The sequence below is a fragment of the Panthera uncia genome, assembly GCF_023721935.1.
Source record: "Panthera uncia isolate 11264 chromosome A1 unlocalized genomic scaffold, Puncia_PCG_1.0 HiC_scaffold_17, whole genome shotgun sequence".
NCBI classification, from domain to species: Eukaryota; Metazoa; Chordata; class Mammalia; order Carnivora; family Felidae; genus Panthera; species Panthera uncia.
This window is the reverse complement of record NW_026057577.1, coordinates 150285364-150357050: the sequence shown is the minus strand read 5'-3', so window position 1 is coordinate 150357050 and position 71687 is coordinate 150285364.

Here is a 71687-nt window from a genome sequence, read left to right as displayed (position 1 = left end):
GTGCCTGTGTGTGTGAGTTTGTGTGTAGGCAGAGGTGTGTGCATATGTGCGTGCATGTGGGCTTGTGCGTGTGCACATAGAGTGTATGGAGGTGTGTGCATGGAGGCGTGTGTGTGCGTGCAAGAATGTGTGGGTGTGCCCTGGTGGGTGCATATGCACAAGTATGAACATGAAAGTGTGGGTCTGATGTCAGGTGGGGATGTGTGTAGGTGCGAGTGTCAACATGTTGGTGTGTGGTGTGCAGGTGTGCGGGTTTGAGAGTGAGTACGTGTATGCTGGTGGTGCGTGTGCACCTGCGGCAGAGACGCCTATGGCAGGAAATGGGACATGACAGCGGGGACACAGGAGAAGGCCCGGTCACACGCAGCATGTTGGGAGCAGGGTGGCAGGCAGGGCCAGGTGCCCGGGCGGGTGCTGAATCTTCCTGTCCCGGGGGCACCGCCGGCCCCGTGTCCCCACACTCTGGTGTTGGTGGACACGGACCCGCGCGAGTCCGGGGCCCTGGGGCCTCCGTCCGTATCTCAGGAGCGTCCAAACAAATAAACAACTCTGGGAAACGAACGTGACAAATGCGGCAGAATTTAAACAAATTTGTTCGAGAAACCAGGGCGAACACATTTCAAGTGGTCTGCGGCTGTTCTGCCCTGAGGGGCTCACCTGGAGCCGGACCGTGAGTATCGGCTTGGGGACGCGGGGATCCGAGGCCCGCCCATCACAGCCCTTCTCCAGAGACCCCTCAAAGTGATCTGAGAGGGGCTGGGGCGCCTTGTGGTGCCCGGGGCCAAAGTGAGGTTCTGCAGGGCGTGTGCTTTAGACGGGGCCTCCCTGGACTCTTCTAGACACAGTTTCTAGATCCACGGGTCCACACATCCTCGCGCCTGCCCTTGGTCTGGGGTTGAGCCTGACTCTCTGGAGGGGAAGAGAAAGGCAGCTCGTTTGCGGGTGAAGCCGATGTTAGGATCCCAAGGCCCGATTCTCACCTTCTGGCTTCCCTCGGGCAGTGAGGTTCAGGCCTGAGAGCCCCCAGTTCTGTAAGCCCCCCGCACGGAGCCGGCAGAGCGGCCCGAGGGCCCCGTGGGGGATGTCAGCCTGTGAGCGTGGGGAGACGCGGCCTGTGCCAGAGGGTTCTCGAATGCGGGAGCTGGTCACGGAAAGTGCTGCAGACGGGGACGCCGGCCTGAGGACCCCGGGAGCTGGGACCCTGGAGCCGCAGAGGGGCACAGGAGGGACTCGGGGAGGCCAGCCGGGAAGGTGCCGCCTTCGTGGGAAGCAGGGGATGATGAGCTGAGACCACGGAGGAGATGGACGTACGGCAGAAAATACCTGGAATCTGTCTCCCGCCAGCCAAAACCGGCAGGAAGGCATGGCCGCCACCCTGAGGCAGGAGAGCGGGGCAGGGGAGGGACAGCTGGATATGACAGCAGAGGGACAGGCTGTGGCTGCCGGAGCCACCAAGATGGTCCTGCTGGGCGGGACCCTCGGCCCATTTGCAGGCTGCACCCACCGCTGTCCTTCTACACGGGCCCGTCGGCCTCCTGGAGAAGCCCCTCCTCGAACCCACGTGTGTGCAAAGGCTCCGGCCTTACCACAGCCTTACCAAGGTGGCCTCACCAGCCTGCTGCAGGAAGAGGGACACAGAGCGCCCGGCTTCTCTGGTCCCGTTCACATGTCCGTCCCTGGCTTAGAATCTGCTGGCCCCGGGCAGCCGCTAGTGTGCCCTGGGCGGCCGGTCCTCACTTTGGGCTTCTCTTTCGTGGCCCAGAGAGAGGCCCTCGTTAGCACACCCTCGCTGTGACCACTGCCGGGCCCATGGCTCACTGCCCCTCACCGGGCGCTCCCGAGCCGTCGCGTCTGCGATTCAGTGACTCTTAGCCAGAATCTTCTGGAGGCTCAGGGACCCCCGACCCACTCTCGTATTTTATTAGGTGCAGATGGCACGTACAACTTGTGCGGCTACTGATCTAGGACCCCAGGTAGCAAGAGTGTGAAATCCGACGGGGCCCTGGCTGGTATGTTTACGTTATTGTATCTCTAATACCAAGAAGCTAATGATGTAAGAGCTTGGGGGGATCTAATGCGGTTTTGCTGAAATGACTGCCCAACTGGGGAGGGAGATTTTTTGTCATTCTGAGATGGAAAGGCAGTTCTACTCAGCAAGGTCAGGGCGAGAAGGACACTCGTGTTTGAAAAGAGGGAAGGCAGATTTGATATCAGACTCAAGAGCTCCCCTCGAGTGCCCGGAGTTGGACAATGTGCCAGAGGGTCAAAGGGGTCCCGGAGAGGGGGTGGAATTCTTGTCCCAGGCCTCTTTATTTGGGCTGCGGTGGGGAAAGGTCTGCCGAGTGCTGTTAAAAATACCCCAAACGCATTAATTTTGCACAATCCAGAACCAACCACCGTGGACCAGTACCTGCTTTAGCCAAATGTATTCCCTTGATTATTCCAAGACGAAAGTGGATTTAGGAACTGGGTTACTTGAAACAAAAATAGGACCAGCTCATAAATTTTAAAAAAAGAACAGATTGCCCAGCCACCTCAGAGAAGCCCACGGGACGGGAAAGTGGGCAACCTGTCATAGAGGCCTGGAGAAGGGAAGCCCTGAGCTAGGTCTCAGTGGGATGGGACAGAGGAGCCATCAGGCCACAGAAACCAGGAGCGTCCGGCTATGGCTGACGCGGTCCCCCTGGAAATTCACCCGTGGGACTGTTAGGGGGCCACCCTCTTTGCCTTCATCTGTCCTTCGCCATTTATCCCTCCTCTCAGTGCTCCGGTCTGACACGTCTGGGTCTCTGGGCTAAGGGCCCTTGGCGACGAGAACGGAGTGGCCCTGCCCAGACCAGCTTTGGCCCACGAAGCGGGAAGTGGATGGTAGATGTGGGAGGCCACTGAGGCCCCGGGGGAAGCCAGGAAGGCCTGGGGCTGGCTGGTCGCCACTTCGAGGCCGAATGTAAGCGCAGGGGGACTCCGTGACCACCCGCGAAAGGCCTCTGCTCACCCACAAATGGCGGGCAGCTCCGGGACTTAGAAGAGTTAACAGTCCAGAGCCGGTTGGATACGCAAATCCAGCAAGCCTGCCGGACACAGTCGGACACCATGCTCGACGGTGAAGAACCGGACACGAGGCTCAGGTGGGGACATGGGGGCCAATGCACTTGACTCCCCGGGTTCTCACATCTGCCGGAGCCTTTGGGGCTCAAAGGTGGCCCACCCCTCCCTCGGGATCTCACCCTGAATGAGGATGATGCGGAAACTTCTCTGCAAGACGCACACGTGTGTGAGCGCACACGTGCTCACTCGGGCACGCGCCCCTGTGGGTCTTCCCCTGCCCCCACCGGAACCTGCCCCGGGGGGCAGCCAAGCCTGCAGGGAGGGGGAGGGACCCTTCCTCTAGGAGCTGCAGGACCCAGCGACATACACTGGCCTGAGCATGTGGCCGTCCCCGGGGGCTGGGTCAAGGGGCATAAATACAAACGTGGATACAGGGGATTTTACCCAAACGGGGGCCTTGTCCCACAAAGTGGCATTGAACACCCTGGCAAAGACCCCCAGGAGACCGTGCTAATACGCTGCCATATGGGCTCCGGAGGGCTTGGGAGAGGCAATGGCCCATACTAAGTGGACTGGAGACGACAGTCTCCAGGGCAGATGGCGGAGGGGGATGAAAAGGCTCAGAGAATGGGCGTATTAGAGCGGATACGCTAAGCGCAGTCAGAAAACCTGGCAGGCCACCGTCCTCCCCGAGGAGAAGCGCCGTGGTGGCTGTCTGCCCCGCACCGGGCTGCCTCTGGGAGATGGCGTCACGTCGCTGGCACTCCGATGGCTGGGGGATGAAGGGGCGGGTGTCGGTGTTTGCCTGTCAGACGCGTGGCGGGTGTGCTTAGCAAGAGGCCAGGGGAGGCTGGGGGGGAGCCGGCCCCGCGCGCGGCAGCTACAGGGTGGCCGGGAGAGCCCCGCGCGCAGGGCAGGCCTGCAGGGAACCAGGGAGCCAGCGGGCGCCTCTCCCGCTCTGCACACGGGAAAGCAGGTGCAATAGTGTGAGAGCTGTGGGCGGCTACCTGAATGCGAGTTGCAGCCACTGGCTCCGATTCTGGACCGGAAATGGTTTTGTTTTTTCTTTTGTTTTGTTTTATTTTGTTTTGTTTTGTTTTATTTTGTTTTGTTTTATTTTATTTTGTTTTATTTTATTTTATTTTATTTTATTTTATTGTATTGTATTGTATTGTATTGTATTTTGTTTTATTTTATTTTATTAATTTAATTTAATGTGATGTAATGTAATTTTACTTTATTTTATTTATTTTCATTTTATTTTATTTATTTTGATTTAGTTTTAATTTTATTTATGAGAGAGACACAGAGAGAGAGACAGAGACAGAGTGAGAACAGGGGAGGGGCAGAGAGAGAGGGAGACACAGAATGTGAAGCAGGCTCCAGGCTCCCAGCTGTCAGCACAGAGCCCAACGCGGGGCTCGAACTCACGAACTGTGAGATCATGACCTGAGCTGAAGTCAGACGCTTAACCGACTGAGCCACCCAGGCGCCCCCAGAACTTGATTTTCGACCCAGAACATGCTGACTCCAGAGGAGACCCAGGAGGACGACACTGCATGGCAGTGAGTCCTGGAGGCCTTCCTAGAGGAGCCCACAGAGCTTTCCCTGGGTTACTGTCCACCAGGGGAAGGGAACCCCAAGCATGGTGAGGACTCTTTTCACAGGGCCTGAGGTGACACTGGTAACTGAGGACCTAAAGCACCACCACGGCTTTCCTGTGACACCGTGGTGCCCCGACACGTGGGTGCCCAGTTATGAGAACGGCCCAGGTCCGAGTCAGCTCACGGTGAGCCTGCTGTGTCCCTGCGCCCGCCCAGTGACAGATTCCTCAACACTGGGAATGCACATTCTTTGTAGCAAGCAAACCCCGCACGTTCCTCGCCCGGCATCCCGTGACAGCCGTGGTGGGGCAGCCAATCCGGCCGACCAGGGTGCCAGAGATTAGTGCCCCCGAAGACAAAAGCGTGTGGGGGCACTAACGTCCCCAGTTAATTCAGAGCTTGGCTTCTAAAACAATGAGGCGCATCCCAGAGGACGCTGCAATCCCAAGCAGGTAGCAGCCTCCTCGTCGCATCTGGTGTTGTCTTTGCCAGGACAGATTAGCACGGACTCAGGCACAGGGGATGTGACCACTTGCCCGGCAAGCGCATTATTTCCCATCTCTGCCGGAAGGGAGGACCAGGATCAGTGAGCACCGTGTGGAACGGGCAGTGGTGCCCGTTTCTGGCTCCGTTCGGGGCTATGCCCACCCTCACCCGCTAGGGTGCTGCGGTGTGACGAGGTCCCGTGTGCCCCCGGCACCAGGTGCGAGCAGGGCGTAGGGAGCCAGAAGTTGCGGAAGTTGATGGCTGGAAGGCCGTGTCTTGCCATGGATGGCCCAGCGCCTCTCAGCTCAAATACGGCCGCGGGAGGGGTCCCGTAGGGGAAGCTGATGGAGAGAGGCCAGGCCTGCCTCACGGATGGCACAGGCATTGCGGGGCCAGAAGGAACCTCGGCGGCACTGCAGCCACCCCCAGGGTGTCCCTGAAGGGCAGCAGTGAGGGAACATCCTTCCAGTGGGCAGACCCAAGCCACGCAGCGGGCGATGCACGTGTTTAAACTGGCCAGGCTGAACTTGACTGTAAGTGGACCAACCCTGGAATCACAGACTGAGAAGGTCATGGTCCTGAGGCCTCTCAGGGCGAGGATGTGTGTCACCCCACCAAGCCAGTCACCCAGGCTTGCAGACTTGGCCACAGGGCTGGGGGGGTCTGTCATGCTCAGAAGAAGGCCAAGTCCAGTTGTACCTATCATCCAACCTGCTCTTATGGGTTTTGCTGGGAAAAGAGACAGAGCAGCATCGCAGAGCTGCTGGCCACCGAGCAGAAATCAGCACACAGAGCAAGAGGGTGTGAACGGGCCGGGGGGCGTCCGGCCACATCTGCTTCCGGATCGAGGCCCTCGGTCCTCAGTGCCAGCTCCCTGCCTGTCTTCCCGCACAGTCGCCCTTTGGCAAAGGAAGGCGCCCCATCTCGGAGGGGAGTGGTCCTGCCCCGTCCTGCCCGTGGGCTCAGTGGGCACCCTCTACACGGGCATCCAGAGCGTTCCTCCGCCAGCCCCCTGCTCCTGGTCTGAGCTCCAGCCCACGTCCCAGGGAGCCGGCTGTTGACAAGGAAGAGCGGCCCGGTGCAGGTTAACAAGGGGCAGAAATAATGCCACACCTCGGGGCACTCCTGCCTCTTCCCGGAGCTGCTGCTGCTTCTTTAAACGGTGCCGGCAAAGAGCTTTCCGCACACAACCAGGGAGCGGGCCGAGCCCTTGAGCACCGAGTGTTAGCTCTTTCCGTCTCCACGCGGACCCCTTGAGGGGACAGACCACTGAGCAGGCAGAGCCCCAGGCCACACGGAAAGCACGTGACCTCATGGGTAGCGGGGTGGGGCCGGGAGGGGGGAGTCTTCCGGACGGCCTCGTGGCCCCTTGACCTGTCGTTCCGCTCCAGCTCTCCGTCTCCATCCGGCACCCCTGCACCACTGACCTGTCCCATGGAAACCCGATTTCAGGATGCACTCCAAAGTCCCCGGTGGCTTTAATTTCCTGCAGGACAACGTGGGGACCCTGGGGGGCTCTCCTGCCCTGTCCGCCACCTCTCGTCCTAGCTCCCTGCACCACAGTCGGCGTGGGGGAGGTAGGCTCTTGGCCTCTCCACCAGACATTCCTCGAGCTGCCCGCTGTCCTGGAGAGCCCTCCCACCACATCCCGGATGATGCGCTGCGGACGCATCCCTACTGGAGTGTCGGGGACTCCGGCAGACCTTCCCGGGGCCACAGGCCAAGCATCTCTGCAGGGTTCCGGCAGAGGACATGGCTCCCCGAACCAGAATGATCTGTCTTTGGGCCGAACACCAAGACTAGGTCCAGGGACAGCGGTCCTGCTTCTTCCTCCCCTCTGATCCCGGTGAGCACACAGCAGTGCCCGACGCATAGCTGTTGACCTGAACGGAAGGACTGAGCGATGGTTATAGCCCAGGAGAGCTCGGGAGGACGCTGCGATCCCAGGAGACAAAGTTCACGTCCAGCGGCTTCGAGGCCTCTCGGAATGTTTGACCATCGGCCGAGGGGATTTTGATGGAGGAACTAGAGCCAGGAAGTCCCAGCTGGAGTGACAGCCTTGGTGGGGATTTGCATCCAGGAGCCCAGCTCGGGGTAGGTGTGGACCTATACCTCGCATCCCCGTCAGGACACTCACAGGCCATACCTGCTCTAGGCGCCCCGCCCTGCATGCCGCGTGGTTCTCTTCGGCCACCCCAAACACACTGGCCTCAGACATGCTTGAGATGAGCACGTGGCATCTCGCTGCACAGTGTCTGAGCCCCTGGTTGCTTCTAGATGTCACGTCCGACACCCACGGTCCCACACGGTGGCTCTGTCACCGGGCGCTCGGGACCCTCGATCGTGCCTTCTCATGTGAGATCAGTCAAGCCCACGTCGTCGATGAACGTGCGATGCTCCCCGGACTGTCTGGATGTGAGAAATACTAACCAATGACATGTACCACCGTCAGCACTAGAAACGTTAACTTCAAGGGCAACTATGACAAACGGCAGCTCAGGATCGCCTCATCTGAGCGATGAATGTGCTGCCGGGACCTCCAGCGTTTGCGTTCTTTACAGCCAGACAGATTCGGCCATGAAAGTGAGCCACTGAGGACCCTCGTGTGTCGAATCGTCTTCTCTGTGCTGAGTGGCCTCCAATTGTTGGTTTTTCTGGTCTCGTCTGGCCCCCAGAAGGCAGGTGACTGGAGTGGGGAGGGGGAGCCCCGGAAAGGCGTTCTCTCTGCCGGGAAGTCCCAGCCTTCCCCTGGTCATGGTCGCGGGTGCCAGCAGCAGCTGGTCTGTGGCCGCTGTGCGGGTGGGGACTCAGCCTGCTTCTGTGCACCACCAACCCCATCCAGCCCTGTTGGACAGTGGTTAGCGAGATGAAGTATTGAATTACGGAGCTAACTTGGGGCGTGTCGAAAGCCAGTTGAGGTAATTTAAATCTTTAAGGGAAATTTCGGCCCTGAATTATGTTGAACAGTCATGTTCACGTCCAGCTAGTAATTTTCAGCTTTGCTTTTGCCACTGCAGACGCGGGAGCACAGTTGCCACACTGGAAAATAGACAAAGTTTAAAGTAGCAACTTAATATTCTGCAGGGTTCTTTTTGTCCTTATTTTTAGAAAAGTGAGTAGAAAAGATTCGTTTCAGGAAAATGGCAAGTAGCTTAATGGCCTTGTGTTGGGGACTCATTCTTTCAGCCCCCAGGTGGCCGAGGTGAGAGCCTCCTGAGCCGTCTGGCCCTGGGTGAGGGCGGCCACGGGAGGCCCCTCGGAGGAGGTGGCATTTTGCAGCAGCCTGAGGGGCAGATTCCAGGGACAGACATCCACGCAGGGTAGAGGAGCGCTTGGTGAGAGCCTCCTCTCGTCCAGTGGCGCAGTCCCTGAGGTCCTCAATCCGTGGTCGCCGGGACTGCCTTTGCAGGTGGCTGGGTTTTCTGGATTCAAACAAGACGCTCATATTTCAAAACACATCCGGTTGTCAAGGAAAAGGGAGAGCGTCCTATGCGCCAAGTCCAGGGGCATGATGGGCGCCTGAGCTTCTGCAGAAGACCTGGGGCGGGCAGCCGGCCTCAGAGCCAGGAGCACCTCCGCGAGGGACCACCAGCACGGTGGGCTCCCTTGGGGCGCTGCACCCCCATTCACAGGGAGCTCTGCTCCAGACAGCGTGTGGCGGGACAGCGTTTCTGTGCACGATTCTGCTGACAGACCCAGTTGTCCGAGGGCCGTGCTCACGCAGGACTCAGAGTGTTGACCCAGGAGAGGCAGTGGGCGCCTGGGAGGAACAGCCCAGACGGGGCCCAGAGAGCGGGAACACCCGCTGACTGATCCCTCCTGCACCTGTCTGCCTAACTCCAGGGACAGCACCTTGCAGAGTGCGACCTGGCGGGCAGGGCAGGTGGAGTGCCAGGAGGCCAGTGTTCTGGTCCCGGCCAGGGCTGCATCGTCTTCCTCTACTTACCACGCATGCGGCACACGGTTCCGGGGTAAAACAGCCCTCCACAACCTGAGAGTAGGGTGGCGTGGGGCACAGCTGTCTGATCAGATCATTATAATTGCCAAATTCTGGGCCCAAAGACAGGAGTCAGCTTGGATTTACTTGGCAAATACGCATCCCACCGTGACCTGGGCTGCCGTCCTGGGATGCTTTCTCCCATCTCCCCGTGTGTGTCCCTCCTGCCCTGGGCCTCTCTCTCCAATCTCCGTGCAAAGCCGATGCCCCAGAGAAACACCAGGGAGAGTCGCATACGACCTGCCATCTATCCAGATGCTTGCAGAGCGCAGTGGAACCTACCTGAGCGCGGGGCTCGAGGCACAACGTCGGGACTGCGCAATATCCGTCCCTCAGCCGTCATTTACATCTTTGCCAAGTGCAGGGCAAGCCCGAAAGCATTACCATCACAGACTTTAACGGGCAAGTGTATCAGTAGTAGCCTCTCGGGCAGTGTGAGACTTGTGGTTTTTGAAACATACACCTCATAATTGTTTTTTTAAACGCGTACGTTCATTGTTGACAACCTGAAGACCAACGATTAAAAAGAAGAAAAACAAAAGCATTGTTGTGTCAACATTAGGTATGAAGTTGTAACTCCAGGTTGATAATCCAGGGGACGGAAGATAACTCCTCCTTAGGATACATAAGTCTAGGGGCAGCCAACGCTGTATTTCTCGATCAAGAAATCCCGAGGGAAGCACTTGCCTAGAATTGTCGGGCGTGGTATTGTCTCCTTCAACCAAATGCCCTCCACAACAAATGCCACATCATGGCAGGTTTGTGGCTTGGAGGAAAGGGCAGGATTTTCAGGGTCAGAAAGTCTGCGTGTGAGTCCTGGCAGGAATGTGGGTTCTAGCTCCCGGACTGCAGGGAGAATCAAGGAGACATCGTCGGAAGAGGTTGCGGGAAGTTCCTGGCACACAGCACACGTTCAACAAACACTCGACGGCCCTGGCCCGCGGTTATTGACTGCCACTCCGGGTACGATGTCCCGGCCCCCCACCTTCGACACTCATCAGCTTCCTGGAGCACAGGCTAAGAGCCTGGCAGATAGAGAGGTAAATGGGATGCATTTGCTGCCTCTGTAACGCTCGCCTTCTAGCGAGGTCCGGTCATGGAAAACTCATAATACAAGCAGCACACGGCTCTGCGGAGATGTGAATATCACTTCCTTCTAGAGGAAACCATCAAGATTCGGGCTGTGGAACCCTTCTATCACCCACCTGCTGGCAGAACGTGAGCTGGGAACCACACTCTCTGGGGGAGCGGCCACGTGGCTCTGTATTCGAAGCTGTAAAAGCTTTAGTTTTTGTTTTGTTTCTCTCTGAAGGTGGCAGGACTGAGAACGTAGAATCTGCTCCCCCCGGGGTCTCCCAACCGTCCACACCTTCCAGACTGCGCAGGGCTGGGCTGGGCGGGCAGGGGCAGAGACAGCAGCCCCTATACCGCCCCGTTTCTCCCCGAGAGCCCTCAGCAGGCAGACCCGTCCGGGGGTTGTCCTAGATCAGCAGGCTCCGAGGAGGTGGACGCCGGGATCTGGCTTCAGGAACCAGAGGTGTGAAGGCAAGGGATTGGAGGTGAAGGTCACATTGAGCCGCGTGCAGAAGCCAGTTGCTGCTTTTTGCCTTTTGCAGAGTGGGAACTGTGCTCAGAGCGTCCCTAGCCCTGCCACCTGGGGCTTCGCCTGGGCTCGAGGTTGCTGGCCGCCTCGTGATCTGACCACACTGACTCTGGCCCCGCGTAGATAGCATCCTGGAATGCTCACGGCTAGCTTCCAGGGAAAGGACACCTTCCCACCCGCTGGAGGGTGTGAGCGTGGACAGTTCATTGGCAGGAGACGGGCGTTTGGTTGACCTGTGTGGCTGCTGCCGTAAGAAGCATGGTTCCCGCACGACGTGATGCTTCAGCATTGGCCCGGGAGACCCGGCCCAGGACCGGTGCGGGACAAGGACGCACCACCGAGACCCACGCAGGTAACGTGGTGCTTAGGAAGGAGTTCCCTGCGCCCCCTCGCCCCCTAGTCTTCGCTTTTCGCCGTAACACTCCATCCACAAGCATCATCTTGCAGGCAGCCAGGAGCCAACGAGCAGCCCTTTGCCCGATGCAAGCCTTTTCATCTTCAAACCGAGCCCGACGTATTACGACACACTGGGAATTTAACGCCGCAATGCTTTATTTCGACGTGATATGACATCATTTCAGGCACTTTATGCTGTTTTTGTCTGTGGCCCGGAATTATGTCTGCTTCATCAATTTCATTATGCGTTCGACTTCCACGACACATCAAAGGCTGATAAGGGTTCTTGGTTTTGTGTGTGTGTGTGTGTGTGTGTGTGTGTGTGTGTTTTAAACTTTGCTCACTTAAAATGATTTCCCTCCAGATCAAGATGCAGAGCACAACATATTAATCAGTTTAAATAAATATCAAGACTACCCAAATAATATGAATAATTGGCACGGAATAATGCCTACTGCCCAGCTCCCAACAGCTGGTCACGCTGGCCCGTGGCACCCTCTCAACAGTCTTTCAGATAATGACTTTGGCATCTGCTGACAAACGCTTCCTACTGCCCACAGAATTTCTAACTCACAAGTGGGAAACAGAGGCTCCGACAGAACTTTTTTATGCAAGGTCTTTGAAATTTATTAATGTAATGCAAACACAAGCCTTCCAACCCATTAAATTGTTGATGTTATGCGAATCCACTCTGGAATGGCAGGTCCTCATTAACATTATTTGCATGTTAATCTGCATCTTTTTAATTAGTGATATTATTTATGCACATAATTTTCGCCTACTGGTGCCAAGGCTGAAGCGCATTAATTAATCTACTGAGATGCCAAACTGTTTATTTTCTCCCGTACTTTTATTTGTTTACATGGTGTTTTGGATTCGGGGAAAATAAGAAAGAGCCCGAAGAATAAAAGCAGAAACACAAGATTAACTAAAAGCTCTTTTTGTTTTCGTAATTTAAATTGTAATATTAGCCAAATGTTGTGTTTCTTCCCTTGGAGATCAGTTATTCGGTTACATTACCTTGATGTATTATTAAAATTTATAATGGACTCCAGAGGCTTCCGTTAGTTCTCTCCTTCATTTACAGAATATACCCAATGTTATTTTAATCTTCCTACAACGCTCCCATGCATAGGCAATGATGAGTCATCCCTAGCGAATCACCGGTGCGGCTCCAGTCTGCACGACTGATAAACATTTAAATAAGCCCTTTCAAAAAAGAATAGCACGTAAAATTATTAACCCGTTGATGGAGTCCGCCGCCGTTCAGTAATTCTGCCCTCCTCAAAATAGGTCGATTGCGCGCTGCGTTTGCGTTGGCGACATTCACTGGTTCTCCTTCCCGAACCCGTGATTAGCGGGCATCCTCCAGAACTGTGTGTCCACTTGTGAGCACGCGTGCGGCACAAAGTTCCTAAAGTGCGTGATTAAAAGGTTCTGCGCTATCTGTGCTGAGTACGCACTCATTTGGAGCCAGGAGAAAAACAGGGAGATTGCACGCCAGTGGGCCTTGTAATAAATGATAACATAATTCAAAAGCAGTTCCCATCCCAGCGGGATGAAAGTAAAAAATGGCGTTCCGCTGACCACGGTCACACGAATTTATTATTTGCACCGCGTCAGAGAGAGCGTCCACAGCAGCGCATAAAGATACGCAAGGAAGCGCGGGTCCCCTCGGCAGCGGTGACTAACGAGGTGTCTCCGGCATTCCGGCTCCCCGGGAGGCAGGGCGGCGCCTCTGACTCTCCAGGGCACCCCTGCCTGCGCCACAGCCGGCCCCCCAAATTTTCCCCCGTTGAACGCGACCTCCTGTCCCGCAAGCGACGAGCCCCATCGGCTCTGCCTCAAGTAAATCATGACGGCGGCCCCGTGTTTTAATAAGATGGCTGAAATCTATTGGGCGTGACAGCACTGGAGAGCGAGGCTGGGCCAGGTCCTCTCTCTGGCTTACGCTGTCTTGAGTCGCACGTGACGTTAGGTTGTAGTTCATTTGTCAAAGGACTTGTGGTCACGTGTCCGCCTCCTGGTTCACCGAAGGGTCGAGAAGAGGAATGGTGGACATTCAGGGACCGGGCAGTGAGGGTGAGGGTCTCAGGTACAAACCAGGCATCCTAGGGGAGGTGAGCCCCCCACAGCCAGTAAGCCTGGCTTGTTTGTTGTGGGGTAGCAGACCTGGAATACAGTCTGTTCACGAGCTAGTTTTTATTTGGGGGTGGGGGTGGGGGAATAAATACTATTGGTGAAAGTTTAAGTACGAAGGGCATAAGGCGAAAGTAAAAGAGCTTTGCCCTAAGCCGTAACTGCACAGCTTATCTATTTTTCCAGAACATTCTATGACTATGTGCACGTCTATTGATGGCAAACAGGATTATAGCAGAAGAGCGGAAGAACAGGGTTCTGCTCACTAAAGAGCGCATGCTGGGCGTGTCTCAAGGTGCGTGTCGCCTCAGGTCAACCTGGGCTGTGAGGTGCGTTCGGCTTCGGGGGCCACTGACCGCATCCATGTAAAAGTGCAGGGCGGGAGTGATGGGCGTGTGCTCTGACCCAGACTGACTATGGGGTTGATGGACTACACTCACTAATATTTAAATTGTTTGCACTTCCCAGGAAACGGCATGAGAACACGATCCGGGAAAGACAGGATGAATCAGCGGTAGAAGACACATTTTCGTGAAATTCTCCAGTTGGCTTTCAAACAGTCGTGGCGTATCAGTTCTGACGTCTGCGGGAACTTTGTCAAAATGTGCAAATTACGTCCAAGGACGTCTTGTGACCGACACACCTGGAAAGGAGCGGGGGCTTCGAGCCTCCTGTGGCCAGCACGTGTGTGGGTGACTTTTCCGTGGCCTTGGTGTGGAAGGCCGGGCTTCGTGCAGAACGAGCTGGCCACACTTCGATCCTGGAAGCTGTGGCTCAACACGAAGTCACTGGGCCAAGCTGGCATCAGGGTCAGGTCCTTTCTTTGGGGCTATACGGTTTGGAATTATGTGTAGATGTGAGGTTGGACCTCCAGAAGCATGAAAGCCTGGGTCTGCTCATCTCCCTAGAGAACGAGAAGGTTCTGGAGTTTCTCAGGGGAGGACTCTCCAAGTCTGGAACTAGAGCCTACAAAGTTCAGTCTGGCATCCATTCACATTGAGGACTACTGCCCCTTTCCCCCTGCCTCCTTTGTCATTAGGACAGTGGGGGTTTGCTTCCAACCATTTGTTAGGGACACATGTGACTTTCCCTGCGCACAATCTGGCCTTGTTCTTCGCTGAGGTGACGACACTGGTGGGCAACAATATTTCATGCAATAACCCACTGTCTTCGGGGAGGAAGCTGTTTGTACAATTTTTCATCAATTCTATACATACATATACATATAAATTGGGTGTGTAATTGCATATTAATGTAAACATACCATTTGTATATTATGTATAATAATATACACGATGTATATTATATATTGATGAAACTTATTAAATATTTACGTCTATGTAGATGAGACGTATTGCTAACATATTATTCATTCTAGGCATCCTTCTTGTGCTGGCACATTTTGGTGACCACTTATCCTATTTGTGCCCCCCGTTATCTGAACCAGTGAGAGAGTGCACCTCTCAAGTCCCGTGCAAAATCTCTCCCCGCTCACATGTGCGTGCCCTCCCGGACAACCCCGCTGCGCCCCAAGCCAGCGTCCTCCCCGCACAGGGCTCGTCTGTGTCACTGCGGGACCCAGCACGGATGCACGCAGGTGCCCGGGACCCTGGATCCTGGCTGGGTTCTCTCAGACTCAGCTTCATTACTCGGGGCGTCTGCACTGAGAAGGGGCCACCCTGGGCCCGTGCTGAGCAAGGTAGATCCTCGTGCAGGTTGGGGCCCCTTCCAGCCCCTCCTTAACTCAGGGCAGCTTTCGGTGTGGGCTGCCCTCCCACGTGGGGCTCCTTCTCCCCCCTCCTGTGTGGCAGGACTGCCCCGAGGCCTTTGCAAACCACACCTAGGGGGGCCTCACCTGTAGGGATTGTAGTCAACTAGACGAGGTTGGACCTTGGCAATGATATTTTAAAAACTGCCCCCGTGGGCGGAGAACTGCTAGCTTCTAGAAACCCGCTCAGCTCTGGGGACTCCGTGTGGCATCAGGAAGCAGCCAGCTGTCCCTCCTGTGCTGCCTGTACCCCGGGCCTCTTTTTCAGGGCCACCCTCACCTGGGACCAGCCCCACCCTCGCCGACTCCCCAGCGGGAAGGGAGGGAGCCAAGGCTTCTGTTTGCTGCGTCACCTGTGACTGCCCGATGCTCATGCTCAGCTGAGAGCCCAGCAGACCGGAGGGGCCAAATAAGACCGATACGCAACACCCCCAGGGTCCTGTGATCTCCACCCACAGTGAGGCTGCTTCCCGGACTAAGTTAGCAGATGAACCTTCGACTCCCATCTCCTTGCATTTTCCAACTTTACTTGAAATCTCTACAAAATCCGTGGTGAATTTCACAAGCACGTGGAAATGCATTTGGTGGATGTGATTTTTCCAAAGAAAGCATCGTATCGACACGAGATGACACTCAGTCCTCGCTCCTCCACGCTGACCCACAGCAGCCCCGTGAGTGAGTCGGGAGGGTCCTTTCTCTCTCCCTTGTGCTGACCCCTGTGTTCACCTGCCCCCCTACTTTCAAAGCAAATGAATGAAGCCTCGGACCCAAGTAGAATTAAGAATTTTCAGAAAATATTCTGCTCCAACATTTATAATAATGCATATAGTACTTACAGACAACTACAAGAGAGCATACAATCTATGATGTTTACGCATATTATATAAATAGTTTTGGAACAAAGAGAGGATTCCAGTCCCACGTGAGAAGGAAGCTTGCCCCTCTCCCCTGGTGTTGCGGGGTGATCTGATACACCGCGCTTCTTAGTTTCTACACCGGCTTCGTCTGGGTGTTTGCAACCGTGTTCCTGGCCTACGTTCTGCGCTGTGTCCCGTCAGCCCAGCCACATCCTTCAGACAGAGATGCTCACCCACCGTGTTCCTTTCTCCACCTCCTCCAGGGGCCTCAGAGCCCCTCCGAGGGGCTGCTCAGTGCTCACTCGACCCTAAGAACTCTGAGGCCAGAGGGGCAGTGCCCTTCCCGTGGCCCAGCGACCGTGGCTGCTCCAGCAGCAGGCAGGCCTGTGCAGGGGTGAGGTGCCTGTGCCCTTCCTGTGGCCGGGGGCTCAGTAATCAAGGCGTGTCTAGAGGGACGGCACGGACTGGGTGTGCGTCAGCTTAGCCGCGGTCAGGACATCACGGTTGTCTCTCAGAGCAGGACACAGGCATATGTGGCCACAGTCCGGTGACCAGCCCCACAAAAATCATTAACAGGTGCACCCACTCTGCGGAGAGCAGAGGTGCAGACCAGAAGAGGAGATTGATAACAAATATTGGGGTCATTTTTAGATTGCCACAATATTTTCCACCTTGTAAAAATGCTTTTTCTTATAGCTTTTTAGGTATTTCTATGCTATTTACCCATTCACTAATTCAGAATTGACCCATTCAGAATTTACTGTGGGGGCTCCTGGGTGGCTCAGGTGGTTAAACATCCAACTCTTTAAAAAAAAATTTTTTTTTGAATGTTTGTTTATTTTGAGAAAGAGAGAGACAGAGCACGAGTGAGAGAGAGAGAGAGGCAGAGAGAGAGGGAGACACGGAATGGGAAGCAGGCTCCAGTCTCTGAGCTGTCACCTCAGAGCTCGACGCGGGGCTCGGACTCACAGACCGCGAGATCAGGACCTGAGCCAAAGTCGGGTGCTCAACCGACTGAGCCCCCAGGCACCCCAAAGCATCCGACTCTTGATTTCGGCTCAGGTCATGATCTCACAGTTGTGAGTTCGAGTCTCACGTCGGGATCTGCCCTGGGAGTGGAGCCTGCCCTCCCTCTCTCTCTGCCCCACCCCTCCTCCCTCGCTCTCTCTTTCTCTCTTCCTCTCTCACTGAGTAAATAAACATTTAAAAAGACAAAGCATGTGCTACGTTCTAGGCATCTGCTAGCGGTCGGGACCTGGAGGAACGACGTGAAAATCTCCGCTCTCCAGTGGTTGTGTTGGTGGTGGCGTTTTGAGACAGGACATGTGTCTGAGAGCGCGTGTCTCCAGTCTTCAGGGCAACGGACTGTGAGCTGAACAAGGCGCGTCGGGGAAAGCGTCCGGGGCAGTCCTGAATCCCGCTGGGAGGTTTACCTCGTGTGGGAAGAGTCCGGCTCCCCGCACGGCCTTTCCACGCAGCTCGGGCTTCTCCAGGCACCTGCACCACCCTGTTCGGAGGCCCGGTTTCCATTAAACTCCCTTGCGGGCATTTTGGCCGCGACACCCCGCTCCGTGGTGGATTCGGCTGGACGCCTCCGTCCTGCGGGGACGCTCAGGTGAGAGTGACATTTACACTCGCCGTTTTGGTTTACAGCCTCTTTAATTATACCCAGTCCCTAAAGCACTTACACGACGCTCTTAAATATAGCTGACCCTTTTTATTTAATTTCATTTGCCTGTTAGTGTTTGGAGACCATCCAGCAAAGCACTCAGTAAATTCAATAAAGTTCATACCGCAATTAATACAGGACCCAATGACAACAGAGGCCGGTCCCTCAGAAGAAGCATAATCCGACTCGAAGCACACATATTTCAGCGAATTAAGTAACAGAAATTGGAGTGACTAGATGAAATAAAACGTTATGTTTTGTATAATTAGTGAGCTTAAAATGTGGAGTGGTTTACTACCAAATCCAATCAGAAAATCTTTCTGGAGCTTTATACGACTGAGTTTGCATGGCAAAGCTATGGATTTTGTGGGGATAAGTGACTGATTTCCCCCGATTCCATCACACAAATTGATATGCGGTAGAGTTTTACGTTCACTTTTGTGTCCTTCTTCCATTTTTATGCTGGCTGTAAGGAGGCTCTGCATTTGTGTCTGGCTGTTCATAGTACTTTCTTTATGATCCTGGAATCATCTTCATTAGTTATAGATTGTGTGGTTTGAGGGACCTCTGATTGAGGCTAATCAAGGTTTGCCGAGTTAAGTAAAGCTGAAAAATAATGTTAATGAAATGCACTGCCAGCCGCAATTCCCAGCAAGAGTGATCACTCCTCCTTCGCCGTAGACGCATTGGACTCTCCACGGCACGCTGTATTTACACATTGCTCTCAGCAACGATCACCGTCTCGGAGCAGCTCTGAACGGAAAGCGAGGATCACGCTTCCGAACAGAAAATACACTACACGATCGGCTTGCGTCCGCGAAGCTGCCGGTGTTATTATTTCATTAAGAATGCATTTTTGGTTGTCAACAACAATCAACACTGTAGTTCCTTCCCAGATCCCGTTGATTATAAATCACTTTGCAACAATACATTATTTTGCAGAGAACGAAAAGCAGAAACCATTCCATGTCGGCTGGCATGAACAGTCAGGAAACTAGAGCCTTTCAGAAAGGAAAGTAGGTGAATTAGCATATGGAAATCTGCTCACGGGTCAGGCTGTGCTTGTTGACATAGGAAAATGAACAATGTGTATTCAAGCACAGAGATTAAAGTTACTGGAAACATTTCCTAATTGTTCTTGTTGGTTAATAAGAAAGTACTGTTTGAGTCATGTCATGTTGTTGGAGTTTTTGCTTTCTTTCTTTCCTTTTTTTTTTAAATCTCAGTTGGGGCTTGCACCACAAATGAAATAGATATTTCATGAGGAATCCTCACAGGATCTCAAAATTGTTTAAATCAGAGCATAACACGATAACAAGCTGTTGATCCTGTTTTCAGACCTTTTAAAATCCTATTGTCTCCCAGTTACAATAAGATTTCAATTTACATGTGATGTTTATTTATGTCAAGGGGAAGGAGACACTTCTGGAAAACGAGCCGGCCCCCCCGGCTAGCCCAGGTGAGCACAGACCTGCTTCAGCCAAGCGGGGGGCAGGGGGAGCTGTGGGTCCACGGTCCCTGTCCCTGAGAGCGGGTGAGATGACCCCTCTCCTGGTGGTAAATGGGGTGAAAGCGTGCCCACTTCTGAGTCCCTACGCTGCTCACAAAACGGAAGTCTCCCTACGTTGGACCCCTATTTCTTTGGACCCCCCCACCTGCCGAAGGAGACGGGCCTGTTTGTTCAGCTCGTTTCACGTGTGCCCAGAGGAAAATGCCGAGTCACTTGCTAGCACCTGTCTGGAGGGACGGCTGAGTGAAGTCACAGCTGAGCCGTGTGCCCGGGATGTTGGGGGGCCGAGACAGCGGGCTGTGATCGCCGCGAGGCTGGTGGGCTTCTGGGGTCCTGCACGGAAGCCACGGAGCCCAGCCCTCCATCCGTGCTGCAGCGGCTTTTTGCGCGAGCGATAAGAGGATCCACACCCCTCTTGACCTGACGGGAGCAGAAACACGTCCGGTCTTACGAGGGAGGACACACGCGCTGTCATTTCAAGGGAATTCACTTGAAAAAATGTACACGATCCGGAGAGGGCGGGTGGCACGTCCGGGCTTTCTTGACTCTCTGTCACTGGCGAGTAATAAAACAGTTCTTTGTCACCGTTTGGTCCAGACTGGCCTCCTCACGAGGGAGAGAAGGACGGAGGGAGGAACAGATAGGAGTGTCAACCGTCCAAAGGAAGGAACGGGGTCCGGGGCCGGGAGTGTCGCTTGCCTCCGGCCTCATGTGACCCTGTGTGGGGTGGACTGGCAGAAGAACAAAAGCCCGGCCTAAGGCCATACGTCCCCCAGCTACACCGCAGTCAACCTGGGGGCACAGGAGTGGGGGCTCTCAGGGACATGGCTCCGTCCAGGTGCTCATGGCCGTCGCGGGCAAGGTCTCCAGGGGACACGTGGCCTTGGGCCCGTGCAGGGGGCTCCCGGGGCATTTCCCCTGGTGAATGCAGGGAGCCTGGCTGGGCCTCGCGGAAATGCGAGCGCAGGGAGCACCGTGAGGGAGCAGAAGGCAAGTACTTCTGTGCCTCGGTGGCCCGGTGACCTGTGTTTCCTCTGGTCTCACAGCTGGGCATTCTCCAGCCCCAGAAACTGCTGGAAGAGGCCTCTCCCACTGAAACTGATGCGGCGCCTGACTTCCGGTGCGCGTCACAGCTCGTCGTCCTGTGCCTTTCCCCGGGCCTGGCCTTGAACGTCCAGCCATTTCCTACGGCCTCACGTCCTCTCCCTCCACCCCGGAGCCACACGGCCTCATTCTTGGGGTGAAGCAGCTTCCCCTGCAGCACGAGTGTTTGGCTGGTTTGCTCATGGCAGACCCTGTGGCCGGCTGGTGGGGACAAGGACAGAAGCAGGCCGCCCCAGAAAGAGGCGCTGGGGAGCTCGTACCTGGACACCTTCGGCGGCTGTCGGCCGCCCTGTTTGGGCCGATGTTGTTGAGCACGAGACACTGGTAACACCTCTGGCAACGAAGTGGGGGCCAGAAGCACTCTGTGGAGGCAGCACCCCTACCTTCACGGCCGGAAGGGCTGGCTGGCAGGGGAGGTGTGACCCCAGGGCTCCCCATTCATCATGTGGCATTTGACACCCGTCAGGGCCTGAGCACTCCGGGAGCCTGTGCCGCGTTTGCCCCACGTTCTCAGATGGAAGGTGGGGGTGGGGAGCCGGGGAAGCACACAGGTCTTAGCAGAGTGGGGAGCCCTGTCCTAACCTTCAGTCTCAACCTCCATGTGCGGGGCGGGGTGGGGTGGGCTCGGAATGTCTCTCCTCCGACCGACTCTCTCTTGTCTTGTTGACAAACAGCTCATTTTGCTCTGGAATCTGCTCTTCCCAGACCTAGCCCTCCTCCTTCCCGTGGGAGGTGTCTACCCTGGGATCTGGTCCCATTCCGCTTTCTCTGGAAGGTCTCCGCTTTGGAGAAGGCTCCTAAGGGCTTTCAGGTGCAAGTTCACTTTTTCTACACCTGCAGCGCCGGATGCTGACCAGGCAGAACTTATAACCAGGGCTCCAGAGAAGCATCCAGGTGTCCTCACCAGCCCTGGGAGGGGCACGTTCCGTGGAAAGCCCTGGCCCCCCAGCCACGGCCATTCTTGCCTCTGCCTGCTCTGGGCTGGGCATCTCGTGGGACCCGGCCTGGGTCCCTCTTGCTTCTAGCGGAACATCCTCAGGCTGACTCAGGGATGCCTGCTTTAAGGGGACAGGGTCCCCAAACCCTGCCTCCAAATGCCAGCATCTGAGATGTCATCGACAGCCTCAGGCCCAGGATCCATCGTCTCTCCTAAAAAGGAACTTTGATTCTGAAGGATACGTAAGTCAGGTTTTATTACAATGGGATAGAGAATGGTCTGTGCAGAGTTAGAAATCTGATTAGAATATTCTGTAAGATCTCCATGAGTATGTGAACCCAGAAAGAACGCTGTAAGCCAAATGGGCATGCTCAAATGGCAGGAGGGACTAGTAAATACTTATCCAAAGGATACAAAAACGCTGGTTCGAAGGGACACCTGCACCCCGAGGTTTATAGCAGCACTTTTAACAACAGGCAAAGTATGGAAAGAGCCCAAATGTCCATCGACGGATGAATGGATAAAGAAGATGTGGTATATGTGTATACACACACACACACACACACACACACACACAATGGAATGTTACTCAGCAATGAAAAGGATTGAAATCTTGCCATTTGCAACCATGTGGATGGAGCCAGAGTGTATTAAGTGAAATAACTCAGAGAAAAACAGATATCATATGATTTCACTCATATGTGGAAGTTGAGGAACTCAACAGATGAACGTAAGGGTAAGGAAGGAAAACTGAGATAAAAAACAGAGAGGGAAGCAAACCATAAGAGACTTCTTTTTTTTTATTTTAAATTTTTTTAAAATATTGACTTATTTTTGAGAGAGAGAGAAAGAGAGAGTGCAACTAGGAGAGGGGCAGAACAAGAGAGAAACACAGAATTTGAAGCAGGCTCCAGGCTCTGAGCTGTCAGCACAGAGCCCAACATGGGGCTTGAACCCACAAATGGTGAGATCGTGACCTGAGTTGAAGTCGGACACTTCACCGTCTGAGCCACCCAGGTGCCCCCATAAGAGACTCTTAAATAACCAAGAACAAACTGAAGGTTGCTGGAGGGGAGCCGGGTGGGGGGATGGGCTAGATGGGTGATGGGCATTAAGGAGGATGCTTTTTGGGATGAGCACTGGGTGTCGTATGTAAGAGATGAATCACTGGGTTCTACTCTGAAGCCAAGATTACACTGTACATGAACTAACTTGACTTAAAAAAAAGAATTTAATTGAACAAACTCATGAATTGACATCTCTGTTTTAAAAGTTTAAAATCACAAGTAGGCTGCATTATGTATTTCTTAGGTAGAAGCCTAGATATTTTGTATTTCTTTTAAGTATAAATATATTATCTAAAGCATAATAATGGTAGAATTTTCAGAGAAAAAAGATGTAGCACACAACGATACCATTACTGAAGTGTAATCATTGGTAGGGTTTTACTGCATCATATTTTTTATTTAACAAGGGGTTTTGGTTGTTTCTAATTTTTTAAATAAGGGAATGACCTGGTAGTATGAACTTTGCACCTTGCTGTTTTTCTTAGACCTCAGTGTATGTACTGTAATTACGTACGCATATTACACGTCCTACTGAATGCTGAAAACATTTGAGGTTATAATTTTTCCTCAGAGTATGGCTTTAGCCATATTCTCTGAGTTCTTAAAGTTACATTTTCTGATTTTTATTCATTTCTGATTAATTTTCAACCTCAGATTTCAGTTCTATTTGGTTCAAGAGGTACGTAGAGGCAGCCTGTCCACTATCCAGATTGATATGTTTGTCCCTCTTTGTATTATTGATTCCAGCCTTGTTGCACCCTGATAAAAGAATTCAGTCCATGCTTTGTACTTGTGGAAATATATTGAGATGTTCTATATGATTTAACACTTGGGTGTAAGTAAAATAAAATATATTATCTATGGAATGTAGACTTTTCTATATCTTAATCCCTGCCGGATGAAACATTTTCATCATTATTCAAAATTAAGTGTGTGTGTGTGTAGTTGTGATTATTATTATTATTATTATGATACTCAAAAATCCAGAGGTGTAGGGACACCTGGGCAGCTCAGTCAGTTGAGTGTCTGACTCTTGACTTCTACTCAGGTCATGATCTCAGGGTTGTGGGTTTGAGCCCCGCCTCGGGCTCTGTGCTGACAGCATGGAGCCTGTTTGGGATTCTGTCTCCTTCTCTCCGACCCTCCCCTATTTGCTCTCTATCTCTCTCTCAAAATAAAAAGAAAAAAGAAAACTTAAAAACATCCAAAGAGATGTTATAGTTTCCCAATATGATTATAATCTATCAGTCTCTTCTTGGGCTGCATTTGTAAGAGATTTTGCCTTTTTTTTCCTCCCATGTTGCTAAACGCATGAAGTCCATAATTGAATTGTTTATTGATCATATATTTAATGCCATAAACTACCACCTCCCCCTGCCGGTAGTGTAGACATTTCACCCTGTGATCCTCTCTCTCCATGTTTAAGGGACCATCTGTGCCTGCATAATTTCCCAGCACTAACATGATACAGCACCTTCACCCCTCCTCCAGCCTCCAGAGCTCATAGGGACCAACTTCTTTTCTTCCCAGTTTGTGTGCATTTAAGTGAATCGGAATGCTATTCCAAATACTTTTTATTATGGCATTTTAATCTATTTATAGATTGATTTCTTAATAATTACATTATAGTTCATAACTACATTACCAACATACCGTTAAATAATAAACAAGTTATGTGGTTTTAACTAGTACAACTTTTTCCTGGATTCTTCATTTTTCTCTGCAGAGACCCTTCTACTGATTCGATTATTAATTGGAATTAAGAATTTACTTACCTAATTTTTTTCCCTAAAGTTCACATGGGTTTCTGAAACCATATATCACAAAATGTCCTTTTTTTCATTACTCATGAATAATAACCAGAATGGGTGCATCTTTGTATCTTTGTTTGCATTTTAGTTTTGTCCTGATTCCTGTTGGACTGTGGTGTGAGGTAAAGTGAAAGTTATTCTTCTGCACCATTTGCTAAGAAGATTATCTTTCCGCTACTGAAATGCCCTAGTGCCTTTGTTGAAAATCAGCTCACCATATACGTGCGAATTCATTTCTGAATTCTCTACTTTTTTTCGTTTATTAGTCCTTGTACCTTTATGGAAATCCAACATTATCTTGATAATAAATTTATAAAATTCCGGATTTAAGGTAGCATATATCCTCCAACTTTGTTCTTATTCAAAGAACAAGCCATGCTAGGTCTTTTGCATTTCCATATAATTTCAGAATCAACTTGTCAATTTCTACAAAAAAAAAAAAAAGGCTGCTAGGATTTTTGGCTAGATTTGTGCTAAAGATAATGATGAATTTGGGAGGAATTGACATCTTGACAATATTGAGTCTTCTGATCCAGAGCATAGATCTCTCCATTTAGTTAGATTTTTCAATATCCCCAGCAATGCTTCCTAGTTTTCTGTTGATAGACCTTACACAATTTTTGTCAAATTGTCTTTATTTTTTAAATATTTTAATGCTATTGCAAACATGTTGTTTTTCAATTTCTGATTTTTTTATTGCTACCTTGTATTCTGCAAACTAAATTATTACTCTTAATAACTTTTTCTATGTTTCTTATAATTTTCTGCATAAATGATCAGATTTGTAAATAAAAATATTTTTGCTTCCTTTTTTCCCCCTAATTCATATGTTTTTGTTTCTTTCTTATCATCTTGTGTCACTGCTGTGACTTCTAGAATAATGTTGAATACAAGATATGAGAGTGGAATATTTGCCATTTTCCTGTTTTGTAGAAAATATTTAGTATTTTTACCATTAGATATGGAGTTAGCTGTAAGTATTTTAGACTCCCATCATTAGGTTAAGGAGGTTTCCTTCTATTCTTATTTTACTGAAAGTTTTATAATAAAAATATATTACTTTTTCTTGAATGTTTCTTTCTACATCTATTGAGATAATTATATATTTTAAAAAGTATATTAATTACACTGGCTAATTTTCAAGTAAAATCAACCTTGCATCTCTCTACTTATTCATGATTTTTAACATTTTCATAAATTTTTGAATTAATTTAATAAATGTTTGCATCTAATTTCCTGTAAGTTATCAGAATATTTTTAAAAATTTTCTCTCATGCTTCTGCCTGGTTATAGAATCAGGGTGATGCTGGCTTCATGCCAGATGCGTTTGTGTAGAATAGGTATTATTTCATCCATTTTTTACAATTCACCAGTAAAGCCATCTGGATCTGATTTTTTGTGTGTGTGGGAAGAGTTTTTAATACAAGTTTAATTCCTTCAAGGGCTACAGAGATATCAAGATGTCAATTTTTTCTTGAGTGAGCTTTGCTTTTTTGTATCTTTCAGTATTTTGTATTTTTCTCAAAATATGTTCATTTCATCTAAGTCCTTAAATTCATTGCCATAGAGTCATTCACAATATCCTGTCATATCTTTTTATTGTTTGTTGGGTCAGTAGTGATGTCCCCTCCGTCATTCATGATATCAGTAATTTGTGTCTTCTCTTTCTTTTTCCTACTCAGTCAAGCTAGAGATTTGTCAATTTCATTGATCATCCCAATGAATCAGACTTTGCTTGAGTTAATTTTCTTGATTGTTTTATTGGTTTTTGCTCATATGCTTATTATTTCCTTTCTCTGCTCTACTTTGGTGTTAGAATTGACCCCTTTGTTACACAGGAGGAGACCCAGACACCAGCTTCAGGACCCTTTTCCCTCCTCACTCCTCTACCTCCTGAAGGGCCTGCTCCCCTTCTCCCATCATGTGAGCTGGCATGTCGCTGTCCTTGCCTTGTTGAGCTGCCTGTTTTGATGTGGGACTCGCTTTCCTGAATTGCCTCCAAAGCACCTTCCTGTGTCTGCCTGACATAGTTTTCCCAGGTGAATTGAAACACAGAAACAGAAGATAGCCCAGAGCTGAGGCCTATATAACATTTACTTTTGAGAATTACTACTTAATACAAGGGCATGAGCCACACATTGTGAAGTCTTGAGAATGCTGAGAGATAGTACAGAGCGGTAAATATTTTAAATAAGAAAATATATATTTAGATGAATGTCTAAGTTGAGTCACATGGGAAGCTATTCACTGGTTATAAATGGCAAGCCTGTAGATGACTCAAATTTGTGTCCTTTTACACGGAGTCTTTGTGGGACTTGCCAGGAAGGAGAATGAGAAACTCTCCCTGCTGTTATCAGAACAGTGGCTACTGCTGTCCTCTGGGAGTGGTGGTCATCCCACCTTCTAGACGCCATGGGTTTGTCCTTCTGCTGCAAGTGAGGCTCTGGGGTCAGTGTGGGAGATTCAGGGCAGACCCTCTCCTGGGCAGTGAAAGACAGCTCTGCCAGAATGTGAAGATGGTTGGCCTGGACATCACACTCCAGAGAGAAGCTGCTGGAGGAACATAAGAGAATTAGCAATGAGAAATTTGAAGTGGAAATGGCTAAAGACTGTTACAATAGCACCAAAAGGTGCAAGTTTGGGGACAGACGTAACATGATGCATGTGAGATCTGTACCGAAAGGTAGATAAATGGACAGATGCACCATGTTCTATGACGAGCCTTTGCGTTGGAGGGAAAGGCAAGGGGGGAGGCATTGTGTGAAGCTGAGGAAGTAGTTCTGGGTGAAGGACGTGAATGCGGGACATGTGGGTCTGTTGGCAGGACAGAGCTGAGGTGATAAGAGAAGCTGCCGTGGAGTGTGGAGCCCCCCGGGAGATCTGGGGTTTGGGGGAAGCGGTTTGATGCGGTTCACTCAACCGAGGCAGAAGGAACAAGATGCCATAGCAGGGGCCCTGAGTAACAGTGTCCACTCCCAGGGATGACATGTGAAAGGCCCAGGGGCTGCCCGCTGCACTGTCCCTCCCTTCCATGGTCGGAATTCCTAGAGACGAGGTTGTCCTGCTCCCTACTCCATTTCTCTGCTGGGAGCATGGGCTGTGAGGGGCTTCCTCTCGTTCCTGGATGTGAGACCCCTGGAAGCAGGCTGGGAAAATTTCCCTTCCTCTCACCTTGATCATTTCCTAACCTGTGCTAAAATAGGGGCATTCCTCCTTCACTTGGAAGAAGCCCCAGAACCTGGAAATGGTGGGTGGAAACATACTGAGTCTTCTATGTCCATGTGTTGAGGAACCCAAGGGGGGGGGGTCCCTCTGTCTTTCCAGCATTTTATCCTCGATACGTGACATGGTGCCCAGGCTGGAGTAGCTCCTTTATGAATAAATAGTTAAGAGACACAAGAAAGCCATCAGAGCTCAGAGAAGAAGCAAACTAGGAAAGGGATGCCATCGTACTCTGAACTCTAGAAAACAATGAGCTGTAGGCACAAATCAGGAGGTATTAAACTCTCAAGACTTTAAGCCCTACGTTAATGAACTAGAATTTAAATAACTAGAATTTAAATAAAAATTTGAAAAAAAAGGAAAAAAAAAGATTTTAAGTCCTGATGTAAGTAAAAGTTGAGTCTGTTCAAACCGTGTATACATGCATACACAACCAACATTGAGTTGTTTGATGGGCGTCAAAAATGTATGGTTTATTTCTATCTCATGCCCAAATTAAAGACATAGCAATTTCCGCTCAGATGTGAAAGTCTCCAAATGGTGTGTGGCTTAAAAAAAATACGGGGTGCCTGGGTGGCTCAGTTGGTTAAGCATCCGACTTCAGCTCAGGTAATGATCTCGTGGTTCGTGGGTTCGAGCCCCGTGTCGGGCTCTGTGCTGACAGCTCGGAGCCTGGAGTCTGCTTTGGATTCTGTGTCTCCCTCTCTCTCTGTCCCTCCCTTGCTCGCATTCTGTGTGTGTGTCTCTCTCAAAAATAATTAAACAAGAAAAAATAATAAACCCATATTAAATGTTAAATGCCATTTAGTTGCTTTGTTAAACAACTTACTATTCTTGAAAATCACAAATATTCTACCTAGATTTGAGAGGGGAAAGGGTCCACCTGGAGAGAGAGGGTGGGGACTGACATTCCTCCAGATCAACACAAAGACACAGATATTATGTTGTTAAAGGACCAAGAAGCCCTTCCCCAAGCTGTCCACTCTACCTGACTTTTGATTCAATAAAAACATAGTCAATGTCAAATGTCTTCAGGGATGTGCAGCTAAATTATATGATTTATTAAAAGGCAAAGCATTGGGTACAATGTAGCCCCCGAGGAGGGTCTTCCCATAACTGGATGCACGTGTCCAGGTGCTGGGAAGAGTGGGGCTCTCCCTCCCATCTGATGTGTCTTCCTCACAGAGCACGGTGAGCACGGTCTTCCTTACATCAGTCAGCCCTAGATCTTGGATAAACTCCTCTGTTCTCCACTATGCACTCCCCATGGAAAGCAAGACCGAAAACATCAGATAGGTTCCCGGGGCGGGATTCAAAAGTTAAGAATGAAGCGGGTTCGTGTTTGTACAAGTCTAGCTGTGGTCCTCCTCGCCCCAGATCCACGTGTGCTCTGAGCATTTTTAGGGAGATGCGCACGTTAACAGAAAATACCCTTTTAGCCTCGTTGATCTGTATTTGGAGCCAAAGGTCTGACAGTGAGGCACTGGTACTCTCTCTACTCACCCTGGAAACCCATCCTGAGGGTGTGTGCGGTGGGTACGGCAGGCTAGTGGGCAAGGGTACCCCAAGGAGCACTGTGTGTCTGGTAGAGGCTGAAAAGCGGTTATTTTCAGTGTGTGTTTGCTTGTCGTGCCTCTTAAAGAGTGTGTCTGGACATGTTTTCAGCAGGTGGAAGCATAGGAGAACATCATAACCTAGTGAAAGCACCAGTAGCCTGGAACCTGGGACCCAAGGAAGCCGGTGGGTCCCCACTGTAGTCTCTGCATCTCACCCGCCAAGAGTGGGGTTTAGACCAAGGAACTCAAAGACCTCCCAAGGTCACACATGTTTTGGAAGGAGGTGACCCTAACAGAGGTCGGCAGGGCGGGAGTGATTCTGGTGTGTTTCACCCTCATTTATAATCCGAGAGCAACACAAATGATTCGTAGGGCTTTATCAACCACCTTCAGGGCCATAACTACCCAACTGAGCGTGTTGTCCTTTCTTTCTAACCTCAGAACACTTTTCTGGTGGGGAGTGTATTGAGGAACAACTCCGACAGGAAGAGGGAGACTCACGCGTGTCTGGGAGGCGGTGCCCGTGCAGTCGGCAAACAGCATCCAGAAAGGTGGGCTCGTTCAGTTCTTCAGAGCTCAGCTCTGTGCCCCAGATGGCCGGGACTCCGGCCTTCAACCTCGGCTGTCACCCAGCCGCTTCGTGAGCCATCTGATGGTTCCGATAAAGACACTCAGAGGCATCACATTTGCCCTCAGTCTTATCCACAAAATCAAGCAGAGAGAGACTCGGGTTCTGGTCCTTGTCCTTGAAGGACATCGGAAGACAAGCCACAAAGACCCGGTCCTCATCCTGGTTCCACCGCGGGCTCACTCTGTGACCTGAAAAATGCCTCTCGCCTACCTTGGCTCTAGTTTCCTCTCTGTAAATCTGAGCAGGTGGGCAGATTCATTAGCATCGTTTCACTAGCTGGGAAAAAAGCCCCAAATCCCAGGTCTCTATGCCTTGGACGTGTTCCTTCCGAGAATGTATATGTTTGTGCAACGTGTCTTGCTTACATATGAAAGAACAAAAACATACCTTACTTTCTCAATACTTACCTGCACTGTTCACTGACACTTAAGACTGTCTGGAAAGAAAATGCTTATCATTGGAAATAATTGCAATTATTTCCAATTGTGGGTGGCTCACTCTGTTAAGCTTCCGACTTCAGCTCAGATCATGATCTCACGGTCCATGAGTCCAAGCCCCTCGTTGGGCTCTGTGCTGGCAGCTCGGAGCCTGGATCCCGCTTCGGATTCTGTGCCTCCTTCTCTCTCTGCCCCTCCCCTGCTCGCCCTCTGTCTCTCCCTCTCGAAAAAAATAAACATTAAAAAAAAAAACCAAACCATTGCAATCTTCTGAAAACAAAGCGGTATGGCATGGCCTGAGCCCCCCCAGCATAGCACCCATCTTCCTCCGTGTGTGTCCTCCTTGGACAGGGGTGAGGAATGCAGGGGGGCTAGGTGCTTGGGGCAGAGCCGCGTGCCACAGCTGCCCTTCTCTCGGGATGCTGGCAACGGGAATTTTGTCTTCAGAGACACTGGAGCCTCTCTACTGGCCGTTACCTGGTTCCCCGACACCCTGCGAGAGCTACAAACAGCAGCACATCCCGTCTGAAAGAGTTGTGTCTCATCTTCTGACTTTGGCTTTGTGGCTCCGCAACTGGGGCTGGAGAAGAATCCGCACACCGCGGCTTGGACTCAGACACCGGGAGGGCGTGGGGACAAATTGAAACCTCTTGTGGGAAAGAGTTTTGCCAAACCCGCGTGTTCCGCGTACCAGCCCATGGAGCTGACGGCATTCACCCGGCCCGGGGATTCTCAGAAAGACCCTGGTGAGGCCCGTAAAGACTGAGAAGGACGGTGGAAACGTAATTCGAGGAGGAGAAAGCAAGATGTTCACAGAGTGTCGCTGTCCGGCTCTTCTGGAAGGTTCACCCAACAGCTAGCTGAGGACCGAAGCAACCCAGCGTGGCCCAGAGCAGGAAGGAGCGGGGAGGGTCTCATGCAACTCACCTGCCCATCTTTGCGAAAAACACGTTTTCGGTTTTCATTTGTTTGAACGAAAACGTGCGTTTGGATTTTATTTGCCAGGTGAACGTCACATATTCTGTACTAAAAGTCAGGGAGTTTTCAAGGATCAGGATCACGTGCGCGGACGGTCCGAGAACGTTCCGTCTGCACAGCCCCTCTCTATGCCGCTCGTGCTCAGAACCACTGAGTGCTCTGTTCTGACTGCAACAGACAAGTGACATAAAAAAGCAATTGCACGATATGTATCTGTGTAAATCAAATTGTGCATTAAATAGCAGAGAATAAAAAAAGGGGGGTAGGTAGACCTGAGCAATTATGACTAACATCGTTATTCAAAATCTTTCCATTTAGTTTTCTTTTCGTGATAAGAATCAAGGACTCTCTTGCCTCGCAAAATTAGTAACATTCACCACATGTGACTAAAGGAAAATCACATTAGGTAAGGTAATATTTACCATGTCCACAGCACTTAACCAAGAAATCCATATGGGGCGCACAGCAAATTATTACGTTTCCTTTTAAGGTCGTTACGTAGGTACGCTGTTACATAAAATATTTTCAAAAGCCTCAAAATCTAACCGTAACACCCTTGCTAAGAGCAGAGAGAGCCCACTGAGATGAGTAAGCTTTCAGCTATAAAGACAAATCACTACACTCCTATGGATATTTATATAAACACATCTACTGTCCTTAATCAATACAATTAATAGCAAGGAACACACATTTATACTGAAAATGGCGAAAGTCAATTTGTCCTGAAGATTCAAGGGGGTCCCTAGGAGATCAGTTTTCCGTTTAGTGTGGGTTATCACACTCAATCATATTAAGAAGTGCTTTTCAATACATCTCTCAAAATTCCTCTTCTGATTTCTCCATGTTAAGGGAGAGTCTAATTGGATTTTTAATCCTTGGCTAATCATACTCGGCTGGGTTTAGGTGGAAACTGAAAAGTGCTTTCCACCAACCTATTATTTTAAGGCAAGCTCAGATGTAACCCAAATCAGTAGGAAAATAATGCAGTGAGCTCTTCTACTGTATACACATTGCGTGAAAACAATACACTCCTTTCTTCACCAGGAAGCCCGTCCCCTGCCTTTGAAGCAGCTTTGAAATAATGGACCGCTATGGGCTATTTTCTTCTGGTTTCTATGTTTCAATACCGGGCTTGTCTCCTCTGTTTGTTTTTAGCTAATTGCCTCAAGATCTAATAAGTTAGTGATGACGGGTGATGCGCACCAGTGACCCCTGCCAAAAGAAATATCATGTCGCACCCAAGTTGAAGGAGTGGCCCTGATCGGTCAAGAATGCTTTCTCTAAGGGGCTCTAATTTCTTGAGTGGGGGTCAGGAATGGCATCAGTGATTGGATTGGGCCCTTAAAGTGTCCGCCCTAGGAGACTTTCTGGAGAGACAGACCAATAGACACGCTCGTCACCGGCTGCCCGGGCTGCTGCCTTATTGAAAAGCAGTCACCGTGCGCGGCCCCATCTTCCGGCAGACCCATCATGCTGTCCTTTCTTGGACAGCCGTTACAGGAAAATTCAACTTTGATGAGAAGTTTAATCTGGTTCCCGTGGAACACGCTCTCCTCAAGTTTTATCCAATGTTCTTCCCTCCTCGGGGCAACTGAGCCTAATAAAGGAAACAAATAGTGTTGGCTGCGAGGAGCATCTCAATCCGGGGGAACAGAGAAAGCACACTGGCCAACATGCGATTGGTGAACCATCTCTTCCGTTACAAGGAAAACCCAAGCCCCCTTCACACAATGCTGGGCTGTTTAAAACCCATGCCCGCTGGGGAGAAAGCAGTCTCTGGAGCTGTGAGCGGAAATCAGAGCTCAGAGGGGGCCAGGAGCTGTGTTTTGTGTGGGGCTAGAGTGAGAGGTACGTTTCCCAGGGCTGCCTTGGGGGGGAGCTCGCCTCCAACTGGGGGCTTGAAACCACAGAAATGTGTTGTCTCGAATTCCGGAGCTGGAAGCCTGAGATCAAGGTGGCGGCATGGCCGAGTTCTCTGTGCTGGGCTCCTTGGCTGGCGATGACATCACTCCCTGGGCTGGCGATGACCACGGCATCGCTCCCTTTGCTGGCGATGACATCAGCCCCTCGGCTGTTGATGACGATGGCATCACTCCCTCAGCTACGATGGCCATGACATCACCCCTTCCCCGTGAGGCTGCTGTCCCCTGACTCTAGTCCTCTTCACACCGTGTTCTCCTCCTGTGTCTCTGGGTCCAAATATCCCTCATCTTACAAGACACCGGTCACTGCACTGGGGTCCGCGGGATCCGTGTGGATCTGAACTTGCTTACCCGTACAAAGACCTATTTCCATGTCGGGTCACAGTCAGAGGGCCTGGAGTTGGGATTTCAGCTGACCAGTCGCGGGTGGGGGGTGGTAGGGGGGCCGCAGCCCAGCCCACAACACACACGGGAGACAACAGCTGGTTTCTCTCGCGGGTGACCGCTGAGCTCACATGATCCTCCCGCCTCCCCCGCCTCACCCCACTCAGACTCTGTCTCTGTTGGCCTCCCTGTGGTCACACTGGGTTCACCCTGTCCTCTGTCTGCTTTCAGGGTCCGGAGGTGACTCAACCTCTCAGCATCTCCAGGGGGATCAGAATTGCAGATCTAGCTGCACATTTGAGGGTCTCTCTAGGCCTTTCTGGAAACTCCCAAGCATGGGTGTTTTCTCCGCAGGTGATCAGTGGAGATGTGTCTGGAACACAGGGCTTAACTGTGGCACGAGGAGAGGTTTCCAGAAACCTTTTCTGGGCAAGCCGCCCCTGCTGCTCCCCCCGACCCCTTCAGACGTCCCTGTCCCACACTTGTGCCCGCCCCTCCTCCGCCACGCTTCACCTGCTCCGTCAGCCAGCCCGGCCCTGCCCCGGGCCCGCCCCCACCCGCTCTCACCATCTCGGGCACGGCCACGCTTGGCCGTGGGACTCGGGAAGTCCAGGGGAAGGTCCACAGACGCTGCCTTCAGGAGGTGGGGCAGCGGGGTCCGAAGAGCCGCAGTGCGGGGCGCCCGGCGGGGCTAGGACCCGGGGCTCGCTCGCAGCTTTCATTCATGTCTCGCAATTTCAGTGGAGGCAGACAGTGTCCCAGTTTGCGATGAGGAAGCGTGATTCCCACTCAGAACAACTTCTTCCAGAATCACCGGGATGATCACAGGTGGAATCAGGATCTATCAAGTGAGCCTGGGGCCAAAACGCATGTTCATTAGTTAAATGCAGATTTACCTGTTTTGGACTTGGAGGCCAAAAGAGATTGTCTGTTAGATCGGGGAGAAAATGCCGAGTTCTCTGTTCACAGTGCTGGGGCTCTGGGCTCTGCCGTCTGGGGGCAGGGCACGGGGAGGCCTCCCCTCCCTGGTCCTGGGGCACCGGGAGCTGGGGGGAGGCAGGCATCTAGACGTGCAAAATGTTAGCCATATGGTAACTGTTATCTGTATGACAATTCAACCTTCTATCTGTTTCATCTAGTCTCCCAAGTTGACAAGTGACCAGTCCTCGACCTATTGCCATTTTTCCTCAGCGTTTTGCATATACTTAGATTTAGATGACCAAATTTGCTCTGAACCGCTTACTGATTTAAATGTAAAATCTTCACATCAAATAATGTGTTTAACTGTGAAGGTTTAGACTGGACGCATTCTCAGGGCAAAATCGTCATTTTAAATAATAGATATTGCTAAGCTTATTTTGGAAAAAAAGAGCCTCTGATTTAAAATTTATTTTTATAGGGGTGCCTGGGTGACCCAGCCGGTGAAGCGTCCGACTTCGGCTCAGGTCATGATCTCGTGGCTTGTGAGTTCTAGCCCCGCGTCAGGCTCTGTGTTGACAGCTCAGAGTCTGGAGCCTTCTTTGGATTCTGTGCGTGTGTCTCTCTCTCTGCCCCTCCCCCACTCACACTCTGTCTCCGTCTCTCTCAAAAATGAATACACGTTAAAAAATAATTAAAATTTATTTTTCTGGCTTTTTATGTATTACGCCATGCCTCACAATCTTCGGCAGCATCATAAACTCTCCCGAAAGAAGTCACAAGCATACGCGGAATGTACATGCGCTTTGAAAGTTGTGTTTGAGGAGGACCTAACCCTCTTTCTGATTGAGGTCATGTTTGCAGTTTCCTTTGTTTAAAATATTCCTAAGAATTCGACTTCTACTGCAAAAATAAATGATAAATTATTTATACATACCAATTATTTATTATTATTTATGCAAAGCTTGTCACATTATGCATGCATAAGGGGATTAAATCACCGTTAACCCGCAATGCCTTTAGGGGCGTCATACGACTGGCAAAAGGTGGCACGTGGGTATTACCATCGGCAAATATATGCGTCAGGAGCCTGCACTTTGTTTATGTACATTGCTGCTCTGATATACTTAATAGGAAGGAAAATACGATACCAGAACTGTAGCAACCAATAACGCTCATCCAACTAATTCCAAATTCGATTATCTCCGCATTAAATAAATAACTCAGGCAAAGAATCAACCGTTGCAGTGCTGTGTGCGTCGTAACGTAGACATAAAAATGCCCGTTAGTTTAAACTTGAAACTAAAAGAAACAGATGAGCTCAACTTAGAAAAAAAAAAAAAAAAGTGTACTTTCCCTAAGGCAATGCTTCTGTCCTACCATAGTGACTTATTACCATCGAGAGAGAAAGATAAATCAGGGAAATGCCATGATATTAGGACTCGTCATGGTACTTCCTGAGAGCATTCTGAGTTTCAAGGCAAATTCAGTGAAGGTATTTTTTTCCCCAAAATACTAATGCATATAAATGAAATTATTAGCAGCATTCATTTTTAATGGGTAGCCTAATGGAGGCCTGAGAACGAGGAAGCTACCCTTTGATCATGTGAAGGAGCGTTTTCCACTTCCTAGGGCGAAAATTATACCCCATACGATGACGCTGAAAAGCCACCCAAGTGTGCAATCGACAGCTCAAAGACACCAAGGGTTTACAGGTCTGGGGGAGGAGCCACCGTGTCGCGCTGGGGGAGCCACGCTGGGGGAGGAGCCAGCGTGGTTGGCGCTGGGGTTTGGACGCTGGTGCACAAGGGGGCTCCAGAGCGGAGGCTGCGGGGCTGGGGCTCTGCGGGTGCCACGGGGACAGCGGCGCCGACCGTGGAGGGCCAGCTTGCCCGGGCACTCTGGAAGGGGGTTATTCATGTCTTTCTCTTGCCCGTCGCCGTGCACGTCTGTGCTCCTGGGACGTTCCTCGCCCCCTCTGGTCACAGCTGAAGCTGCCTTTACTCACACTGCCCACACTGTGACACCTGTGAAACCCTCTTCTGATGTCACCCAGCACTTGTGACCTTGGAGAAGGTGCTGTGGTGGTAACGGGAGTGGTGGCTCCCCACACGTGTCACGGCCCTGCTCCGTTTTCCAGCCGCAGGAGCGACGTCCTCGCCGAGATGCACAGGGACGCCTTCAGCCGGGGGCGAGCCGAGACTCAGCCTCCCGGTCCTTCCGCACATTCCAGTTAAATGGAATCTGCAGCTTCTCTGTCGCCGTGCCTCGTAATTAGTACCCTCCAGAAGCTCTTTCTCTTTTATTTACAATAATACCATTTGACGATTTGTAATTTCACCTCTGTTTTCAATTTAAGCTCCGCCTCTTTGGTTCTGGCCTCAGACAATAGCCGTTGGGATGCAGCGCTGTCTGCATTCATGACAGGTATGTTCTCAGACCTTTGTGAATTTCCAAATTTGCAAATACCGCTATGGAATATAATCCCTTCATCAAATGCAGTTGAGTATAGCTGAAAAAATTTTAAACGCTGTGTGAAGACCATCCGTGAATGAGCCAAGTACCAAAGGTATTTATCGAATGATCCACGTCAATTCTCTCCTGCAAACACACTGCCCTGCATCACAGCATTGCCCAGGGACCCGTACGGAGCCTGGCCATCTGTGTTTGCTCTAGGCTGCTTGGGTGTCTGACCTGAGACCAGAGCCACGCCCCCCGTCCTGGGCTCCCTCGGGAACAGATGGGAGCAGCGGTGGGGTGGAGGTGACCTTCTCAGATTCCCTGTGGGACGGTCACCCACCGGGACACTTAAGGGCACAAATGCCGGGCCACACCCTGAACCTGCCAGACAAGGCCCCAGAGGGGGGCCCTGGCTGAGGGGGAGTGTTCAGGCGGCCAGGGCGGCGGTGGCGGTGGTGAGGAGGAGGGAAGGCTTCGAGCCAACTGTGAGGCTGACACACGCTCCCATTTACACGCTGGGGCACCGCGGCTTTGCCAACATGGCTTTAAGGAGGTCAAAACGCCTGCTGTGCTTTGGGAAATGCATTTCCCCTACACACAGAGCCTGAGTGGAGTCCCATCCCCATCTGGCCCGGAGCAGCGGTCCCCAGACTGTCCCCGACGCCCCTGCACGGGGCTCGGCGAAGAGGGAGGCCCGGCCTCCCTCCACCCTCCTCAGTGAGCCTGCTTGTGGGCCGGGGGGCGCTCCGTGTATGTGCGAGTGGGTGCGTGTGCCTGGGGCCGGGTGGGGGGCACACGTAAAACTGTTGCAAAATACAAACAGGTGTCGTATGTAAAACACAATTCCCCGTGCATCCCGGGCACAGACACCGATGCTCATGCTCGGCATCTTCGAGTCATTTGAAAGGATAATTAGTGTGTGGTGTCTGTCTGGGACCCTCCGAGGGTTAGTGTCCATCCTGTTTGTCACTGTTTCTCTCCTAATCCCCTCTAATGAGGGTTTATGTTAACACGGATAAGCCTTCGCCAGCACGCACTGCCCGCCCAGTCGCCCTGACGGAGGGCACGCTGCTCAGACGTCACCGTTCGGCTCTCTGCCTGCCGGGCATCAGAGAGATGCCTCTTGGGAGAGGCTCCTGTCCTCCTGTCCCTGCGGCCGGGCACCCCCCTCCCCGAGGGTCCCTGCTGGACTGTGTGCTTTCAGGGACCTTGTTTACCTCAGTCACCAGCAGCTAGTCAAGGACACTTGCTCGACAAGGGTGTGCTGGCTGCTGCTGCGGTCACCTCCAGCACCCTGCCCCTGCCCCTGCCCCTGCCCCTGCCCCTGCCCCTGCCCGGGAAGACCGCAGGACATGCTTCGGAGGGGGAGCTGAACCCCAGACGGCCGCGGATTTGGCGGCAGGCATCAGACCCCTCTAGTTTTGAGAAGCAAGGCTAGGCCTGTCTTTCCTTTGTGGTCAAAGTGCCAGAGGGAAAATGCAGGAGAGGCAGGTCTCAGCCGTTGAGACGGGCAGCATGCTTTCTGTGAGCTCATACTTGCCATAAATCCTTTTAACGTGTATTTATTTTTGAGGGGGAGAGGGGCAGACAGAGAGGGAGACACAGAATCTGAAGCAGGCTCCAGGTTCGGAGCTGTCAGCGCGGAGCTCGATGTGGGGCTTGAACTCACGAGCCGCGAGCTCATGACGTGAGCTTCAGTCGGACTTAACTGACTGAGCCACCCAGCTGCCCCTGAGATTTGCCAGAATATTTACTTAGCTCTCAGAGGATGATGGTAAAGAAAAAAAAAATGGAAAAATAATAATTATCACAATTTAATACAAATGAAGATTCACAACCTGTTAGTGTTTATAAATCCACGTATACATGTGCTATTCATTTAGGCCACTCAAGACCTCTACGTTAAGAGCAGAATTATTAGTCTGATTTACAGGGAAACCCGGGTCCGGAGTATCAGACAGGCAGAGTGGCTTTCCCAGAGTCCCACCGTAAACCAGGGGTGGGCACGGCCCCCCAAGAGCTAAGCGGGGATGTCTGGAGGGGGCGGGGCCTGTGCCTCACCCCCCAGGGATGAGGCGGGTCCCCTGGCGGGCGGCCAGTGTGGCTGTGGCTTCCGGGAGAGGTGGCTCGTGGGTGCAGCCCACTTGTGCACGTGAATGCACACACACACACACACACACACACACGTGTGCCCCTCTGGCAGCCTGTCAGCCTGGCCTCCTCCTATAAGCTCTGGGCTGAGGAAAGGGCTCCGTGTCAACTCTGGCCAAGGGCAGCAGGTCTGAAGGAAGAGGACTTAAGGCCCCGACTTCCCTTGTCCTTGGAGGATGCTTGAGTTTTGGAGGAAAAGAGACTTTCTCTGCCTGTGACGTTAAAGTCCATGTTCTGAGGCATAGGGTTCATGCTGGCCGGTGGGTCACTGTAACACCCCCCTCCCCCAACACAGGACGAGCAGCATGGAAGGCACCCGTTTAAGACTCACTGAATGACTGAATAAATGAATGAATGAGCTGGTTCCGGGGAACAGAATATGGCCGCAGAGGGTCACTTGGGCGGGTCTGCTAGCATCGACCCGTCACACACATGTGAGGACAGGGCCAGCGGCATGGCTAGACATCAGCAGGATGGGGGTCCTGTCTCTGATGTGGTCTGACGGGGAGCTCCCGGGCACGCCTGCACCACAGCTCCCAAGAGGCGCCCCTGCCGGCCTGTCCTGGGGGCTCCTCCTGGCCTGGAAAGGCTCCCTGGGTGCGCCCCGACACCGCCCTGACTCGAGGACACACAGGACTCAGTGTGTCTGCTCCCTGTGGCTGCCATACGAGGTGCCACTCAGTGAGGGGCTTAAGGCAAGAGGAGCCACTCCTTCAGCGGTCTTGGAGGCAGGAGTCAGAATCCGGGGTCTCCGCGGGTCTGGGGGGATCCTCGCTCGCCTAGCCGAGCTTTGGGGCTGCTGGCGGTCCTTAGCTTGCGGCCACTTCCCTCCAAGCCCTGCCTCTCTCTCTCCTGGGTTTCTGTGTCCCTCCTCTTATAGGGACATCAGTGACAACGGATTCAGGCCACCCACTCCAGCATGATGTCACATTAGCTAATTATATCTGCAAAGACCCTATTTCCAACGAAGTCACGTGAACAGTTTACTCTGGGGGTGGGACTTATTCTGGGGGGGGCATGATTCAACCCACAGCAATGAGGCAGCATGCTGTTTCTCTGTGCCCGAGTGGCTCTCAAGGACAGCCTGCTCGTTAGCACCCCCGCACCAGCCTCCTCACCGCCCAGCCTCACGCCCCACAGCCTCCTGGACTGGGGCTCCTGGGGTCCCATCTCCCACGAGAATCCTTGCAGCCTCCAGCTGGTGCTTTTCTGCAGCGGGCACCCCCATCCTCGTGGCTCGGATTCTCCCCAGCTCCTTCCCGGAGCTTCAGAAACACATGACGAGGAGACGGGCAGCTCAGAGGAACCACACAGAGGCTCCTGCGTGTGGACGGAGAAGAGAGGGCGCACCGTCCCGCCAGCGAGGAGGCCCCTCAGACCAGCCCCTGTGGTGCCGACTGACTCCACCTGCTGAATGAAAGGGAAGAACATACATCTCAGGACCAAAGCCCCCGTGTCACGGTCTTCTCGCGGCGGCTCGCCTTTTTGTAAAGGAAACCCACAAATATCGGCACAAGCGTTTTCCACGGCAAGGACAGTGCCGTTTCCTGTAGGTGCACTGCGCTCCAGAGTGGGGCCTCCCTGGCCGGCAGGTGGGGCTCGGCCGGGGGAAGGCGGATGTGCAGGCAGGGTGTTCCCCGGGGACGGGCTCCCATCCCTGCACTGATGGGCTGCATTGTCACATGGCCTGAAAAGTGTGGGAAATCAGGACTGGCTTCTCTCTGCTTGTTCGGTTGGCCCTCTGTTCCCACCCGATTGCAGGCTTCATTTGGAGAATGAGGCCGGATGAGAGGGGCCCGTCTGCCTCAGGGAGCTTCCTTCTCTTCTGTGCTATCATTTTCTTGGCAACGGATCATCTTCAAGGCACACAATTTTTAAATGTGTCACACACTGGATGGAGCTGTCCGTCGGGGATAATAGACTGGCCGAGGCGTTGATCACTTCTTCCTGGGCTCACTTGATGTGGGCAGCAGGTGTGTGAGAGATGGTCTCAAGCAAGGCCACGGCGGCAAACCCCTTCTGAGGGGAGGGGAGGGTCCCCCGCCTGCTTTGCAGCCCCCTTCCTCCCTCCACACATTTCCAGGAGCCCCCACGACCTCCACGAACAACCAGGAGGAAGTGGAGAGGCTTAGCGGCGGGCAAAGCAGTGAAGCGTATGCTTTCGTTACACAGAACACCTTTGTTTTTAAACATTGTTTAACACCAGGTTCAACTTGAGCAAAATACCCACTTTCTTGAGTCTGAGTCTGGAAAGGAAATGCTGAGAAAATTAGAGGGACGTCGTTATCACCCAAAGAAGTGTAACCAACACACTGTCATGAGTTGAACTGTGTCTTACAAACACTCGTATATAAAACCCCGAGTACCTTAGAATGTGACTTAATTTGGGAACAGGGTCGCCGCAGATGTGATGACTGGTGTCCTTATAAAAGGGAGAAATCTGGACACAGAATTGCTCACGGCGAGAAGGCCGTGGCAACATGGAGGAGAGGGGGCATGATGCTTTGGAAAGCCAAGGAATGTCAAGCATTGTCAGTAAACCAGCAGAAGCTGGACAGGGCCTGCAGCAGACCCTCCCTCACGGCCTCAGAAGGAGCCAGCCCTGCCAACACCTTGACCTTGACCTTCTGGCCTCCAGAACCAGGAGGCAATACACATCTGCCTTCGAGGCCACCCAGCCCAAGACACTTGTTATGACCCCAATAAACCAACACACCCTCCAGAAAACATGGAAAGGCAACTTTTAGAGGGTCGGGCACTTTCCAGTGTCATAAAATGTGTCAATATTCTGCTTTGGGCCAGTTGGTGTGCAAAGTGTGGGAGGACAGCATGTTAGGGTAATAGCTGGGCTGACGCAGGCTCACAGGCAGAGAGGAAAAGACCGGCAGTAAGTGTTCCGGAAAGTAACTCAAGGGCAGGTTCTCGGATTTGGCAAACAGAAAGAGAGGTCTCTCAGCGAGATTTCAAATTCAGATAAATAATGAATAATTTTTAGTACACTCCTATCCCATGCGATATTTGGGGAATATACATACGTACATGCACACACACAGGCACACACACACACACACACACACATACCCATTAAGGAATCACTTGTTGATGGTCTGAAATTCTAGCCTAACTGGGCATCCTGGTCTGCCTAGCAGTTCAATGTGGGAGCTCCCTAAGGTCGTAGATTTAAACCAGGGACACACGGTGAGCCTAGAGCACACTCTGACAACTTGTGAGCCTCGGAACCTCCCGCTCTCTCCAGGTAGGTGAGCTCCATGGGGTCCCGTGACATACACCGCTTGACCGTGACTTTTCATGTGGACCCTACGCCCCCCGAGACCACCGTGGCCTCTCCTGTTTACACAGTAGGAGTCTTGTGGCCGGAAAACGGCACACGCAGTTGGGGCCACTCTCCTCGCGGGAGGATAAATCACATCTTCAAGCCTTCTCAGCGCTGATTTTCTGCTGAGGCTGCAGCAGAGGGTCAGATTTATGACCTTTCTGGGGGTGCTTCCGCGGCCGTCTCTCCATCAGGGGTTGTAATCAGACCTGCTCACGCGGACCCCGAATCCAGCAGGGGCCTAGGGCCTCGTCAGGAAAGACTACAGTGTTGAGCTCTGTAGAGCTTGGAGCTGGCAAAAACCTCCCAGAATGTCTTTTTTGTCCAATTGCTTTAAAAAAATATATATATATATCAACCAGTCCCTTTAAAAGTAAAGTAATAAAACTACACTAAGCATGGATATAAATGGGTCCTGAACTTCGGGGGGTGGGGAGTAGTGGTGCATTCGGGGCTGGCTGCACAGAGTGGGTTCAGGAGGTGCTGGGAAAGGTTCTGCCCACCACTCGCTGGGCACCGTTCCATCCGTTCCGTCTCCTGTCCAGACACCCCGCGTGCTGTGGCTTGTGCGGCTCTCCCAGTCCAACAGAGACTCATGAAATAAAATGATCAGCTTGGTATTCAGCACCTTCCACCAGGAATTACAGGGAAGAAGTTCCTGTTAGCTTATCAAACGTTCGGTGGACATTTAAAGTCTCCACAAATGCTGTATCCTGGGTTCCTATGCGTGCCTATGTCTCCAGCGAAGCTATGCATACTTGGGTCATGAAGAGTTTAGCTTCCCCTGTTCTAGCTCAAGCTTGCATGAAATCGCCTGGCCAGCGCAAGAATGATATGAGGAGTCCTTGCGCAGGATCGCAGCCGAGTTAGCAGGCAGAAGGCAGAGGGCAGAAAGCAGAGACTGAGGAAGGAGCTTGGTGGTCCCACCATTTGCCGGCGTTCTCGGTCCCTGAGGGTTGACCCTGACCTTTCCGCCCCTAGGTGAGACACATCCCGAGCTGGCGACCTTCCCGGTAGAGAGACGAGCCTGCCCGTTCTGCAGACACCGGGCTCATTCTTCCTGGGAAGGAGGCAGGGCAGCGGCTTGTCCGGCGACCTGGGGCCACCTGCTCTGACAAGGCTGTGGCCCGTCGGCAGGGTGAAGCAGCAACCGTGGCCCTCGTAGCTCAGCCCCAGGCCAGCGGGGTGGGGGCGGCTGGCCTCGGAGGGGGACCCTCTTTCCCTGGCCGGTCCTCAGCATGAGGCCTGGCCTCACCTGCCCCCCTGCCCACTGCTCAGCTGGCCCTCACCTTCACAGGGCTCCAGAAACCTTCTTCTAGATGGAAGAGAGAGAGTTCCTTCCGGCTTTGGTGGGAGCCTCCTGCATCATGGGGTTTCTCCTGCTGCCCCGTCCCCTCTCTGGTCTGGCCCTTGCAGGTGAGCATAGCCCAGCACCTGTGGCCCAGCCTCACACCTTCTGGTCCCTTCTGTCTTCACTGGGTTCTTGGGGGCCGTCTGTTTCTCAGGCTGCTTGGAAGCTAGCGGTCATTCCCTTGCTCAGCAGGGTCCCTGCTACTCCAACACGTCCCGGGACACGAAGGCGTGTGTGCGGGCACCCGGCGCCCGGCGCCCGGAAAACCCCTCCCAGCCACAGGGGGCACGCGGGGCCAGGTCACCTTGTTCCTGCGTTTCCTGCCTGGGAGGGGCGCTCCAGGGTCCGGCTGTGTAACTTCCTGGCCACTCCAACAGTGATGTGGCTAAAACGCAGGAGCAGTGGGAACGCACGGGTCGCTTAAGCCTGGAACTTTCGTAGGTGCCACATTACAGCTTGGTTTGTTTGTTTAACCAGAGACGGCTCATAATTCAGAACAAATGTGGCCGAAGAGTTCAAAAACGCAAAACCTGACGAACTCCGAGAACTTGTTATATCCGCTCAGGGACGTGAACCGTGAGATCCGAAATGACCCACCTAATCTACACCGAGATCTTGGTCAGATCACGCCTGGAAAGTATTCTCTCGCCCCCAGGGTTGCTAGCGTGGGCCCCAGACAGGAGAGAAAGCGCCTCTCAAAGCGCCTTGTCCAAGCCTCCAAGGTCTGGCTCCCCCCGCTCGCGGCAGTGCGTGGACGCGGTCTTCTGAGAGCAGGAGTGGAGCTCCTCCGCAGTGGAGGAGCTGTGCTGGGAGCTTACAGGAGGAAACACAACTGGAAACGTGACTAGGGCAGGGTGCAGGGACAGGGGGACGAGCCATGGGACTGAGAAGTAAGTCTGACCCCAAATGAGGGGAGAGGAGGAAGGGAGGTTTGGCGGTCACATCCCAGACTGCCATCAGGTCTAGGGCTCGCGGAGGCCGTCGGCCAGTCTCCCAGGGCCGCCTCTGCGTCCCCACTGTGCCCTGCCGCGGGCTGGGAGCAGCCTGGGGTACAGGGGGCTCCTTCTCTCCCTGCCCCCGAGGCCTGCAGAGCCCGCTATGGGTATTCCCTGGCTCTGCAGGCGGTTGGGCCTGAGCGGATCAGTGGGGCTGTGGCCTGAGGGTCTCTCACGGTCGGAGGTGTGGAGGTGCTGGGGACCCTGCTCCTGGGCTCTGGGCCTGTGGGTCCTGGCGTTTAGGAAGCTCGGGTTGTCGGGTGTGCCAGGTTTCTGCGGCGGGGAGGAGACCAGGTCCTGACTTGGGGGGTTGCTCCCCGCTGGCTGCCCCCGCCCCACGATCCCTCCCAGAGGGGCCCTGAATGCGGGAATGCGGTGCGGCATTCCCAGCCCCGCAGCGGGGACCCAGGGCAGACACTGAAAACCGGAAGGTACTGGGGGCTCGTGCGCCAGGCTCTAAGAGGGTGAAGGGGGTGCCAGGCTGGACCGGCAGGGGACAGGATGGCTGGTCCCGCTGGGTGGCTGTGGGCCGGGCTGCTGGGCACTGAGCGTAGGGGTGGGGGCAGGCAGGCACACCGGGTGCTGGAGAGGGTGAAGCCTTCAGGGAGGGGCCTGTGAGGGAGTGAGTTTTCTCTAAACTTGCGAAGTTTTTGAAGATAAATGCTATATTCGTCGCTGAAAGGAAGATTAGAGAAAACAAAACTAAAAACAAAAAGTAAGGTATTGTGCAAAAAAACCTATAAGATAGGAGAGACTTGAGGTGGGGGGCAGACAGAGGCCGGAAGGGAGGGGAGAGGGAGGGAAAGAAAGAGGGATGGGGAGAGGGAGGGAAGGGGGAGGGGAGTGAGGGAGAGGAGGAGAGGGAGGGGGAGGGGAGAGAGAGGGAAGGGGGAGAGGGAGGGGAGGGAGAGATGGAAAAGGGAGGGGGAAGGGAGGAGAAAGGGAGGGGGAGGGGAGAGAGAGAGAGGGGGAGGGAGGAGAAGAAAGGAGAGGGGAGGAGACAGGGAAGGGGAGAGGGAGGGGAGGAGAGAGGGACGGGGAGGGCAAGGGGCAGAAAGGAAGGGACACTGAGTGGTGTTATCAGAAAAGGAGAAGGTTGAACAGACGTGGGAAAGCAGAAATATAAAAGGGTAGGAATCTCATGGAACATCCCCCACGTATCAAAAAGATGAACGCTTCTTGAGACGCTTTTTCGACAAAAACCAGAATCCCCATTCATGGAGGCCTCTGGAGGGCCGGTGTCTCCCTAAAGCCTCGGTGTCCCCTTTCCAGTCTCCCCCCAGTTCTCGTGTTTATCGTAAATTGAGGAGAGTACGCACCCCCGGGTTCCCAAAGGAAGAGGTGTGCTCCTCTGGGACAGGAGCCCCTCCAGAGTGAGCAGAGGCCTGGGGACAGCCCGGTGGACGCGTCAGCTTTTCCCCTCAGGCGGCGAGACGATCCCCCTCGAGGACAACACGGGACACATTTTCCCCGTCAGCTTTGCTCACTGCCCCGGTGGGACAGGCTGAAGTCCCATACTGAGAACTCTTATAATTTCCATACCTTAAATAATTTAACGTGAAATCACATAAATAAAATGCTATAACTGAGCATAATGCTTTATACATTTTCTAATAATCCTAGCCTTTTAAATTAGCATAATAACACTTAGAATAATTGAAGAATTTAATTGCATGGAGCACTGGAATATTATCTGCTGTGCTGGGCACCACGATGAAGCTCTGATTAGCTTTAATTTAGTTGGTTTTCTCAATTTAGTTTTCATATTAGATATTGCGGCAGAAGTTAGCTGCACGCACGTGAACCGCGGGACGCGTAATTGTTCATAAGTGCCTACGCGCTTTGCCGAAAATCTCTAGACATGCCATTTTTGACCTTAAAATAGAGGAAAAGAGTCAGTGAGGGCAAATAGTAGCTATCGCCTCCTTTCTGCTGTGTGTCCATGATTGCCAACATACCGAGGGTAAGTCCCAGTGCGCTCGGGGGCGAAGCTCTTTGCTCCCCCCTCTGCCTTGCCCCTCCTCCCACCCTTCATCCGCAGCCACGGGAGGACGGCTATGTTCACAACACTGGAGTCCGTTCGTTCCACAGCAGCCCTTCATGGTTAATGCAAGAATAAATTCTACTTTGCACACATTTCACAAATGTAACAGCAAGACGCCAGATTCTGCGTGAACCTTCTGCGTATAAATATAGTTTTTAAGGCTCTCTCAGAGCCTCTGACGCATGGACATCACTGATGGAAAAGAAGATTTTGCTAGAAGAAAAGTGGATATGTAAACTTTGGAGTCCCAAACAGATACCTCAGTGGGGTCAGCATATTTTCAGTTTCTAAGAGGATTTAACCCAGAATTTCTTTAGCGATCCCACCATGACAGTGTACTCCTTTACTTCTGCCGCACGAAAAATTACCAGAAGCCTAGCGGGTTCACACAACACGCTTCCTTTGTTGCACCGGTGTTGCGGGGAGTCGGGGCCCTCTGCAGGGGAATCAGGGTCCTCTGTAGGGGAGTCGGGGTCCCCTGTGGGGCTACGTTGCGTGCCGGCTGGTCTGGTGCTAACCTGGAGGCCGGACTGGGAAGGAGCTGCTGGAAAGTTCACTCAGGTGTTGGCAGATTTCCCTTCCTTGATGTTCTCGGCCTGGGGCCCCACGTTCTTGCTGGCCGTGGACAAAGTCTGTCCTCAGCGACGAGAGGCCACCTCAGCGGATCGCCATTTGGGCTCCCAGGGTGGCTGGGACTCTTTGAGAGCCAGGACAGGCAGACTCTACAATGAGGCTGTCTCGGAACCAGAGTTCCCAGGGCAGAATGTTCCACACGGAAGCCCCATCCCGGTTCCTTTGCCAGATTCTGTAGGACGGGTCCAAGGGAAGGGGACCGTACCAGGAAATAGACACCAAGAAGCCAGGGTCTCTGGGCCACCTTTGGGTCTATGGACCGCATATGCGTAGAACCCCTGTCCGAACGTCATTGGAGAACGCAAAGCAAACCAAATGAGGGCTTGCTGATTTCCTTCCAAAGGAGCTACAGATGTATTCAAGCTTATCATATTTTCAATGTCTGATGGTCACTTCTAGAATTTGGAGTTTCCATATATTATCAAAGGAACAGATGACATCCCTCTAAGCTCAGGCTGTCTTTTTCTACCCCACACAGCATCTCTGATGAAGATGTAGGGACACATACACACACACACGACACAATGCAGAGACACACACGTCCACAGACACGCAAACACACCTTTGCAGGGAGACGGGCTCTCAGGATTTCTCCCTGCCCTCGCTTCCGGGATTCCCGGGGATTAACGTGCACTCTCCAACGGAACGCAGTTGCTTTGTGCTGCACGTGAAGCACTGAGTAGCTCTGCCTGGCTCCCGCGTGGGGGATCCGGCCCCGTTCCGTCCTCTGGGCAAGCGCCCCTGGCTCACTTACCCCTCCGTGGTCTCTGAGCTGCACGTGGGCACCTGCACATCACAGGTCCATGCCTTCAGAGCATGGTCCAGATCCAGTGACTTCCCGTAGCGTTGACTTTCATGCCAACGGTTACAAATGAGCTGCTATTCACTCCCCGTCGGGTAAGTGTCGCTAATGAGGAGAAGCCATAAGCTGCAGTCTAAGAGTCGGATTGTTGGACTGCCTGGCTACCCCGCACACCGATGGGCGACAGTGAATGTCAGGGCCCCAGAAGGAAAACGCGGAGAGACTGGCCAAGACCAGCCTTCTTACTGGAAAACGCAGCTTAAAATATGTGCACCTTTGTTGATTGTGCACAGTGTTGGCTTCGTGTCGAAAGGGCTGTGCGCGGTCCTCCTGTGTGACAGATTGGGTCTGGGGACTGTGCCCACTGTGCCTCACTGGAAGGTGTCTGGTCCAGGGAGTGTGGTCCTGGGGATGCTGGGGAACCCGGGCCCACGTCCCAGAAGGAGGTGTGGTCTGTCACGTGGAAAGACAGTTATGCGCACAGAAGAGAGGGGGCAGGGGTTGGTGTCAATGCCGATTATGTGAAGGAATTTCTGGAAGACCCTTGGTCTCTGTGGGGACTTGTTCTTGGCTAATCAATGGCAAGGCCTGCAAACACACGGCCCCTTCTAAGTAAAACTCTCCAGAGCATGGACATGATTTATAAACGGAGCCTCTGCCCCCACCTGCTTACAGGGGACAGTCGGTGGTATGGTCTGAATGCTTGTGTCCCCCCAAAATTCATATGTTGAATCCGAGCCCGGGATGTGATAGAATCTGGAGGCGGGGAGGGGATCAGTGCGTGAGGCTGGAGCCTCTTGAACAGGATCCGTGTCCTGCTAGAAGGGACCCCAGAGAGCCCCTCACCCCTCCTGCCCTGTGAGGACACAGCGGGAAGAGGGCCCTGCATGAACCAGGAAGCTGGCCTTAACCGCACACGAGGTCTGCGGGTGCCAGTCTCCGGAACTGTGGGGGATAAGTGCGTGTGGCTCATCGGCCACCGGCCTGTGGCACTTCGTGACAGCGGCCGAAGCTAAGACATCAGACAGGACCTTGGCCCTCGTCGCTTAGGAAGCACCTACTGTGATGTCAGTCACCAGGGCTGCGGGTCCTTTTTCTTGGGACTTTGGAAGATTCACTGAACGAAGCTCTTCACAGTGAACGGGGTTGGAAGGAGGGACAGAGAAGTCCAGGGAGTCCGTGCAGAGAGGAGGTTTCCTGCCCGAGCGAGAAGCCTGAGAAACAGCGGCGGTAGGCAAAGAAATGAGGCGCTGGGGACAAATGAGATGCCTGGTAGTGGCCACAGTATGGCTTTCCGTGCTGGACTCCAAGGCTCAGAGTGCCCCGGGCCAAGCCGCCAAGCCCCCGCCACTGCTCCGGGGAAGGGTCCTTTCTGCTCCTCCAGCCCACGGGCTCCGGGCGCTCCTGGGCTTGGGCCTCCACCGTCACAGGGCCTTCTCTCTGCGTGTCTCTTAAAAGGACACTTGCCATTGCATTTAGGGCCCATCCGGCTCATTCAGGATGATCATCACAAAATTCATCAGCTAATCGCATCTGCGAAGACTCTTTCCCACCTCAGGCCACATCGACAGGTCCCGGGACTGGGGCACAGACATATGTTTTTGTGCCCACCCCCTGCCCCCCGCCCTGGTCTCTAGGGAGGAAGGCGGACAGGTGGAACGCCCCGAAGCTGAGTCATGCTGGGTGAGGGGGCTTGAGGGGTTCAAGTAGCACCTGTTCGCCCCGTGAGCCTGTGGGCTCCCGGGGACTCGGACCTTGGTGCTTCTCTGGGTCCCCAGGCCCACACTGGCCATCTGGAGCTGTGAGCCTCCACCTCTGTCCACTGGCACGACACTCTTCAGGGGACAGAGCAAATCAGTGCTTGGCTTGGAGCCCCCCATGGCGCGTGCAAAAACCTCAGCGTGCAGTGCCGTCCCCAGGGGTGACGAGACGAGGGCCATCTTTAGGCAAGCGGCCTCTCTGTTTTGGGTACAACTGGCTCAGCCCTGGGGCTCGATGGCCCAACAAGTCAGGTTGACCCTGAATGTCTGAGCGATTCTCAACATCACCCACAAATCGAGAGAAGATTCCCAGAAACCACAAGACCTCGGCTTCTTCCACGTGCGGACCCTGAGTGGGAGACGGTAAGGAGTCGAGCAGAGAGGACGGGACGATCTCCAGAGCACCAGACCTTTGCTGTAAAGTCTACACAGAAAGGAACACAACCTCTGTGATCTTACCCGTTATTTTATTATTATGATTTTTTAAGCAGGCTTCATGCCCAGCGTGGAGCCCAACCCGGGGCTTGAACTCACAACCCTGAGATCAAGACCTGAGCTGAGATCGAGAGCAGGACGCTTAACCGACTGAGCCACCCAGGCGCCCTTTACCTGTCATTAACATCCCTTCTTTGTCTTTGCTCACGTAGAAAAATGCACACAGGCTTGCACACGTGAATACGCGCACACACGGACGCGCGGTCTCCCGGGGGCGCACACGAGCACACACATGGAAAGAGGCTGTTTCTCAGCGAAGCGTGTGAAAGGGCGACACTTCCCTGTGGGGTTGGCTGAGGGGAGGCTGGTCCCGGTGCCGTCTCGAGGAGGCGTGGGCTCTCCCAGAGAAAACCCGCGGAGCCAGTGATTGATTTCATCGTCTTAAAACCCTGTGGGTCTGACAACCAATTACAAGATTGTTAATCACCAGTTTGCCGTGAACGCGGGGTGTGCCCGTTGCATGAGAACCCTAATTATCCCGTCTCCTTGACTGACAGCAGGTTGGCTGATGCTTCCTTTGTGGGAACCCGAAGGTGGGACTGGGGCTCGCCTGGGACGGCAGACCCCGCGTCTCTGTTGCAAGAAGGCCGCGTGGCCGGAGCTCACACACCGGTACCCCCGTGGAGAGAAGAGTCTGGCGTGTTCTCCTCTTCTCTGGGTGGTCTTGCTCCCGCCTGTGCGTGATTGTGAGGTGTGGACGTGCAGAGGAGCCTGTGACTTAGCCTTTGCTCATCTGCGGAAGCTTACGGGAGCCCTGTCTGAGGAGCGGCGTGGGGAGAAGTAACTCAGAGGGCTCTCCCGCTCACCTTGTTGACAAGAGGTGGATCCCGAGGGCAGGAGATCCCCCGAGTGTAGACGGACATCAACATTCTCGACACTGACCGGGTGGGCCCCGGCGTCAGACTCAAGGGAAGGACCTTGTGGGGCCACCGCTCATGTGGGACAGACCTGGGCACATGACCTTGATAAGGGTAGGCGGGACCGGACCCTCAAAGGGCAAGTCTGCTGAGCACGAGAGGACAGAGAGGATCTGCCAGGAGCCCAGGCCCCGGGCTGCGGCGGGGAAGGGGACGGCTGGCTCCGTGCACAGAGGTCACAGAGGTGGTGTCTCGAGCCCGGAGGCCCGGGTGAGCTGGGGTCTCTGATCACGTTTCCTGATTCGTCTGGCACCACTCTACCTCATCGTGCAACCGAGGCTAAGTTTAAACTTGGTGGTGCGGGACGCTCGCCTCCCAGAAGCCACGCCTCTCCCGAAGCACCAGGCGGGCGAGGACGTCAATCCCAACATCGGACGTTTGGTGTGCGTGGGACAGGGCAGAGGAAGGCCGCGTGGACGCTTGGTCAGCAAACAGGAGGCGAGCTGGCCGGCAGCTGCAACCCCCAGCCCAGCGAGACAGAGGCCCCCCCAGGTGGCTGCAGGAGCAGGACCCCGTCTCTACACCTAGGTGCCGCCCCCGGCCCGTCCCTGCACGGACCTAACCCGTGCACCCGCCCGCCCGTGACCATGCATTCCGCTGCTTCTCTCAAATGCAACATTTAGAAAAGCGATCCGGCGTCCCCATGCTCTTGTGGCACAAAGGATCTGCCCGGCGGCTCATCTGATGGCCGGCTCAGGAGCACGTGTGTGAGCCCAAGGGCCTAGGCCTTCAGGTCTGCAGGTTCCTGTGTCTCCGAACACCGGAGATGAGTCACATTTTCTCCAGCCCCAGCTGAAGGTCCAGGGCCGGGAAGGTGAGATGCGGGCCGTTGGATTCTCCTCTTCCCCCTGCACCCCGGCGCCCCCCTCGGTGTGGTGGTGCACACCCGTGAAGGGTGCGGGTCCCGGGCCAGGCCCTGCCACCCACCAGCCGTGACCTGGGGCGACAGAATCAGCCTTCCTGTACCTCCGTCTCCTTATCTGCAAAATGGGATGGTGAGCACAGTTCTGACCTCAATGACTCACTGTCAGGATTAAACAGGCTGATAGACACGGAGACAATTCTTAGAAATGTAACTGCATTTAAGTATGGCTATGGCTGAACTACAGCCTCCGGCATTTGCCTTAGAATCTTCTCCAGGAAGAGAAAAGGCCATCTCTCCTCTAGTGGGACACTTGCATGGTGCCGAAGCTTCACAATCACTGCAATGTTGGGGGCGGGGGGCGCCTGGGGGGGCTCAGTCGGGGGAGCGTCCGACTTCGGCTCAGGTCACGATCTCACAGTTCATGAGTTCGAGCCCCGCGTTGGGCTCTGTGCTGACGGCTCGGAGCCTGGAAGCTGCTTCAGAGTCTGTGTCTCCTTCTCTCTCTGCCCCTCCCCCAGTCATACTCTGTCTCTGTCTCTTTCTCAAAAATAAATAAGCATTAAAGAAAAACCCATCATTGCAATGGGGAAAATGCCCCTTTACCAGGAGGGCCCCGTGGGCTCATCTCCACAGCTGACCACACAGGTGGGAGCTCTGACGTCATGTAATGGGGGCTGCAACATCACCCGTCAAGTATTTTTGCCCCTAAAATGTTGAAACTGAAGCCAACCTCTATAATACATTGTGCATCCCGAGATCTCACATGCTTAAGAATCCTTCCAGTGTCTTTTTAAAAAACAATTTTTAATGTTTATTTATTTTTCAGAGAGAGACAGAGAGAGAGAGAGAGAGACAGAGAGAGAGAGAGAGAGAGCACAGGCAGGAGAAGGGCAGAGAGAGAGGGAGACACAGAATCCAAAGCAGGATTCAGGCTCCGAGCCGTCAGCACAGAGCCCGGAGAGGGGCTCGAACCCACAGACGGAGAGATCATGACCTGAGCCTAAACTGGATGCTTAACCTACTGAGCCCCCAGGCGCCCCTAGAGGGCTTTTTAAAACACAAATTCTTGAGCCCTGCCTGCCCGTAGAGGTTCAGCTTTAGGAGGTCTGGGGTGGGTCCCAAGAATTCCCCTTTCTAACAATCTCCAGGGTCTTGGTGGTGCTGCTGATTGGCTGGAGATCTAGGGGACACAGGAACAAGTTCCGTGATCCCGAGAGGAACTCATCTGACAGAGGAGGCATTTCGGACCCTGACTGTCCTAGAATCTTCAGGAAAGTTAATGTCATGAGAAAAAAGAAAAAAAAAAAATGGAGGAATTATGCAAGAATAAAGGCGACAAAAAGCCTGACAGCCGATTGCAATGTCTGTTTCTAGATTAGATGCTGGTGCCCAAACGAGATAAACCAGCAACACGAGGGTGCCTGTGACTTCTTGCAGAACCTGCTTATTAATGGGGTTCGCCATTCCCTCCAGCGACCTTGGAGAAGGTCAAGGAGCAGAGCCTGGCAGGTGCTCACCTGCTGGAATCGGGCGGACCACGCCCCGGAGCCGGATTAAGCGTGTGCAGCAACCCCAGGGACGACGCTGGACGACTTCAGCGACCTGCTGCACCTGCCTCTCTCCTGACTGGATCCTTTTCTTTCTCTGTGGGCAAGAAAACACGTGCGAGAGCCGTTTAACTGTCCCAGGCCCCATCGTGGTCTTTCCTGTGAATGTCAGCGCCCCAGGTCACATGTCTCCCACACGTTTCGAAATGATAAAAAACATATTTACAGACCATAAAAGCATCCCTACTGTCAGGACATGTAATCCCTGGTCCAAGCGTCCAGGTTTTTCTTCGGACGTTCTGACGCACCGTAGGCACAGCCAAAGCCCGGTCTTTCCTTTCAGGAACATTAAGAAACTACAAAATGCGAATTTTCCATTTTGGGAGACATGGATTATTTTTTAAGTTTATTTCTTTATTTTGAGAGAGAGACAGAGACAGAGACAGAGAGAGAGCAGGGGAGGGGCAGAGAGAGAAGGAGATACAATCCCAAGAAGGCCCCGCCCTGTCCGCACAGAGCCCGACACGGGGCTCGAACCCACAAACCGTGAGGTCCTGACCCAAGCCGAAGTTGGATGCTGAAGCGCCTGAGCCCCCAGGTGCCCCTAGACACGACCTCTGTTCCCTTCTGCAGCTACAGTTGGAGTTTGGTTGGGATTTGAGTGTTCCCAGTGTAAAGAAGTCAGACCTCTGCTGAGCTGATGGGCCACGGGAGGAGATGGCCCTTGTGGCCACGGGAGGAGACGGCCCTTGTGGCCACGGCCGCATGGCTCATAGGCGACATCACACCCAGCAGCCCCACAGCCAGCTTCGCTCCACACCGCACCTTCCGTTCCTCGAAGGCCCAGTTCTGCCTCAGACACGTGGGGTGGGGGGTGGCACGCTGGAGTTGGAGGGCCGGCTGATCTTGTTGGGAGGTCCTCCGGAGTGTGTTTTCAGAATCAGGAAAAAAATACACATGTATTGGTTTGTATAACCGGAACCAGGTAAAGAGATCCCCTGACGTTTGCCGAATAACGAAACAAGACTCCAAAACCTCTCCTTTAACACGGAGCCTGGAAAATGCACGATCGATGGGAAAACCATCATGTGATAATTTCACAAATCCAGAGACTGGGTTTAAATTGAAGTTCGCTAATAACGGACGTTCAAAGCTACAGGCCGACACCCTTTTACGTCCGTCTTGGAAAAATACGCTGCAAACCTAGAAAGCCGACGTTGGCCCCTGGCGTTTAAAGCTCAGGGAGTTCTTCACGTGAAACGCCGCGTCTTGACCTTGGCCAGAATCAGAGCACAGGCTGTTTCCTTGGTGTGAGAGACAGCTTTGCAGGTAATTGTATTTGCTTGTTCTTCCTTCCCTTGGCTTCTTCGCCGGAACGCACTGGGGTCATACGATGCGTTTGCAGAGCGTTGATCAGCAGGGGCGTGAAGGTGAGGGGCATGTGCGCAGGGGGTATGGGGAAGGCTTGAACCTGGGCCTTGCACCTTGGAGGCTGTCTCGCCGAGGAGAACCTGGTGTCGAGGAGAACACGCACACGGGAAAGTGGGGGCAGCTCCTGCGCCTGGCTCCGCCATCATCTCTGATTCAGGATGTCACCGTGTGCCAGGCCCTGCGGGGTCCTGGGGGTCAGCGAGGAGCCCCCACACTCCAGGAGGGCCGGCCGGGGGCAGGGGCCTGGGAAACCAAACCTCCACAGACGGGGTGCGTGCGTGCAGCGTGGGGAGTGTCCCGTCTACCGCACCCACCTCCAGACGCCTTGGTCGCCTCCCGCTGCCTGCCTGGGACGGGTGGGGTGGACCCTGAGGACGTGACGGGCCTTCCGAGAGGCGAAAACAGGGAAAGGAGGGATAAAGGAGGGGCTCGGGGCTGTTTCCAGCAACGAGTACTCACAGCAATTCCTCAAAGGGCAAAGTCAGCAAACGCCGCTCAGTCTTCCCCAAAGGCCATGGTTTGCAGTGTCCTGACGTCTTCAGGCCTGAATCTTCCCTCCGAAGGGACAGAGGCGGCCGTGCAGCCAGACCCAGGAGCTGGAGGGCAGGTAAGGCAGTTACCCTGCCCCGTGGAAGCCCGTCCTCCCGCACGCTTTCTGCTCAAGCACCCCGCCTCGGCAACATCCTGGCTCCCAGCTGCCGGGCCTCGGCTCCCAGAGCCGCTGGGATGGTCCTGGCCGGGGGGCCCGCAGGTCTAAGCCACCACCGGGGACCAGGGCTCAGAGCAGAGGCTGCAGCGACGCGGGACACGGGGCAGTCGTGACTTTGTTCAGGGGCACAGGTGCCTCCTCCACCTGCTGCTGGGAGCTTAGAACAAAGGGAAGCTTCTGCTGACGCTCTTGCTTTGTGCTCACGGAAATGGAGTGAGTGAGCCCTCCGGGAGGAAGAAGCCACATTACGACAAGGGACAGGGAAGGACCTGCCATTGAGGCAGAGCCTCGAAGGACGCAGAGGTAGGATTTTCTACTGGGTTTGAAGCTGACACACACACACACACACACACACACACACACGGGAAAAGCGCAGAAATTTCCTGAACGCCACCATGCAGAGAAAGCCTCCTGTCAGTTTGGTAACTGTCTCCCAGAGACAGCCATCCACCTTGGCCTGAATCAATGAAATCTTGAGCAAAGCCAGTGAATTAAATTAAATCAATGCACCTTAACCTGAATTAATGAAAACTCATGCGTGAAGAGTCGGGCGTCAGGTTTCACGTCAGCACGCTCTGGCATGTTACGTTTATCTGCAAGAAGGGCATTTGGTGGCGTCCACACCATTTCAAAATTGGTCTGACGTGTTGGGTAAAATATGAAAACCACATGGAAGAGGGAAGGCCCTTTGCCTGCGGTTTCAGGACCAGCGTTCCGTAAAAATTCAGCTGTTTTCTCGATACGTATTGGTCAGACGAATGAACATCTAATGAATATGTTATTGACAGAAGCAAATGGTAAACCAATCTGAACTGAGTGATTCCACATACATAACCCACAACATGGTACATGTATCGTGCATATGCATACATCCACACATGCGTGTGCACACGTGTCCGTTCTAGAAGGAAGGTCCTGGAGTAGAGACGTACTGGAGATGGGGAAGAAAGCAAGTTCAGTATATTTTTCTTTTCCCTTTCTTTTAATTTTTGTTTTCTTTTATTTTTTAATTTTGGAGAGAGAGAGAGAGAGAGCCCAACGTGGGGCTCAATCCTACGACCCTGGGTTCGTGATCTGAGCTGCAATCAAGCGTTGGACGCTCAACCTACTGAGCCACCCAGGAGCCCCAGTGAAGGTATCACCTTCACATGTTTTAAAATACGTCCTCCAGTTTCCTTTTGGCCTCCGTTTTAAATGAGTTTAAGTGATTTTGAATAATTTGGCCTCAGATTTCAAATGGTTTCCCACACGCAAAAATGAACAGTTTTCTTAAGAGAAGTTCAGTTTTGCAGTCAGTTTTGATTCACCTTTTTTTAAGCATCAAAAACAGACAAGAGTCTATAAAAATTAAGAGACTGCATAGTCTTGGCCCTCTGACGTGTTTCACGGGGCACTTCTTGGTGACTTCTGCGAATACGTTTGTTTTGCTCAGGGAGAAAAGGGCATCCCTCTCAGTGGGATCCAGGGAGCCCATGCTCTTTGACGGTGAGTGCCTGTCTGTCCCTGCCCCGTCCCATTTTTAATATTGCATCTCTGTGAATCTTCCCCTTGGTTTAAGTAGGACCTACAATGTGGGTAATGGGCTGTTTTCCAGTCTTCAGTTTGTCTCTAGAAGTCTCCTAAGGGGAAGCTGTTAACTCCAGTTCTGAGACACCAGCTGACTCCAATGTGGTGCCTCCCTGGTCATTACCAAGTGGTCTGGACAGTGAAGGTTCGTTTCTGTCAGGGTCTGGGCATCAGGGCACCGAGAGGGCGACCGGCTTGCTGGGCAGAGGCCCACCTGTTTGCCACCCCATGGCTTCCCTGTCTGGTCCCTCCTCGTGACTTTTTTTTTTTTTTACATCGGCAGCAGACTCTGATTTCTCAACCCCTCAAAACATTTTCTATCGTATTTGCTACGGGCACGAAATATCAGTCTTAGGACCTGCAAGAAATGTGGGGGACAATCTCCTTTTTAGTAATTCTTCTGAATGTCTCTCTGTGTAGTGAGCCACGTTGGAACAAAGAGAAGGCACAGGTCTGTGTGCAAGAGAATCCCTCCTGAGAATAGAGAGGGTCCACTAATAATAGAAATTAGTGAAATTACTGTATGTTTTTCTTTCTTTTGAAGGAAATTAACTCGTTTTTAAAAGGTCAAGTATAAAAAAAAAGGTAAATTTTATTATGACATTAGAATTTGTAAGTTTATATTATGTTTATATAATTTTGTGCATGGGTGTATTATCAGAGATAACAAGATACATGTTATGTTAAATTATAAATCACAAAGAATATATTTATAATTATAGGACATACATTTGTATTTTATATTATAACTTAAAGTAACAATAAAATAATTAAATTTTTTTTAATGTTTATTATTTATTTTTGAGAGGGAGAAAGACAGAGCACGAGTGGGGGAGGGGCAGAGAGAGAGAGAAAGAGAGAGAGAGAGAGAGAGACAGAGAGAATCGAAAGCAGGCTCCAGGCTCTGAGCTGTCAGCACAGAGCCCCATGTGGGGCTTGAACTCAGGAACTGTGAGATCATGACCTGAGCCCAAGTCAGACACTTAACCGACTGAGCCACCCACGTGCCCCTAAAATAATAATTTAATAGGTAAAAATAATCAGCTGTCCTTGATCATTTCGAGAAGGATCAAGTTTCTGGATTCTTCCGCCATCCTTCTTGGATTTCCTTCAATGAGGCCATACCGCCTGCTACAGATGCATAAGTGCACTTAACACGTGTCTTAAAGAGCTTCTTAGAACGACACGGTCCGTGATTTGGTTTCAGGTGTAAATTGTTTCAGGCCAGGGCACATGAACTGTTTCAGGTCTGAATTCAGATCGGCCTCCGGAAACCGGCTGACCCGGGAGTCCGACCCTCACTGTCCAGGTGGGTTAGAGGCCACAAGACAGATCCACAGAGCAAGTTCCTCCTCACCGTATTCCAAACCCTGCTCGGCTGCGCTCGGCCGCCAGAAGCACCCCGGGTGCCCCAGAACACAGCTGCCGCCTCTGCGCGAGGACCCCCAGATGCACGTGAGGAAAGAAAAACGTGACCAGCAAGGTAGGCACACCTCTGGCCTTATTTACACGCTAGCCCTCACACACCCGAAAATCCCAAACCTTAGCCCCAGTGTCGCGAACACCAAGCATCACGCAATTGACTAATTTGGCAGACTCCTGGTCGTTCGCATTCTCGAGATTACTTCATTTGAGAACCAAAACAAACAAAGCCTCGCCACCAACGTGGGCCCGTTTGGGACGCGTCTTGAACTTGGCACCCACTCAGAAGAGCCCTGCTGCTCCGGAGACGATTGAAGGGCATGACTGTTTCTTCTGTTCTATTCCTCCTGAGTAATACAGTAGCCAATTATCACAAGCCACTTTAACCACTTAGGGAAATGCCAGGAATTCTGCAAAGCATAAAAAGGCTATGGATTTTCGACTTGCTTCTCGTCTTTGCAGGTGTGAGAGAGGCACGGGCTCCTGTCGGGCTACAGTGCCCGCTGTAAATGCACCTGTTTCGGGCAGAATTATGACAGCCAAGGTGACGGCCGTGTCCTGGGGAGGCCTTGTGCACTAAAACAAGCTGAGGATTGATGTGAGCCGTGACCCTGGAATAGCTTGTTCTAGTAAGTAAATGAACTGTCTCTCCACATAAAGTTAAAAAGAATTCTGGTGGAAGAAAAACACAGCCATTTGAAAAGCAATCAGCAGACTTAAGGCAAACCAATCAGTGGTTAAAATAGGCAATTGGGCAAAGTGCTGATGGTTTTACTGCAATCCTGTCCTCACGCGGGGACACGGCCACCGTCTGTCGAGACTAATTGGTTTGCTCATTTTCATAAATGCACTTTTTCTCACACGATAAAGCCGAGTCACTCATTAATTTGTTCATTAATTTTTACAAACATTTAACAAAAAAACCCAACAACCTGCACAAAAGCGTAAGGTCCACCATCAATGGTGGAAACTGGGGAGAGGCAAAGGAATTTTCAAGATGGCTGGTCTGACGAATCTGAAATTTATAATTGAAAAAGAAAATAAAAACTGAATACAAGCAAGTCACAGATGTCTGTCCTGATGGGCCTTTTTTTTTTTTTTTTTTTTTTCTCTCTAAGCAGAAATTTGTATCTGTGTCTTCGCTCATCTGTCTCTGGGACCTAGAGCAGTGCTAAGTATGTAGTAGGTGCCCAATAAATATGTGTTGAGTGAGTGAATGGACGAACAATTGCAGTTAAAATATAACAAAGGCTGAAGAATATTTAGGAAGCGGAAATCCCAGCCCACAATCTTACACGTACGATCAAACAACCCGGTTTTTCCAAAGCCCAACCTGCTTGCTCCAGGGGAGCAGAAAAATTGAATTCCATCCACGCCCGGTAAGTTTCAGTGATTTTCTGGTTCCATCTTCCCTTGTCCTTTGGGGGGTGGCAAGAGCCCTCTGGGAGCGGGCTGACATTCCAAGCTTGGGGGGCTGCTCAGGGCAGGATGGTTCTCAACCCAGATGCTCATCCGTCCTTCCCAACGTCTCCCCAGGTGGATTGCTGTGTGCCCTCCTCTTGCAGTCCTCCTCTTGAGGGCACGTGGGAAACGTGGCTTGGCCGCCGCCCCCCCCCCCCCAACACATACAGACACACATGTCACTCTGCCCAGGTGGGCAAGGCTGTCATCTGTACTCTGAGGCTTTTGTTGCAGGCGCAGCAGGGACGCTGGAGGCTGGCAGCAAATTCTAGACACAGAGATTCAACAGTCTTGAAGGCCCAGAATCTTCTGTGCTTTCTATCACTACCCTTTTCCTGGGGATTCTGGCCTAGGGCACAAAACACAGGCCCCATCCTCAGGAGACCCCATCAGGAAATTGCTAGATTCTCCTCGGATTCTGTGTCTCAAGCCCTTGTCCCAGAGAAGGGTCCGTCGGCTCCTCTGTTCTTCATGATCTATGTTGATGTCTGTCTCCTCACAAGGAAAAGAAAAAACACATGTCTTTCGAAACTCAAGTAATTCCTTGAGCCTTAGGAGACTATTTTGGCGGCAAGAGACCAGAATGGACTTCTCTGAGGGTTCCTCTTTGGTCTGTGCTTTCTTGTCACTGAGGCAGGCAGCGTGCAGTCCTCGCCCTGGGTGGACGGCAGCCCCAGGGAAGGACTACGTCCCCAGTCATTGATTCAAAACAGTGCCATCCATAGATATCAAGCCGGGTGGGAATCGGTGGGGCAGGTACACGCAGAAGGGACATTTGTAAGACAATAGGAGGCTTGAGTTGGGTCCACTGGGAAGGGAAAGAACGGTGGGCAGAGAGAAGATCCTGAGAATGTGGTCGGAGGGGAAGCAGAGAACACGTGTGCGCGCACGAATGCGTGTCCGCGGGGGGTGCGGCCTGCGGGAGCGATCGTGACCTCACCCAAAATGGACGCCAAGAGCTGGTTTGTGCAGGGGTGGGGGGTGCTCGGTCACGGGAGAGGCGGTTGGTGGATGCGATTATCATGTATGATCAACCGACCTCAACAGGCTTCCCTAATAATCTGAGCGAGTCTGATCCCAGCAGTTCCAAGTCCTCAAGAGCAGAGCTGAGGTTTCCCCGAGGAAGGCGAGGAAATGCCCGGACAGGAAGGCAGCACGCCCTGGCGGCCGAGACTTCCCTGCCTGCCCGCCCGTCCTACACGTCCCAGGCCGCCCTGGCCACCCTGTCAGTACACCCGCATGGCCGCTCCCACCACATCTGGATCTTCGCTGCGGCTACAGTCTCCGGCCGCTTCTGTTTCTCTGCTCAGACCCGAGCTGGTACAGATTTGGGTCCCAGGGGGCTGCGGAGGAACACGGCCCGAAGGACGGGTTTTCTGAAGTGGCCTTGGCATTTGGGGACTCAGCTCCTCCTGGGATTAGATCTGAAGACACTGAGATGGCTCCTTCCAGGGGGAGACATCATCCTGCCGGGATGTGGCTGCAGAGACAGGCAAGGTATCACCGCAGAGCACCCACAGCCACCTCTGTTCCGGCTGACCCTGTACGGCAGGTCGCGGTGCGGTTCGGTCAAGGTAACGGGTGCGATGAGATTGGCTGGTCGCTCCCAGCTTTGTGCAGAACGTGGGGAAGAATGAGCTCAGCTGTACACAGGAGACCTGGAAGTTTCTGTCTTCCCCGAAAGAAACTTTTCCTCCCGTAGCCGTGGGCCTGACGTTTCCGAAAGGCAAACGGGGTTTCGTCCAGTGGGTGACTGAACTGCAATGAGGTTTGAAGTCCTCACCTCAGGTCGCCCCCGGTCAAGGCGACGGCATGGGGCTGGAAAGGAGTGGGGCCCCGAGATTGGACCGGGGATGTGTGAAGAGCCCCGCCGGTGCTGTGCAGCCGGGTCCCTGATGCTGATGAGTCGACTCTGCTCGTGGAAGCGCCAGCTCACCCCATCTGAGGAGCAAACCTGCCTGGCCTGAGGACAGAGCGTGATGGCCCCCGAGGTAGCCTCTCCTTGTTCCCCTCGTGTCATCAGCTGCCTGGGCTTCCAGACCTCAGGTCGACTCAGGTCCCTGCAGGACCCAAAGGGTGACGTACAAAGTGTGGCCCCGAGAAGAGCCATGGCTCCCCATCCTGTGCAGACGGCCACCGGAGACCCCGAGAAGACTGGAGACCGTGTGGCCATGGTGGCAGGATGGGAGGGATGAGGCCACGCCCCAGGGCTGCCCGGTGCCTCCAGAGGCAGGAAGAAGCAAGGAGGAATCATGTTCCAGACACTTCAGAGGACTGTGACGCTGTCCACGCCTGGATCCGGATGTCTGGCTCCCAGAACTGTGAGGACAGGGGCTTCCACGGCGTGGAGCCCCCAGTTAGTGGTGATTTGTCACGGCATCTCCGGGCCTCCGACACAGTCGCGCTCACCCTCCGTGGCCCCATCACACAGACCCGAGGGAGGCACCCTGCCCCGGGGTTGGCAGACATCCTTCCGGCCGCTGTGAATCTCGGATCGGGGAGGGTCCGAGAAGGCAGATCTGGGTTGAAGGAAGCCTGTTCCAGGGCTCGCGACCTGCACTCTCTTCCCACTTTGCCCCCCGGGGCAGCCTCTGGTCCCCAGCAGATCATTCCATTTTCCATCTGTCCTTACAGAACAGCGGCCGGGACGCTTGTGCCCAAAGGGGCCGAAAGACGCACATCTGAGAGCGCCGGCTGGATGCGGGGGCCGGGGGCCGTGCCCCTCCCGGTGTGGTGAACCGGGGACGGTAACCGCACCGACCTCACGGGGTTCGTGGGAGCACGAGGCGGTGTGTGTGGAGCACCGAGCGCATCCAACCTCCGGGGCAGCTCCTCTCGTCCACGTGGCGCATGGCGCACCCGTGGTTTCAGGAACGAGGGTCACCCCCATTCTCTCTTCCAGTGTGAACGTCGTCCTGCTCGGAGCCCCTGACTTCCACCGGTGCGGGGTTCTCACCTTACAGCACTCTCCGTTCGTCCTCTTCTAATCCCTGAGAACTTTTTAAAAGACGTGTTAAAATAGACGTGTCACGAGATTTGTCGCGTTAGCCTTTCTAAGCGCACAGTTCAGCGGCATGAAGTCCATTCACACTGTTGAGTGACTGTCCCCGCGAGGCGTCCGCAGAGCCTTGTCACCTTCCCGGAATGAAAGCGTGCCTCCTCCCGCCCTGGACAGCCTCGAGGCTCTCCAGATATTGTCCAGAAGTGAAATCTTACAACATTTGGGCTTGCGCGTCTGGCTTATTTCACTCAGCACGATGTCCTCGAGTTTCATCCCTGTCGTGGCGCATGTTGGAAGTCCTTTCCCTTTCAAGGCTGAATGCTGTTCCGCTGCGTGGGGGACCATGCTGTGTCCACGCACGCTGACCGTGTCCGCCTTTCGGCTATTGTGGGTGGCGCGACCACGGCCGTGAGCACACAGGCGTCTGTTTTGGGGACACGTAGCCAGAAGAGCACTTTCTGGACCACGTGGCAGCTCTCAGTGTCACTTTTCTTTCTGTTTTTTTTTTTTTTTAATGTATTTTTAATGTTTATTTTAGAGAGAGACAGAGACAGAATGCAAGTGGGTTAGGGGCAGAGAGAGGAAGACACAGAATCCGAAGCAGGCTCCAGGCTCCGAGCCGTCGGCACAGAGCCCGACGCGGGGCTCAAACTCACGAGCTGTGAGATCATGACCTGAGCCGAAGTCGGACGCTCCACCGACTGAGTCCCCCAGGCGCCCCTCGGTGTCACTTTTCGAGGCGCTCGCTACCGCTTTCCCTTTTTGAGAACGTTGGGCATACTGATTCCATCATATCTCCGGGATTGTTACGATATTTGCAGCTCTTGGGGGAGCTTCGGCATGTCTCGGCTTAGCGTTTCTTTTCCCTTCCTGTTTTGTTTCTCTCTTCGGTTGGAGCTCGGTTGGCCCGGAGGAACATCTCATTGGTTCCCCTGGGGTCTGGGCTCTGGACCAGCCCTGGATATTCATGCCCGAGGTAAGGAAAGTGCCAACCCCCACATTTTGCGGGACAGGCCCGGAGTGCCCGTGATTTTAAGAGACAGTTTCCTCTTCCTAAGCAGGTCAGTAGCCTCCGTGCTACGTCCCTGAACACTGGGTCCGATTCCTCGTGCTGCCTTACAAGGAAGCAGCAGCTGCTGCTGAGTTATGAGTCTTTGCAACGCCTGGCCTCCCTGGCCCGATGTCGGGGTGCCTGGGGGCTGTTGAAGGCCAGCCTGTCCCCAGCCAGCACCCACGCCAGGTGACAGGTCACCGTGATGGCGGTCTATGGGTTCATCTCAGCTCACTTAAAACAAAATTCCCGGGCACTGGGAGATGTGCCATTTGAGCTCAGCTGTATACTTAAAAGCAACCTTTTTATTTCAAACTAATCGTAAGCTCACAGGATGTTTAAATACGAGGCAGAGGCGTTCTTCCTACCCTTCACCCGGCTTCCCTCAATTGTTCTGTGAAACCATGAATGTTAAAAATTTTTTAAAAATTGTATCTTACAAAACATGTCTATGTGTTTGAAGCAGAATTGCTGTAACCATGGGGACCACACCACTGCCTGAACCCCCTTTTCAAATTCTCTTATGAGGCTTTTGATAGCGTTTTATTTTATAGGATTTTATCCGTTGATACATCACTCTGGGGGAGGGGTGTTTGCACATGTGTGCGTATGTATGTGGTGAGTACTATGGTGTGGGTGTGCATTTGTGTCTGTGTATGTGTGCATGTGTGTGATATGTCGTTTGTGTACTGGTGTGTGTGTGTGTATTGTGGGTATATGTGTGTGTATTAAGTGTACATGTGTGTACATGTGTGTGGTGTGTGCACGTGCATGTTTGGGGTATGTGCACGTGTGAGCGTGTGCATGTACACACGCGTGCTTTGTGTGTGCATACTTTGTGTATGCATACAAACACGTGTGTGGCCCACGTGAGCACGTGCATGTGTGTGGCCCGCGTGTGCACATGCACACGCGTGTGTGTCCGTGTGGAGTGGCCCACGTGCCAGCCCAAGCCGGCTCTTCTCAGCAGGCAGCATTCGCACGTTTCACCCGTCTCGCCTTCCGGGCCACACGCACCCGCTAAGAGGGGCTCCGCCAGGTGTGGCCGAGCCCAGTGCCGCCTGCAAGACCCCCTTGGAGAAACGCGGCCCCCCACGACACGAACACGGAGGAGATTTTGAGTTCCTGTCTCCGGGCGGGGGTCAGGGAGAGGAGAGTTTGCCCGAGGGGAGGGGCTTCTCGTTCTGAAAAAGAGTGGGCGCTGGGCTGTTGGCCGTGTGCAGGCCGACAGGCGTTCCCGGCCAGGGCAGCTCATGTGTTTTAAAGCTCAACGTCTCTGGGTGCTCGGAAACGTGGCACTTTTGAGATGATGGCCTCGACTGAAAGTGAAAAGCGGCACACGCTGGGGTCAAACTCAGCCGCACGTGTGGCCCTGCCACCGCCCTGCAGGCGCGGGCGGGCGTGGAGGGTCTCCTGCCGTGAGAGGAGGGCGGCGGGCAGGGGAGGTGCTCCTCACCACGGCGTCCCCGCTGGCCCCCTGGCCCGTGCGGGGCAAGGACTTCCTGCTCACGGGCGCACCCAGGGTTCGGAGACGGCTGCAGGGGCAGGGCACGCTGGGCACTAATTGCCCTTGTGGACTGTTTTCAAACAGGACGGCCCCGTGCTTTGACGGGGTCAGCTCCCACGGTGACTTCCACCGCGTCACTGAGAAAGACTCCTGAAAGAGTAAACGTGCCCCAGAGACAGGCGTGCATCCGTGCACACACCCAGGGCATCCACACACACCCCTGAGCCGCCCACACACAGACATGCATATATACACGCATGTGTGTCACATGTGCACACACCCACACCTATACACACCCCCCGCACATATGCACACCCCACATGTGCACACATACCCATGCACACTCACACCCTCACAATGCACACCCCCCACATTCCTATGCACGCTCACACCCCCCACATGTGCACACACTCCCATGCATGCTCACACATGAACACATGGGCACACACATCCACACGTGTGCACACACACCCATGCACGCTCACACACCCACACATGTGCACACACCCTCGCACATGCTCACACCCCCACATGTACACACCCCCCCGCACATATGTACACCCCCACATGTGCACACACACCCTCACATGTGCACACACACCCATGCACACTCACACACCTACACATGTGCACACACACCCATGCACACTCACACCCTCACAATGCACACACCCCCCCACACTCCCATGCACACTCACACCCCCCACATGTGCACACACTCCCATGCATGCTCACACACGAACACATGGGCACACATGTGCACACCCACAGATGTGCACACCCCCACATGGGCACACACACCCATGCACACTCACACCCTCACAATGCACACCCCCCCACACTCCCATGCATGCTCACACCCCCCACATGTGGACACACTCCCATGCACGCTCACACACGAACACATGGGCACACACCCGCACACATGGGCACACACACCCACACAAGGGCACACACACCCACACATGTACACACCCCCCCCCACCCCCCCCCCCCCCACACTCCCATGCACGCTCACACACCCACACATGTGCACACCCCCATGCAAGTTTGCACACACACACCCATGCATCACATTGTTCCCAAGTTATAGCAGGTCTCATGTGAAACCCGGAGAAAAACCCAGACACCCGAGTGCCCGATGCCGTGGGTACTGGCAAAGAGAGTCACATGCCCTCATGTCACACTCACCGGGACCTGTCATCCGGGTGTGACCTTTGCCAGAAGCAGAGGTGCTGACTCCCACACAAACGGTAAGCGACGAGAGGCGGGATTTCCTCCTGCCAATTACGGAGTGATTGCCATGTAATGAAGTTAATGTTTTGTGGGATTTACAGCCTGATATTAATGGTTTCTTCCCCAGACACTGTCCTCTGACTTCTTCGTTTTCACCCAGAGGTTTTTTTTTAACAACAAAAGAAACAGGACAATATGAGAAGGCTCATTAATTCTCTTTAGTTTTGATTTTCCCCTTCTTCTTGCGCCCGCCTCCTCCCGGAGGCGAGACAAGAGGCGGCCATCAGGCCTTTCCATAAACCCTGGTTCACGGGAGGGTGAAGGTGGCTGTTCCACATAGCTGCCTGCCTGGGGACGGGCCCCCTTCAATGCCCCGCCCTTTGCGGCCGCCGTTTTACGGCCTCCTTGATCACCAATTACACAACCAGGAACAATAGACCTACCGCTTTCATGACTGGGCCTCAAATTTGCCTCGATTTGCCCTGTGCGCCCTAGCAACACTCCCTGTGTGAGGTGGGGGAGCCGAATTCCAGGGCCGAAGACACATCGGGCCCGAGAAAGTCTCGCGCTGGGAACAATATGCTGGCTCCCTGCCCCCTGTCCCCGCCCGGATCATCCTGACCCCAGGCTGCCCCACTAGCACTCCACCTGACCTGAGGCTCCTGAAACGACCCTGCCTGCTCCTGGGGACCTTGCAAGGCCCTGCAGAGAGAGGGAGGCGGCCGGGAATGTGGCCGCCCGGGGCCCCGGGAAAAGTCGATCCCACGTGGGGGCTCGGACGCACAGAAGTCAGGCTGCCCCGGCGGTGCCACAGCCATCCGAGCGTGTTTCCAGGTTCGCCCCGCGGAGGCGGACGAGCCGGAAGCCCTCTCCTGCTCCGTGGGTGTGAGCTGGTGTCCGGGGACAGCTGCCCGGGTTCCGCACTCATTTCCTTTTAAAAGCGTGGGGGAAACACTGGGAGGTAAATCTGAGCAAAGCCCGAGTGCTGCTTTCCGAAATAAAGAGGCTGGTTCTGGCAGGGAGAGAATCGACAAACCCCACTTATCTAAAAACCATGTTTCCCACACAGCTGCGCTGTTCCGCACTCCTTCGTCTGGCATCAGGACCCGCCAGCTTGGACACCGAAACCGCGAGACTGCTGTCCTCCCGTCATCTGTCAGTGTGGTTTCGGGAACCGTGATGGATGCTGTCCTTGCACCAGCACCTGTTGGGGCCCTTCCTCGTACCACGGGCTTCCAGGAGAGCAAATCTGGGGCAGGGGAGGGAATGACCCAGAGGACCCAGCCAGGGCAGGAAAGATCTCGTGCAGAAGGTTTCTGGAACTGGCCTGTGGCAGTTGCCTCTGTCTGCAGAAACCAGTGACCGCAGGCGGCCTGGCTCCAAACGACAGGACTCGTTGTCACAGTCTGGAGGCCAGAAGTCTGCCATCAGGCCGTCGCGGGCCACGCTCTCTCTGAAGGCTCCAGGGGAGGCTCCCTGCTCCTCCCTCCGGCTCCTGGTGGTTCCCAGCTCTGTTTGGTGGTCCCTTGGTTTGTAGACTCATTGCTCCCATCTTGGCCTCTGTGGCACGTGCCCTTCTGCTCTCTGTCCTCACTCCATCTTTCTTTTTCTCTTTATAAGAACACCAGCAAGCTGGATTAGGGCCCACCCTGTCCCTGTGTGATACGCTCTTAACTAATGGCATCTGCAGAGCCCCAACTCCAAGAAGGTCGCTGGGGTTAGAACTTGAACGTAACTTTCGTGGGGGAGACCCAATCCGCCGCAGGTCAGGCCCTGTCTGGGATGCTACACAGAGGCCGACCGTAGACAAGAAGAACGAGGCCCTTTCTGATAGGAAGCTTCCTTCCCGTGTTTTCTGCAGGGGTCCCGGGAATCCGGGACCTTCTACGTCTTCACCCCGGGCTCTGACTTTCCTCATTCTCTGCTCCGACCACCTACAGAGCCCTCTCGGTCCTGGAGGCAACGCTGAGCCTCTGGGATGCCTCACGGATGAGAGTGGGCATGTCAACATCCATGCAGAGGCCAGGCCTCAAAGCTGCTTTTCAGTGTTCGAAAGCATTGGTTTGGAGAAACTTTGCCATCTCCGGGGATGTCTTATTTATTAGAGGAAATATTGAGATTAAAAATATGACAACCGTCTGGTAAAGACCCCGAGCAAGACTACGTCCTCTTTCCTCTGGTTTCCCGCCCGTGGCTTGCGTGTGTAGGCTTAAGATGATGGTGCCCGCTTCTGCCTGAGTAATTCGGAATATCATAAAAAGTGTGGCCACGTGAGGGTAGGTGATATTGGTGGTATCTTTTCTTTTGGGAACTAAGAGAAAAAAAATAGCCTGGCTACAGTTGGAATCACTTAGACCCAGTTTCCATCCTAATTAGCATTTCCTGCCATGAACTTGGCCCTTTAAAAATGTGACGTATTTTTCATATTTTGATGCTAAGTGAGCTGCGGTCATAATAATGAGGTCTGGAGAGCTCTTTACCCCGAGAAGTCTTTTGAACCTGGAAGAAATAAAATTATTAAAAACAAACAAACAAAACACCCCAAGAGCAACACTGTGGTTTAACTCTGATTTCAGTCCAAAGAAAGCAAGGGCTCACTTCCCTCCATCTTGCTTGCCCAGGGGCACCTATGCCTGAATACAGGGTGGCTGTCCTATTGGCAATCCCTCCTGTAGAAAGGAGGTTATTCAGACTGTCCTGGAATGCACAGCACAGGAAGAATGCACGTCAACAGTCTGGGGTCCGATTCCTCGGTGACATACCGCATGGCCTAGGGCACGTCGGGCTGAATGACCTTTCCCTACACTGACCCCTGTGCAGACGTCGTGTCACATCCCTTGAGCTCCTTCTGATTGTGATGTAGGCAGCTGAGAAGTTTCCAAGGTGCTCTTTTAATTTCACTGTCTTCAAAGGTCTTGTGGTCTCAGTTGCTTGAATTTTTTGATGTGTGAAAGTGCTAACATCATATCTGATGTGTGAATGGTGGGAAAGAGCGTGATTTATCCCCTCTGGAGGAGGGGCCGGCAAGGGGGCCCACAGACTGCCCGGGTTCCCGTCACCTGGTGTGGGGTTTGGGGGAGAACAGCCAGACAGAAGGACCCCTTACCTGCAGCTTCCCCTTCCTTTATGGTAAGGACGCTGTCCCTTCTAGATAGTTCTACTATAAAGAAACAGCAGCCTCCTCTTTGTCGCATTAACTGTGTTGTGTGGGACAGGGTACATGCTGTCTACTGGGGTGGGGGAGGGCGAATCACAGTGGGGCGGGGCCTGGGGGTCCCTGCTTAGGTGAGACGCCGGCTTGCACAGAAGGGCCACCGTTGTCCCCTGAGGCTGCTTCTGATGCCGGTGTGGGCACAGGCGTCCTTCAAGGGACTCTGTCTTGTTAGCTATGGTTCTGACACGACAAACGTGTTGCATTCGTGTCAACCACAGGGAGACTCTAAGGGGACCTTTTGGGAAAGAATGGCAGGTGACAGGGGCGCCTGGGTGGCTCATTCGGTTGAGCGTCTGACTTTGGCTCAGATTATGATCTCACAGTTCATGGGTTCAAGCCCTGCTTCAGGCTCTGTGCTGACAGCTCAGAGCCTGGAGCCTGCTTCCGATTCTATGTCTCCCCCTCTCTCTGCCCCTTCCCTGCTCGTGCTCTGTCTCTCTCTGTCTCAAAAATAAACAAAAACATTAAAAAACTTAAAACAAGAATGGCAGATGACAGACCTACCGGAAAGGAGGGACGCGGCCCTTTCAGGTGAATGCCTGGGGGGCCTCTGGGGCTGCAAAGCCAACTCTGTCAACAGGGATGTGTTGTGTCTGCTTCCAGGACGAGGCGTAGAGAGTTACACTGAAGGCAGAGGCCCCTGTCCCACCGAGGGGACTCCGGTCCAAGCGGGACGCATGCAAACGGCAGGATTACATAAGGGGTGGCACTCAGAAAGAGTTGTGACAGCCTGGACAGTCGAGACTGGTGACAATCTGTGAGTTAGTCTGCGAGTAGAGACAAGGGACAGCGTGGGTGAGCCACCACACCAGGCAAGGGTCCAGACTCACGGTCCCAGAGTTGCTGCCCAGATCCGGCAATCTTTACACCTTCTGTCCCTTGACGCGGCCAGTAAGGGTCTTAGTGGAGCGCATACACTCTCATGCAAGTGTGTGCACCCGTGAGTCCTACACCATTGTCCTGCCTTGGGTGCTGGGAGGATTGTAATCAATGGCAGAAAGACAGTATTTGTGGGAAAGGAGAGCGCTTGTCCACGTTTCGAGTAATGGTGAACAGCGACACAGGAATAAGACACACCTGATTCTCCCGCCTCAGGGGGGCCCCCAGTGGCCCCTCTCTGTCACTGTGCCTCAGGGCAGCACGGACAGGCACGATTGTGGCTCCTGGACTTCCTGGGTGCCAACGGCAGATGAGCACATTGCTGGCGGGATGGGGCCCATCCCGGCCCGGGGAACCTCGCAGGGAACGCTGCGGCCCTATGTCCATCAGGCCTGCGTGGGGCAGACGACAGACGACAGGGAGGGGCAGTTAGAAGTGTAGAAACTCTGTTCCTGTTAGGGCGGGGTGAGCCCCCACACTCACTCCTCTTTGGTGGGGCCATGTTAGGGAGCCATGCCACCCCGTGGGGCCCTATCCATTATTTCTTAGCATAGGATCCAGTGAGAGAGAGGTAAGAAATGTCAGGAAAACAAGCCAGGAGAAAGCTCCAAGTTTCTATGGAAATTATTTCTTTTCCAATAGCCGTGCCTTTTAACAGATACCTGTGTATCTGTTGGAAATAATTTATAGTGAATGCAATCTCTGACCACCCAGGGGTCTTTGCTGTAGGAAACTGGTCTGGGTTATTTGGGACTTTGCCAAAATTCTGTAAGTCTCCAAAGGCTGCTTCCTACTGACCTAAGTCCCCAGGG